This window comes from Pyxicephalus adspersus, chromosome Z, assembly GCF_032062135.1.
Source record: "Pyxicephalus adspersus chromosome Z, UCB_Pads_2.0, whole genome shotgun sequence".
In the NCBI taxonomy this organism is placed as follows: Eukaryota; Metazoa; Chordata; class Amphibia; order Anura; family Pyxicephalidae; genus Pyxicephalus; species Pyxicephalus adspersus.
The window spans coordinates 41,850,737-41,915,508 of record NC_092871.1 but is presented as its reverse complement, the minus strand read 5'-3'; the positions used below and the strand labels follow the sequence as shown (position 1 = coordinate 41,915,508).

General features: G+C 38.1%; 2 protein-coding genes and 1 long non-coding RNA gene across 10 annotated transcripts in view; 2 read left to right on the top strand and 1 right to left on the bottom strand.

Annotated features, from left to right (window-relative positions):
* The first annotated feature begins 12,985 nt into the window (after nucleotides 1-12,985).
* Nucleotides 12,986-56,116, top strand: LAMP2 (lysosomal associated membrane protein 2). Of its 3 annotated transcripts, none has more exons than XM_072429505.1 (9): nucleotides 12,986-13,140; nucleotides 34,572-34,690; nucleotides 36,730-36,934; nucleotides 38,108-38,269; nucleotides 39,472-39,677; nucleotides 40,418-40,540; nucleotides 41,167-41,221; nucleotides 44,626-44,793; nucleotides 53,404-56,116. In XM_072429505.1, the coding sequence occupies exons 1-9, from the start codon at nucleotides 13,095-13,097 to the stop codon at nucleotides 53,544-53,546; spliced, it is 1,227 nt and encodes a 408-aa protein (XP_072285606.1). In that variant the 5' UTR covers nucleotides 12,986-13,094; the 3' UTR covers nucleotides 53,547-56,116. The 3 variants fall into 3 exon arrangements, with proteins under 3 accessions (XP_072285606.1, XP_072285608.1, XP_072285607.1); XM_072429507.1 differs by lacking the exon at nucleotides 53,404-56,116 and adding an exon at nucleotides 49,807-50,964; XM_072429506.1 differs by lacking the exon at nucleotides 53,404-56,116 and adding an exon at nucleotides 46,378-48,852.
* LOC140343040 (uncharacterized) lies at nucleotides 13,147-25,744 on the top strand. Its single transcript, XR_011923232.1, has 2 exons — nucleotides 13,147-14,176; nucleotides 25,244-25,744. It is a non-coding gene; the product is annotated as an uncharacterized lncRNA (long non-coding RNA).
* A 4,833-nt stretch (nucleotides 56,117-60,949) lies between the features above and the next one.
* ATP1B4 (ATPase Na+/K+ transporting family member beta 4) overlaps nucleotides 60,950-64,772 on the bottom strand; it is a 42,342-nt gene continuing 38,519 nt past the window's right edge. For 5 of the 6 annotated variants that reach the window (XM_072429468.1, XM_072429469.1, XM_072429470.1 and 2 more), the window contains 2 exons: nucleotides 63,736-63,828; nucleotides 60,950-61,385 (listed from right to left, as the gene is read on the bottom strand). In XM_072429468.1, the coding sequence (XP_072285569.1) occupies nucleotides 61,227-61,385; nucleotides 63,736-63,828 (252 nt within the window). In that variant the 3' untranslated portion in view covers nucleotides 60,950-61,226. The remainder of the gene's footprint in view (nucleotides 61,386-63,735; nucleotides 63,829-64,772) is intronic. The other variant, XM_072429474.1, reaches the window with a different exon arrangement.

Here is a 64,772-nt window from a genome sequence, read left to right as displayed (position 1 = left end):
GCTTATTATTATGAAGGCAGGAATCCGGCTGGCAGTGAGGCGAGTGTACGCGCACACTCGAGTCCAGACCGCGGTAAACCGCGATCGCTGGCCGCGCGTACTTTCGCGCTTCCAGCGAGCGCAGATTTTATTGATGAATCAGGGGCTTTGTCCCAATACTGTGGAATAAGCCTCAGGGAAATGAAGGATCAATTATTTGTCAAATTTTGAATAAATGTATCTATTTCGACAATAGATAGATGCATTGATAAATTCCAATGGTCATTAAAAAGAACTTATTTAATTCCTGCAAGGCACAATGATTCCCACTCTCTTCAAGAAAGGCTTAGCTATGGTAACAAAATCCTTGATCTCATTGCTAAGGAAGATGGAAAAAACATCTACTTTCTTGATGAAGTAGGTTTTAACATCTCAATGGGAGCCAAAGGGGGAGGATCTCCTATTGGGCAAAGGGGCGGTGCATGGTCAATTTGTTGTGTAAGGAATAAAAATGGGACCCTCCACTTTAAGTCACAACCCCGAGCGTTTAATCAAGAAGCATTCCTCAATTTATTGATGAGGTTTTAAATGTTTTTAGTGAAAAGAGTGTTCAGCATGCCATCCTAATTATGAATATTGTCCCCTTTCAAAAAACTAGCCGGGTAAAGTGCTTGATTGAAAGTAGGGGACACCAACTCCTATTTTTACCACCATACTCTCCCATTCCTAATCCTGTTGGAAAGAAGTAGTAAGAAGAAATAGGCTAATTCATTTGCGTGCTTTATTAGAAAGCATCAATAGTGTATTTTTAACAATAAGCGAGCAGGATTGCTCATACAAAAATGTTTAGCTTTTTGCCTAAATACCTAAGAGGAGAAAACATTAATGATTAATAAATCAATCATTGCACATTTTTATTTAATGTTTCTGGAGAGAAACTTTTATGGTAAAAATATTGTTATATTTAATTTTATATTAAATGTATTAATTTATGAATAATTAGGGGGTCTAAATGTTTGTTAAGTTTGGTTGCAAAAGTGTGAAGTTTGAATGCAAAAGAATTGTTTGACAAGGGTGACATTTTTTTTGTGAAGTTTCATTGCAAAAGTGTGAAGTTTGAATGCAAAAGTGTGAAGATAAAATGGGAAACCCTGTAATATGCTAATGTATTTTTTACGTTGATTGAAGGAAGGCAACATACATGCCATTTAACCACAGAACTACTGACTAGGAAGCTGATGCTGTATTGTCCAGTTTAAACAAAAGAAAAAAAAAATGAAAAGAATAAGGTTTTATTTATTGTTTTTATCAAGTGGCTATAAAGTAGTAGCATAGCATGCATAAAAATCAGGAACAGGAACTGTACAAGTTTAAAAATTTGAACCACATTCTTTGGTAGTTTTAAAACAAAAAGAAAGCTTAACTACATGAACAAAAACAAAAAGTTTATATATTAAACTTGGAATATAGTTGTAGAGTAGAATAGCTGTTAAATGCAATCCAAAACTAACTCAATGTAGTGTTGTTCTAAGAAACAGAATTGCTTCTGCCAGATCCTCTTTCATAGAAGCTCTAAAATCTGACCTGATTATTTTTAGAGCTGAAAATAGTCTTTTAACACTGACTTGGGTGGGTGGCATTGCTGTTATGGTTCCAGCCACATAACTAATAATCTTGGGATAAACAAGGATGGCTTCTTCTACAGTCAGTTTCGATGGGTGATCATACTTTTCCACTTTACTAACTCCTGCTGGGTTCTCCTTATTTGGACATTTTCTGGTTGTTTATCTTTCACGCATATGCGACGTCGCCTTACTGTTGAAAGTTCTATTTTGTCCAAGTAGGAATCAAAGTATAATTCTTCATTTGAAGAGGATTATCGTGAGTTACCAGTGCTTATAGCTTCATCCAGTGGTGGTGTTTCAGGTAGTAATCCCTTCATGCGAACTGCTACATCATAGAGGGCCTTTTTTGCAGTATCAGTCTGGTCATTGCTCAACAAACTTCGGCTCATTGGATCAACAAAAATAGCAGCTAACAAGATTTGATTATCCTGTAAGAGATTCTCTCTTTTCTTCATTAAAAATACAATGCCATCAGCTATTAACCGTCCACTTTTGTTCAGGCAATATACCAAGCTCTTCCGTTTCAAGAAGAATTTACCAGGTGTTAAATCTTCAGATTGCAAACTCTTGGTGACAGTAAAGGGATTCGAAAGCAGATTTTCCAGTGCTTTTCCTTGTGTTCACTGGCTTTCAGTTGATAAAACATTTTTGTTCTGTCCTCACAACACTGTCCTGTGTAGTGCAGCTAGACAGGCAGCTAAACACTGTAAATAAGGCCAATAAGCGGAGAAATCTGCTTCTTGACTGAGATTCTCTGAACTTTATTGTCTTTCCTCATTTACTTTAATTTTTACGATTTCGGATCGCGAATACGAATGCGCGAGTGATCATCCGATTCTGCTTGATGAATCAGGGGCAATAACTTGCATAACTCCACCTTATGGGCTTCATCCAATTTCTCAGACCTCCTCTTGGTAATTTTTCCACTCTACTGGAAGATTCATAGGTCCTAATAATTTTGGTTACGATTGTACGATTACAACCCAAAACCATTGCTATCTGGGAGGCATCACTTCCATTCAGATAACTGTCTACCACTCATTGACCTTCTGCATTACGTAATTCTCTGGCCATAAGGGTAAGTGCAATACTAAATATAAAGCTAATAACTCTGAACATAAAAAGATGAATAATATTGTTATCTTAAAACTTAGTATAAATCCCTGAAATAAAGATATTTAATTTTAAAATGATATAAAGTAAAAAAACATAATAGTTGACAAATCAATTTATTTTAATACATTTTTAATATTGTTTCTTGAGAAAAACTGTTATGGTAAAAATATTGTGTTATATTTTATAATAAATTTATGGATTTATGAATAATTAGGGGGGCCAAATTTTTTGTGAAGTTTGGTTGAAAAAGTGTGAAGTTTGAATGCAAAATTATATTATATAAAGAAATGATAAAATGCTACATATTTTATGCCAGAACCCTAGACAGAGTTGACTGCTTTTGCAACTTTTATTGAACATTGCAATAGACCTTTTGCTGCGTTTCTTCCAGTTTCTAAGATTCCAAAAGATTGAGTATGCTCTGCTTTAGGTCATAATAATAATACATCAGAATATAGGTTTCTAGCAATTACTTATAATAGATATATATTATCTGAGTACTTATATCCAACCTTTTATCCAATCTAAATTCAAACTAGAAACCTTTAACAGATATTATCTGTTGATCAAATACTATTAAAAAACATAAATAAAATGGTGTACCAATCTATCTAAATGTACTTTGATTTTTTTTCAGGGGGGGAGGGTGCAGTTTTTTGTCATTTAAGTATTTATTTTTAGCAAAATACAGTGGTTTTGATGAAAATAAAATATTGTAACTAAAACGTTTTCTTTTTTAAATTTGATAGCTCTGGTTAGAGCCCCTTCCCCCTCCCCCAGTATGCCACTGAGCAGATTTTCATTCACTTGCTGACCTAAAAGCCAACAGGAAATAAATATTTCCTGGTGAGTGGAAGCACTTAGACAATTCTCCACTGTTTCCATTGGACGTTTTCTTTTATTTTCAGTTTCAGCAATGAAAGGAAAATGTAAGAATTCAGCAAAAAGGTCACTCCAGTGATAGATTGTGATAATAATATGACTTTTATTTGGTACCGTTTTGAATAAATTACCTGCTCAGATTTCTCAATATTGGAAATTTTAAAATAAAAAAACAATTTATGTATTTGATCAGATTTAATAACTTAATTTTTAACTGGTAATGGTCCTAAAATTATGGCATTGTGTGTACACAACTAAATACCCTAAAAGCTGTTTACTAACCATGTCTTGTAAGCTCTTCGGGGCAGGGTCCTCTCCTCCTGTATCACTGTCTGTATTAGTCTGTCATTTGCAATCCCTATTTAATGTACAGCGCTGCGCAATTGCCAATTAGAGTAGCTGCATGACGATCTTTCAATCCATCTCTTATTGCAAGTTGCAGAGTATGAACAGCACAACACATATGTTGAATAGTAGTAGCTTTAATTAAATAATTAAATAATTGCTTCTTCAATAATGTTATCAAAAATGTCACTATTCTCTTCACTTTCATTTTCTCCAATACTTGCAGAACTGTCTTCCTTTAATATCTGTCTGTCACTTTCTTCATCTACTTTATTCATTTTCTCAATTGTGCTCAACAAATTAGAAGAATTATCTGTCACATTACATAGAATCTGTTCCTTTTTAATTTCAAAATCTTCTAGAACATCCTCCACTAACTTGTGAAGATAGTCACTGGTGTGATGTGCCTGTATGTCCTTTTCTCCCAAGTGTTTCACCATTTCTCCATTTAGGCCTAAAAAGGCTGGCTGTGAAAAGAAGGATAGTGGTATACTATTTCTTTACTACCATTTCAATAATGTGTTTTTTGAATTTTTCTGGTGTCATTGTTATGGTAACTTTGTCAGATACAAAGGGCCTGATTTATCAATAAAATGCGCATACGCGCCGGTCCGCTCGAATACACCAATTAAAAAGATTAATTTTCAGCTGCGCGATTCAGGAATAGATGTTAACCTCAATTGTGAGGTGATAGCAATTGATTAGCGTACACCTGCGTCCTGTTCTGTGCGCATCTCCAGTCCATTTTACAGGTCAATTTGAATCTTTAACCACCTGGCCGTTAAACCCGACCTTGGTTCGGGGTAAAAACACTTGCAAAAAGTGTTAAACCCGAACTTTTCTCAGGTGGTTAAAAATAAATTTAAAAGCAGAGTACAATGTAATCTGCTTTTAAATGGTTTTTACAGTACAAAAACACCACACAACATGAAATAAAAATAAAAGTAAATTTTAATTTTATATTTTATTTTTAGATTACATTGTCTATTATTTCATTATTTTTTTAAATCATTATTTATAATTATGTATTATATTAAAATTTATGATTATAATATAATAAATAAATATAATTATCATAACCGAGAGTTAATCCTAAGAATTACAAGTCCACAATATAAACAAAAATTTCTATGTAAAAAAAATTAGGATCACTTTTTGCATAAAAAAACTGACAGAATTAGAACGCTAGGGGGGTTAAGCTGATTTTAATTTTATTAAAAGTACATTTTTTTTTTTTACATGATTGTGTGTTTCAAACTTTTTTTATATTCATGATATCTACTAGACCCTTTTTGGGGCATATTTCTGTAAGTTACAGGTCTACAATTTAAAAAAAAATTCATGAAAAACAGTGTACTGCTTTTGGTACAGAAATCTAGACATCAGTGTAACCAAGTAAGTAATTAATCAAGTAAGTTTGCTTTGATGTAAGTAAGTATGCATTGATGTGATTTTTTTGTAATCATCATGCTTGTTAGTTTCATCTGTTGCTGCAATGTTTTTGTGCCTGATTTGTAATGCCAGTTTCTGTAGTTTAACAATTCTTCAGCAAGGTTTTGTTATTTTTTCCACAAGTATTGAGTACAAATGTCTGCATGGTTTCCACTCCAAACTGCTACTTGACCCCCATCGTTGCCTTTGTCACATTGTCACATATTGGTATTTGAATGTATTATGTACTTACCGTATTTTCCGGTGTATAAGGCGACTGGGCGCATAAGACGACCCCCCACTCTAACCAATCATTTGGGGGTCGTGTTATATGCCCAGTATTGTACTGTTCCTTCTGCCTGTCAGATATCACTATTGTGTGAGAACTGAGAGGCAGAAAGAACTGTACACTACTAGTTCTTAGTAATGAATGGGCACGTTCCTTTAATGAATGGGCGTGTTCCAGTGAAGAGCCAATCCAGGCTCTCCACTGGAGAGCCAATCCAGGCTCACGTCCTGCTTTTCAGCTTACACGAGTCCTGCTGTGAAGCAATGCGAGCCTGCCCAGGAGGACTCGTGTAAGCTGAAAAGCAGGAAGACAGAAGGAGGCACAGGAGGACTCGCAGGGACGCCAGACCAGAGAGGGGACTCGCGAGGACACCGGGCGCTGCAGGTAAGTACTGGTACCCGGCGTACAAGACGACCCCTGACTTTGTCATAGATTTTTCGGGGTTAAAAAGTCATCTTGTACGCCGGAAAATACGGTAGTTCTTTTCTGAATAAATTGTCATGGTTTTAATTTCCTTGTTTTTTTTTAAATAGTCTGACATTTGCACTCCGCACAACTCCTCTGTTCATTTGTAGTTGTGTTATCGGTTTGTTGTCATTGTGCTGTGCTGCCTGATCTTAGCACTATTGTATACAGGAACACTTCCACTTGCTGTCCAAACAGGTTAGCTATCCAGCTGAGTTGCATATTCTAACACACCTGATGGTGATGGAAGGAGGTCCAGGTTGCCAAGCACAACATCAAAGCACATTGATTGCCTAGCTCACAAGCAGGGTCAGGCACTCTTAGAAATGAACAGATGTTGTGTTGTTGCTTAACTTAATGCTGATAAATACTGGAGTGGATGCATTATTTAGGTGTTTACACAAAACAAATAGTACTAGTTTATCAAACTTCCAGGGCCAAATCCTGTTTGTGCCAAACATTTTCTTGCTTTTCCATCCCGTCAGGATGTTTCTGCAGGTTTGAATGGCATTTTAGACCTTTGCTCACTATATATATATTTATATATATATATATATATATATATATATATACATTGACTTACCTCAACTTGGTAGTGGAAGCACATAAATGTGGATTACTTCTTTTAACCAGAAGCAATATCCTCTATGAATGATGCTTGTGGCCAAGCCCATGACATCAGAAATCATAGGAAGAAATGAGCAATCTTTTCAATGTGAAGCAATATAGTCCAAAAAGCCCTCTTTGCCTATTTTTTCCTATACTTTCTCTTTTCTATGTATTTGTACACACATCTAAATGCATACATACATGTTTGGCTTTATGTGCACTCATGTCTATACATACATGCATGAGTGCATATGAAGCAAAACAAGCAATATACACAAAATACAAACTTACCTGAATGAGGACTGTGCAAAAGTGGTGCATTTATCAACTGATAAAACACAGTTCAGGCGCACATAGCGGGTCCGCCTTGGCGCACAACTATGAGCTACACGCTCCTGAAGTTTGGCGCACAACTATGCGCATCAAACAACTGAGTTTTAATAAGACAATTGTGCTGTTTTTAGCCTTACAAATAATTCAGAGAAAGGAACAGCTTAAAAACAATCACAATTGTCTTTTTAAACTGTATGTCCTGGGAGATTGGAAAGCAGATCACAAAACAATAATCCCCCCCCCCAAAAAAAAACAAACAACAACATTTTACAAACAACTTTATTCAAAAGAAACATTTGAGGTCACATTTAAATATAAAAAAAATTAAAAAAAAAAAAACACCTAATTTACATGACAAAAAAATTAAAAAGAACAAACAAATCACATGTAAACCCACACTTCCATATAAAGCCAAAATCGTTCAAGTATTTAGGCAGGAAAACCATTTCAAAGTGGTAATGAATTTTGTAATCAAACAATATGGCCACAAACACAATAACATAGCATTAACATTTACTTCAAAGTTGCAAAATGGACATTGAAACATTCAAAGTTTCAAAAACAAAACCAGCTATTGAGCTAAAGGGTAAGCAAAGTATCAAATTCAGCATAATAGATTAATTAAGATAACACACAAACCAACAGCCCCTCCAAAAAAAAGAACACGACAAAGAGAAAAGCAAGTTAGACGTCACCTTTATATATATATATATATATATATATATATGCTCACATTTAAGCGCAAAGGTGAAAAAATTCACTTGCAATTAGCACTTGCGTCTGTCAAAATTGGCTGTTTTTTTTTTTTTTGCAGTTGGACATTTTCATTAAATAAACAAAATAAAAATGAGGAGGATTTAATGTTAAAGTATTTTCTTTATGTATATATAAATATTTTTTTTTATTTAATTTTGTAATTTTAATAACTATAGTAATTACAAATGCATAAATATATATATATATATATATATACACATACATAATTATTGAAGTATATAATTATATATGTATGTATGTATGTGTGTATATATTATATATATATATATATATATATATATATGCTATATACCCACTGAAACTGCTATATTTTGCATCACACTGGTTTTCACCATCATCTTCAAGAATACATTGGCACACGTAATGTTTCCCATCACTTATAAGGTAAAGTGCTCATAAACAGCAGACTTTATCGTGTTTGTTGACAGACTTTTTGCCATTGTAAATGGGGTGCCGCATTCACTAAAATATAAATATAAAATATGTTATACTAAATAGCATATTCTTTGATTTAAATACAAACATACACATAGTCCTGAACTATTGAAAACATACATACAACCCGGCACTATACACACAAATAAGCTATAGCCCTGCACTTAACTTAGACATAATTTGTCCTATACAGAAAACATGCACAAACATTTATACTATACACAAAACACAGACCCCTACATTTTATTAGGAAACGTACACACAATATGCACTATACACACACATTCATACATTCCTTCACCATACACACAAACATTCACATAGCCCTGCAGTTTTATCCAGAAACATGCACACAGCCTTCCATCATAGTACACACAAGCAGCCATGCAGTTTTAAAATAAACATGAACACTTACAGTTGAATCCAAAAAGCTGTTCCTCCAAATACTTCTGAGCTCTTTTAGCAGACAGAGGAAGTTGAGCAAATGCTGCTGCCTTTATCTTTGTTTGCTGATCTTCTGCTGAAGACAGGGCAGTGGGAGGCCCGGGGAACACCTAACTAACTTCCTAGTATTACGTGGTGTGCAAAATGAGTTAAAGTTCAGCCCTGGATGGGAGCATATATGGAGAGTGTAGACAGGACACCTGAACACACATCTGGCCCATAGCACTCACCTATATCTATATCATTACACTTGTTTACACTGAAATTACCTTGTTAAAGGGGCAGGCTGATTCACCAAGCAAAATCGGAAGCTCATTCGCGCATTTGTATTTGCGATCCAAAATCGGAGGCCTTTGATCAATTTATCAACCAAATCCGAGGCGCTGGCGCACGGAAGTCATCAACTAAAGCGATCTCTCCGATAGATATGCACATCCCCTGCAGTTTTACACTGGCAAGCTTGCATTAAACTCACTGTTCCCCTAAAAATGCATTATTTCTAATGGCACACATATTACACTTAGCCCTAAAAAAAAATGTTTGTGCAGTTCAAATGTTTAAAACATCTATATGAGCTAAGAAATAAGCATATTTTAAAATGACCTATTTCTTTCCTGTTAGGCAAGAGTTAACTAAGTTCAACTTCTCTACATAGGCGCCTGTCTAAACACTTACAATGCATGATTGGAGGAGCCGCCTGGCGGTAAATATTGCGACTTTCCGCAGGCTAAACCTTGGCTTTGCAATCAGACTAGATTTACATATATGTACATACAAATATACTCCCAGGACATACAGTCTAAAAAGTCAATTGTGATTGTTTTTAAGCTGTTCCTTTCTCTGAATTATTTGTAAGGCTAAAAACAGCACAATTGTCTTGTTAAAACTCAGTTGTTTGATGTGCATAGTTGTGCGCCAAACTTCAGGAGTATGTAGTGCATAGTTGTGCGCCAAGGCGGACATGTTATGTGTGCGTGAACTGTGTTTTATCATTTGAAAACTGTGCCGTACTTTTGCACAGTCCTCATTCAGGTAAGTTTTTATTTTTTTTGTGTATATTGCTTGTTTTGCTTCATGTGCACTCATGTATGTATAGACATGAGTGCACATAAAGCAAAAAAAAGCAAAAAATGTATGTATGCATTTAGATGTGTGTACATATACATAGAAAAGAGTAATTTAGGAAGAAATAGTCAAAGAGGGCTTTTTGGACCATATTGCTTCAAATGGAAAAGATTGCCTATTTGTTCCTATGATTTCTGATGATATGGGTTTGGCTACAAGCAACATTCATGGAGGATATTGCTTTTGTTTAGGAGGAATCCACCTTTATGTGCTTCCACTACCCAGCTGAGGTGAAGTCAATATATATATAGTGGGCCAAGATCTAAAATGACATTCAAACCTGCAGAAACATGCTGAAGGGATGGAAAAGTAAAAAAATATTTGGCACAAAGTGGGTGCAAATGTCAGACTATTAAAATAAAAAGAAAAAAAAAATCATGACAATTTATTTAGAAAAGGACTATGTAGATAATACATTCAAATACCAATATGTGACAAAGGCAACGAGGGGGGTCAAGTAGCCCTTTGAAGTGGAAACCATGCAGACATTTGTACTCAATACTTGTGGAAAAAATGACAAAACATTGCTGAAGAATTGCTAAACTACAGAAACTGGCATTACAAACCAGGCACAAAAACATTGCAGCAACAGATAAAACTAACAAGCATGAGGATTACAAAAAATCCCATCAATGCATAACATCCAAGCAAACTTACTTTTAATTTATAACTTCTGGGTGTATAAAATAACAAAGACAAAAAAAGGGAGGTCAGCTGTTAAAGAGGAACTATACTCAAAAATAAAACAAAGACACACTTACCTTCAATCCTGCAGGGCAGTCCGATCACTCCAGGGGTGTCCGGCATCGGGTCCCGTGTCGTTTTGGCATCTGTCACTTCTCTTCTGGGTTCTTCATCCTACATCACCCGACCCAGGCGTGAGATCAGGTAAAAAAGGATGAAAAAAAAATTGATGAACTCACTGCGCATGCGTGAGATCAGCAAATTTTTCACTTTGAGCAAAAAGGCTCCTTCTGCATATGCCAGAGATGCTGGGGCATGTGCAGAAGGAGCACCCAAGAGCCTCCTGGGATGCCTGACATAGCTATCCCGGGAGGCTTTGCGCTCCCATTCATCCTCAACCGCTTAGGCGGCCGAAAACTAGGGGCAGTGCTGCACCCTTTTATGTAAAGTGAAAATTCTGCGTTTAGGTACACTTAAAGATCATCCACTTGCTGATGTGAAAAGTGTACATGAAAGGTAATCCTCTGCACACCACAGGTAATGTCACCGACAATATCATTATAGATCCTAAACATTTCAGTCCAAAAAATCAAATGAACAAAGCTATCAAATGTATTAATGTGCAGTGTGAGCTGATTTTTTGAAGGGGAAAAATCAAATTGCATTTACAACAGCAAAAATATAAAAAAAAGGTTAAATGTCCACGTTAAGCAAATTTAAAAATCTTTGACATTCTACCTAGTTTTTAAACTTTAATTTAAAATAAAAAATAGAACTTCTCACTCTACAGTACAGGTCCCTTTTTCATGAGTGTGAAGATCTTAGATTAGAGACTTTCTGTAGGTCCCATTCCTTTCCATGCTGAACAAAGTCTATTGTAGGTTATGCTGCATGTTAGTGTAAGTGTAAGTTTTTCATTTTTACTGTTTAATGCTTTTACTCTTCCATAATAGTCAATATGAATGTTTGTAGCCACACAGTACAGTGTATATATATATATATATATATATATATATATATATATATATATATATATCAAACCCCTCTTTACATTACCCTTAATACACACCATCACCTTCTTTTGGGTGCCCACAGGAAGAAGACTAAGGAAATGGGGTTTTCGGCAACCGACAGTGAAATGTGTAAAATTTGCATAGCTTTGGATGACTGCAGAATGAGAACGTGCCAACCTACTAGTTGTATAAAGGTAACTTTTCTACTCTTATTAGGCTCAGTTCACAAAGCTTTAACATGAAAATGATTATTTTTTTATTCCTATTATTTTCCAACATAATTTGCAATTATGGAATTGCATAGGGAATTTTTAAAAAGAAATCTACACCATGAAGATAAAAAGCAGAGTTTAGGGGTAGGAACCATGTGATCATGGATATGTGGTAAATATTAGGTAAAGGCCTAAAAATTAATAAGCAACCATTGTGCACAGATTGCAACATTTTAATGTTTTATATTTTTTTTTTAGGGAGCAGACAACTATCCTAACTGCATGTTTTTGGGATTTAGGAGGAAATCAAACCTGGGACATGCAAAGGCAAGGGAGCCAAACCTGTTAAGTTGTAAAGTATTTTGACTAGTTGGTTATTGCTGTTCATGATCTTACACTGCCTTGTGGGAATCCTTCAGGTCCATGTAATTCAATAGCAGTAATTGATTCCCACTAGGGAATGTCTGAGGGAACATCATATTCACTGTTTTATAAATAGAGCCCTTAGTGTCTCCAGAAATTATGACATAAATCTAAAATTTATGGAAATCCGGAATATCCAAAAAAAAAAAAAAAAAATTCCAGCATTGCAAAAGTCAAAATCTTTTGTTTGGTAATGAGTACAGAAGTACTGCTTGTGCCCCCCCTGAAGGGTACCCTGCTTGTCCCAACTAAGAGGACATTTGTCTAACATTGAAGAGATTTCCTCTCACTTCCTGTAGAGTTTAGAGAACAAAATCTTAAAAGGAATTCTCCATATTAAAACACAAACGACAAAAACAAAAATCGTAAGCAGTTTTACCTCTTCCTAAAGCTTAAAAACAAGTTTATGCTTTAAATATATTTTAGGGTTATACTTCTCATCCATGAAAAAAGCTAAGGTAAATCTTGGCACTAGTTCAGGTAGTTTTCTATTGTGTAACACCATGAGATGCACTGCCACCCCGCTCATCACAAGCACATTTGACTCAGCATTTACGGTTAAAGAAGCATTTCTTGTTTGACATACACCTCGCGCAGTCACCCAGAATAGATTATTCTAAACATTTATGAAATCGTATATGAAAAGATACGCAAATTTTAGAGCTTTACTTTTTTTGCATGAAACGTTTAATTCAGTGTACGAGTATGTATTAAGAAAATCAAAGTGCACAAGTTACAATATGGTTTTCTTCCTCCCGCTCCGTGTAAAGTAATATGAACCAAGAGATCGTCAGAAGAAGGCGATGCTAGAGCGGTGGGCGAGGCCGGGAGCTGTCATGTGACGGAGTGTGTTGCAGCAATCAGGCAGTACACGAGCTGTTCGGGTGTGTGGTGGTCTGGGGAGACCATGGAGCGCTGCCTGTGCTATGTGACGCTGTGTTTGCTGGGCCTCGGTAAGTGGGGGAGGTCGGTGTAGGCCAGGGAGAGGACACAGACAAGGCTCGGGCCCACCTACTGACGCGGCTTTATTCCTCTAGGTCGCAGTTGTCATTCAGCTGAGAAGTCAGAGCTGACAGGTAGAGGGACGCTGTGCCAGTAGTAATCTGACCCTGAGGAGGGTAAAACATAACAGAAGGTCCTATTTATTAATAAAACAATAGGCAGCCTTTCTGTTGTCCCTGAGCCGCTCTGATCAAGTCACAGGGTCACGTGACGTGACTTGGGTACCGTAATTAAAAGCCCCTTGCACTAAAAGTGCACGCATGGGATATTTATTTCTATTATTCTATTCCAGTGTTTGTGTTGTAAAGTAAATCTGTAGGAAAATTATGTATTTATGGTAAGAGTAGGAAGAGTTAGAAACCCAGCTGGGTTTTAATGTTGACAAGGGTGCTGGATCTTTTAATTATTTTGTTGGCAGAGCTCATACATGGCGCTCATACATGCCCAATAAAATGATTGTTGCATGTTATTTGTGCAAGTACTTGTAAAAGCTGCACACAAACACACTGCGATTGTAAGATGTAAATTAACACTGCGCACAATGGTAAAAGAATACTATACCCAAAACTATATGTCTTATAGACCCATATTTACCTGTAAGGCTGTGTCCAGATTGACAGTGAGGTTACACTGTGGTTTCAGTGAACCTGTGCCAGCCCAAAAACAATGAATTGTTCATTAGTGCTCAATGACATCAAATCTGCAGATGCTGACCCAAGCTATGGTGTGCCACTTCTTCCTGCCACAGGTCTTAGCGTGCTAAAAGTGGTTGGGTGGCTGTAAGGCCACAGTGATTTCTCTGCATTATATTCCAAAACTTGAAGATTGAATTTGAATGGGAAGTAAACTCAAACCTCACCCAAAACAATAAAAAAATACACATCTTTAATCCCGCAGAGCAGTCGAACGGTCTGGAGGTTTCTTCCATCGGGTCCCGCGTCATGCAGACGCAGAAGGAGCACCCAAGAGCCTCCTAGGATACGTGATGTAGGTATCCCTGGAGGCTTTGCGCTCCCATTTATTCTCAATCCGCTAGGCGATTAAGAATTGTGGGGTGGTATTTTTAAGCAGTGAGATGATTAAATTGTAAATTTTCAGCCAGGATAAAGCAGAGTAGTGGTAAGGATTACTGTTAGGCTCTTCCAGGTTAGTTCTTTTCTCAAGTACAGACTAGGCATGCAAGGACAAAATCAGATTTTATGACCTCATTAATTATATATCCATTCTTTTGTATATTAAAACATCTCCTGCACTTTTTGGGGTTCAGTGGGTCCCCCTTCATCAGGGCTTGGTACTGTTGAACTTTAATTCAACATCCTTTGTTTGAGGGCTGTTATTATTAGTCATAATATTACACAGTACTTGTATAGCTTCATCATATTACACAGCGCTGTACAAAGTCCATTATCATGTCACTGGCTGTCCCAAAAAGGGGCTTACAATCTAGTGTCCCTACCATAGTCATATGTCTTTAACCTCCCTTGTGGTCTGAATAATAAGTAATTTTAAATGTAAAAGGGGTACATTTGAAAATACCTATTTTAAATTTCCTGTCTGGTCCTGCCCCCCAGCCACAAGCTGGCACAGCCTAACCGGCATCTGCGTCCCCTGGCCTTGTGTCGCCATTGTTCATACATTCATACACGTGGGGATCACGTAAGACTTAAAAATTCCCTTGCAATTCCACGAGTGTGGCTCCGGGTTTCTGCTTTTGATACTGTAACCCCAAACCAAACTCGGGAATACCACCAGGGAGGTTAACACAGTCTAAGGTCAAATTTTTTTTTTTTGGGGGGGGGGGGGGGGGTAACCAAGTAACCTAATTGCAACTGCTGCAAAGGCCAGAATGCTAACCTCTGAGCAACTGTGCTGCCCTGTTAGGGGTAATTAGTACAGTCACTCTACTTATAGTTTTGGAGACCTTGAATTGTAATAGAAATAAATCCCATGTTATCAGTCCAGTACATGCTTCTTTCTACAGTACCAGGCCCTGATATTTGGGGACCTTTTGGTGCTTTGTTCTTTGCACAGCCAAGGTTCAATTGTGTTTCAGCTGAGCAGATTCACCCTCAATTGTCATGATAATTGACACTGAGGCAGAAAGTGCCAAAAGTATGAATTGGTTTGTGAACAAAAATTTAGGGACATTGGTTCTGGTAAAGGCTGTGTAAGGCAAGGCAGCGATTTCTTCCCAATTCTTGTCTCTGTGAGGTAAAGAGATATCTGCCCAATAATGAAGCTGAAATGGGTTTTAGTCACCCCAACTCAAAGACCTAGAAAAATTCTGTTGATTTAATGTAAATACTATAAGAATATATAATGCATATAGGAAACATTTACATGATGCAATTTCTATGTGAAAGAAGTGTGAACACACCAACCTTTACAGTACCTTCCTGGCCTTTTGCTGCTTGCACGTTTGGTGTGTGAAATACTTCCTCCCCTTGTGTTTTCTCCCACTGGCTCAATACAGAATGTCAAAAAGAACCACTTTGTGTGGTGGGGAAAAGAGATCTTGGATTCATCCGATGGGTAGCAACATTGAAAGTTTTATATATATATATATATATATATATATATATATATATGTGTGTGTGTGTATTACATACTTGTAGCAGGTGTGCTTTCCTTTACTCTTTACTGACACTATAAATACTTTGAGTATGGTAATTGGTTAAAATCTTTGAATAGCTTTGGAACTTTGACCCTTATTATCAGTAGTGTTTTGCAGCCCTAAAAGATTATCAGTCAGGTGTTTGTTGTTGGAATGTATGATATGCTTAAGCTGTGTACACAGGTGCATTAATTGTCGTTGGAAAGGATCTTTCACGATCCTTTCCAATGAGTGCACAATGCATGAACGAGTGCTGAACATACCCGCTGTGCCCTCTTCCCATCACTTCCATTATGATCGTTCGACGTCCATCATCTGTGGATCTTCCAGGACGGTCATTCGGACGATGGATGACGAGCACTGTACACATGCAAGATTCTCGTCCGATATCGTCCCTGAGCCGATTATCGTACAGGAACCATTGCATGAGTAAACCTAAGCTATAGGCTAGGTACACACGTGCAATAATTGTTGTTAGGAAACAAACGAATAATGACAGATCAACAATTGTTAACGATTATTTTGAACGATTGTATAGTGCAGGATTCTGTACATGCTGTAACGATACGATCAAATATAATCCACCAATAATGTACACACTCTAGATTGTTTGAACGATGCAGGAAGCGATGTGTACTGGAGAAAGTGTATCACAGAACCATCCACAATCACTACATGACTGTACACACAATAGAAAGGCCTGGCCTGTCATTGTGCACTATCTTTGTTAACTATTATCGAATGGTGGATCAATGACAATTATTGCACATGTGTACATGTCCTCAAAGTTTATTATTACATTTATTTTTTTAAATGTATTTAATTTATTATTTTGACATGATTTTGTTTCAAATTTTATTATACTCTTGTTATTATACTGAAAAATAATTTTTCATGAACCCAGGAGGTTAATGACTTAACTAGAAATATCCCCTTAGTTGTTTCTAATTTAGGTTCCAATTGTCTGGTGGTTAGGTTATATTGCAGCTCAGAACTGTTGCTAAGTATTCAGATAACTAGCCAACTGAAAAGTTTGACTAAACTGTGAAATATATCCCTCCAGTCTGACTTTTCAGCAGGTTGGCAAGAGCATTTGGATCAGCTACAGTTCAGGTTCAGTTAGGATGAGAGTACAAATAGACCAGGGGCAGTGTCTGGCCCTTTTGACACATAGTAGAGAATGTACCACAAAGCTAACCTATTCCAACACAAGCTGCGTTTCATTGGCACATTGTTGACTAATACCCATACAGAGGATGCCTTACCTGGTTCCAACAGCGTCCTCCAGCGATGCCCGGCATCTGCGTCCCCGGAATGTGAACAAGGGGATGCAGATGCCGGCCAGACAGGACTGTGCGGCTGGGATGCGGGACCAGGTGGGAAATTTAAAATAAGTATTTTTAAATGTATTGTTTGACATTTAAAAATACATATTATTCAGACTGCCAGGGAGGTTCATAGTGAAGACTCTGTAAAAGAAAATTGTGGTTTTTAATTTTTTTTTTTTTTTGAGAGAGATACCGCTCCAAAAGTATGTACACAAGCAGGCATACTTGTAATTCTCCTTTACGTTATTGTCCAACAAAGTGTTAAGTTAAAAGAAATCACAGCAAATATTTCCTTTTATGTTGGTGGAGAGTAGTCCCTCCTTACATTTATAGTCAATTAGTACTCTCTGGAATAGTCTTCCTTGTCCTATTCGGCTTGCTCCTACTTGCTCCTCATTTAAAAGAGCACGCAATACCCATTTTTTTTTTTTAAAACTTGCCTACCCGTCTTTTTCTGTCTTTTGAAACTGTCAGTACTTCCCACCACTACATATTCTCCCCTTCTATTGTGTGTTACTTCCCCTACCTCCTAGATTGTAATTGGAAAGGGAATAAGCAAGGGCCAATATCGGACGAGAATCTGGCTTGTTTACGGCGCTCGTCGTCCATCGTCCGAATGACCGTCCTGGCGGATCTACGAACGATGGACAACAAACGATCCTAATGGGCAGGAGGGGGGAGTACACACAGCAGGGTGCCACTCCGGTGTTCTCCCCCTCTCCATAGAGAAGAACAGTGCTGTATGTACAGAACTCGTCCATGCATCGCGCAGTCCTTAGTTGTTGGAAAGGATTGTGAAAGATCCTTTCCAACGACAATTATTGCACGTGTGTATGTAGCTTAAGATTCTTGGACAATCCAAGCTTCAAAGACAATGGATCGTGATAGAATTGTGAGCATCTGAATGCGGAAAAATACTGCAGCATGCAAAGATTTTGTGAGGGTTGTAGATAACTAAGACTAAGTGGGCTGTGTACATGACACACGTGCCATGGTCTTTGTACTAGCAAAATATGCTATAGTTTGTTCACAGCGGTCTTCTCACAGAATGTTGGCAACCCACACAAAATGTGTGTATGTCCCTATATGGGATGATGGTATTTTCCTAGGTGAAAAATAGCTTTTAACTATTGTAATGAATGGAAAACCCACCTGCAAGGATAGTTTTGTCCTTTCCCTGGGTTTCAGCTTTACCAAAGTTTACCAAAAGTTCTGTAAAAGTTTGCTGTATATTCTGCTCTTTTGAAACTTGAAGTCCATATGAACCCGGTGGGGGTGGGGGATGCTTTCGGGTGAGTGCCTTAGCTGTGCAGTCTGGCAATTTCTTGATGAAATTGGCATTTTCAGCTTTTGTCATGGCAAGGTTTCACATTTGTGCTTTGTAACACGGTTATAGCGGGTTCTGTAGTAGGATTGGAAGCCATGACATTGAGCTCCTGGGCTTAGTGCCTGAGCTCTTCACAAACTGCATGTAGACACTGGAATAGGGACATGTTTATTGTTCCAATAACCCCTGGGCCTGTGTTATACTAAGGTAGCGCTATGATTATACTTGTACCGTATTTTGCGCCGTATAGGATGCTCCGGAATAAAAGACGCATCCAATTTTAAAGGAGGAAAATCTAGAAAAAAACACTCTGTGTCATTCAAATTCCCCTTCTGATCACTCTGTGCTTTTTTTCCACTGTACGGCAGTTAGGACAGGGAACAGCAGGGGGCGCTGTGCCGGCTTCTTTCACTGCAGCCAGGAGAAGACACGATGCTGCCAGAGAGGAGAGGAGACACAAGCTGCATGCAGCCAGCGAGGAGAAGAGACACACGTAGGATCGGGTGAGTATATTATTTTAATTATTTTATAACACATTTGTCGTATAGGACGCACCAGCTTTTCTCCCCCAGTTTTGGGGAAGAAAAAGTGCGTCTTATACTGAAAAAGATACGGTAAATCCTCTCTCTGCATGCACTTTTTATGTACTTTTTCAAGTTTTTTTTTTTTTTTTTGTCGTGGCTGCATTAGTTTTGTTTTATGCAAGTATCTTAAGTTAGTGGAATTTTATGTTGTTGGGGTGTATATGTGTTGGGCAGCATTGGTCATAATGTGGAAGTTTGTAATTTATCCTCCAGTGATGAGGTGTGTGCTCCCACCACCACTCCATTCATTCACTCATTAGGCAGCTGTTGATATCTCCTGGTACTTTATCTTCAGCATCTTGTCCTTGGCTTTTATCTAGTATACTGTAGGGAAATAGTTGTCATCTGCACAGACTTCTCAGTTTTTTGGCTTTGTAAATTTCTTAATGGCTTATCACGCTGACACATAAGTCTTTACTTTATTGTCTTTGGTTGCAAAATGCACATAATCTTGTTATCTGCTTTACATTATTTGTGTTCCACTTCTGCTTCTGTCAGTTTTCTGAGAAATTGTTTATCTTGTACAAACCTTTATTGTATGTTAAACCTACCTGTGACATATTTATATGATATAGATGTGAAACATAATCTGTTGTGAAAGTAGCTTTGTTTATAGGCCTTATAAATGTGAAAGCATGTACCCAACTGCGGAATACACAATATAAACTGTGGTGAATATGAAACAACAATACTGTTGAGTGATGAGGAAGAGCTGCCAGTGCAAGGTTCATTTCCCAAACCTTGCAGAGGTTTTCCTGCTGTTCTGTGTTTTTACACCAGATGTACCTATTTGGAAATAATGCTGACAGTGCTTTTTTTTTTTTTATTATTAGATGTTTTCTAAGCCGCTGACCCCCTCCTTTCCCAGCATTTTTCACATTTAGTACAGTGATTACAAGTGAAGGTTACAATTTGACTCAACTGTAGAAAACAAAACATTTTCAATTCAATAATAAATGACAACTCATGATCTGAATTTACTTATTTAGATCATGGAGTAACCACAGTGAAGCATGTATATGCAATATACCAAACATATATTCACTACAATAAACTTAACTATTTTAAAATTCTGATCATGAGTTTGCCTACATTTTGAGGGGCCTCCGGCTACAGAAATCATTGTTTGATGCCAGCCCAGAACCTTAAGGAGTGTTCATAAATCTTTCCACACACCTGTGTCATTGTTAATGTATTGGTATTGCTTATTAGCAGCCTCATGGAGTGCTGAAATGGGTAAAACTAACCTGCATAAATATAGGGTGACGGCTGCATTGTACAAGCCTGTCAGATTCTTTATTTTGATTGTGTTGTAAAAAAAAATTAGCATTATTAATTTAATAAATAATTTTGTATTTTAATTATGCTGTATTTTATATATAATATATAATCTATTTAATATGTGTTCATTGCTGTGTTTTTCTCTTTAAAAATACTTTAGTACAGAGCAATACCCAATGGATTTGCCAGTGAGCTTCTAACTTTTTGAAATGGGCTGACAAGCAGATGTCTTGTTGGACTACAGAACACGTCCTTGTTATGTTATGGAGTAGGGTGTAGTTTGTTAGTGCTATTGACTGCAAAGGGATTTCAGTGCATCAGAGAGGTGTAAGGAGCTTACTGGATTTCTAGCAAAATCATAATGTGTATTTGCTATTAAATATGGCAAATTCATTTTATTATGTTTAGTCATTTCCATTTAACCAAAGATCTATTGGGGCTAGCCTAATGATTTAGTCACCTTTCAAGCATTTTTTGCTGCTTTGTCCTGTGGGGATATGTGCATACTGAAATGTTAAATTAAATTGTGTTGTTTCCCTTAAAATGCAGGCTGACTCTTGCACAGTCAGTGGTGACATGCATACACTACCGCTTTTTTTGGCTGACTTATTGCTGGTTCTCTTTTCTAATTATCCAGAATATTGCAAAGTAACTAGTGAAATGTTTCTGTGAAGGTACAGTTAAGCTAGGTACACACTTCCAATAATTATCGTTAGAAAATGAATGATTATGACTGATCAAGGATTATGCACGATTATACTAGAACAATCATATTGTGCACAATTCTGTACATGCTGTAGTGATACGATCGTTGAAATATAATCCACCAGTAGTGTACACACGCTAGATACAATCATTTGAACGATGCAGGGAGTGACATGTAAAGTAGAAAGTATTGCCGAAATATGCACGATTACTGAACGACTGTACACAAGATAAATAGTGAACGATCATCGAACAATCAGATCCGCCACACCCGTCGTTCTTTTCCAACGACAATCCTCGTTAGTTGGCGTCGTTGGTCACTTTTATTTTGAACAATTTTTTGCCAGTTGGTCGTTCTTTTCCAACAATAATTATTTGACGTGTGTACGCAGCTTTATACATAGGCTGGGAACTGGGGAGAAGTTTGTCACTTTTATAATACTCACATGGAGCACTTTTATTATGTTCAGATGTAGACTCTTAGCTGGTTATGTTGAGCTACTTCTGCACTAGTTTTTTTTGCCGATGGTCAGAATAAAAATACAAAGTTTGGTAGTCTCTGGCTTAATTTTCTCTGCTTTTCTGACTTTGGCTGATGATTAATCTGTCTCTGGATTTATTAATAAACGTGTCCTCAGCCTTGCTCATATGTCTGGCCGTACCCTAAGGTTTTTTTTTTTTTTTTTTTAGTTATTATACGCACGCGATGATAAAATGTTTATTCTTGGCCTAAAGTGTACATAAAATCCTCAACTATTTACTGTAAGCAGAGAACCTCTATAATAAAAAGGTGGCAGTTGCTAAGCCCATATCCTCAGGAAAAAATGACATGGACAGGAAGTCCAGTAAAAGTTTTTATAGCTACGTACACACTTCCAATTATTATCGTATATTATCGATATTGTACACACGATAGATGCGATCGTTTGAACGATACAGGAAGTGACGTGCACCACAGGAAGTGAGCGAACGTTCGTTCACCGCGCATGCTCAGACCATGGACGATCAATGAACGACCGTACACACGATAGATGGTCAACGATCGTCGTCGTCCAATCCGATCCGCCGGTCCGGTCGTTCATTTCCAACGACTATCCTCGTTCGTTGGCGTCGTTGGTTACTTTTTTTATGAACGATTTTTGCCCAATCGATCGTTCGTCGTTCGTTCGTCGTTCGTTTCCAACGATAAAAATTGGAAGTGTGTACGCAGCTTATGTGGCACTTATATCCCAAAACCTAGAGCTGGCAGAAAGAAAATAAACCATCTAATGGTTGCTTTTTATGCACAACTGACTTCCAACATTTGACTAATGTTCCCTTCCCTGCTTAGTTCTTTACCCGATGAACTTAACAATTAGTTTTCTATTTTCATGATATACCTTATTTTAGACCTTGGGAAGTCATCACTCTCTGTACTTTGTGCATTGCAGAAAGGTTATGGGTGGGTGGTGGGAGGGGAAAGCAGAGTGGTGTAAATGGCATTCTTTAAAAAAAAAATTACCAAACCTTGCCTTAGTTTTTTTTTCTCAAGAGCCCTCATCCATGATGCAAGCATAGTCTTCTTAGAAGGAGTTCTACAAATAATAAATGTTTCAAATGTGTGGATGCCGATCTGAAAGATTACACAGGCTGCCCTAGGCAACATCCACATGTGATGCTGAGCCTAAATGAATGAAAAGGTGAAAATCTATCAAATAATATGGGTAAGGTTGGTAAGGAAAGCCTACATGATTGTTGAAGGGCAGCTATTAATGCATGCTGTGAAACACTGTGTGCTGTGAAATTAGAGCCACACATCAAATTACAACAGAGGAACCTGTACAACTGTGCAAGACAGAAGGTTTTTAGTTTGAGTAGTGGGGAAATGTAAAAACCTACAGTCAGATTTTTTTTTATTCTTTTTCCTGGCTGGGGGGACTGACATTTTTGTCCTAATGAGAAACCAGATAAGATCTCATAACTTGTGCACAGTCAAACAAACTTGATAGAAGCTGTTTTGCCTAATATATTGAGGATGACTTTTAAAGCTTTGTGATCACAAAGCGAGGGGAAACTTCTGTAATGGAGATGTAGACACCTGAAAGGTAATAACTCTCATCTGGAACTTGTGGGGAGAGACTAGCCCTGTTTTATCATCCCTTATGCTAATGTTTTGGCGTTTACCTTCACATTATAGTGCCATGAGGTCTGCATATAATAATCATTAAGGGTTCCTTTGTGGTATAAAAAAAATTGAGGCTTCTTTTGCTAGGTCTTGCAGAACAAATCTGTATATTATATATTTATATTATACAGTGTTCTCCCCAGCAATTTTTTTCAGCCGGGTGGTAGGAAGCTGTAGCCCAGTGGTAAAAAAGGGTGTGTGGCAAAATACGGCACATTTAGTGCTCCCAGTTGTTTATGCCATGGGTATCCAGTAACCTCTTATTGTTTCAGTGTTCTACCTTCTCTCAATTATTTGTTAGAACTTTGTAATGCCTGCCCCGTTAGTATATCCAATTTTTCTGGTCAATGTATTTTGCCACAACTGTCCTATGCCGTGTATTGTGACCCAATTTACTAGTGTTCTTAGTTTTAAGAGTGTATTCCTTTGTAGTAGTGTAATAGTATAATGAATGTGGTGTAACAAGTTAGGCTTAGCTCATATTAGCAGCAAAAAACATTTACCCCTTCTGAGTGATTTCTGGCAACTGCTAGACACCTAGGATTGGTAACAGGCGGTAAGTACTGGGCTTTTTCAGAGCTAGAAGTTTAAGCAGCTGTGGTTCCTGGCATGAGGAATGGACAAATGTAACCTTACTGCCGGTGTGAATTCAGCCTAACTTCACTTAAAGTGAACTTTTGTGAAAACATTTTTATCACGTTTAACACATTTATCCGCAGTCTGTAATGTCATCGGCAGCGCAGTGTGATAGCAATGTGAGTGTAAAAGCTGCTTGTCATATTCTGCAGCCTAACAACTCGCTGTGTTCAAACCTTCATAACTCCTAAACTATTGGTTGTATTAATTTTTAAGGTACACGTGGAGGCATAGGAAACTGAAACTGTAGGTGGAAGTGGGGGACACTTGTGGATAAACCTTTCTAAAATGTAATTACTATGGCACTATGAGAACATAAATCTCTACCTAGCAAAATTTACAACTTTTAAAAAAAACTGTCATTTAAAAGGGCACTTCCTTGTTACACACGACTGTAACCTTCCTGTACCTCAACCTCAATAAAATTTAGTGGGCAGAGTTCATTTTCTAATGATGCCATAGTGATGAAGTTTTAGGGAATGTTAGTTGATGTTCCCCACTTGTACCTATATTTTTGGTTTCTTACACCTCCCCATTCCCCAATTGAAGTTCAGAATGTTAGATTAGTGGACAGGGATGTGTAACAGGGCAGGGAAGCCCATTGTAATGGCGGAGTGATTTATGTTCTAATGATGCTGTAGTAATGAGATTGTAAGGGGAGAATGTGCCCGCCACTTGCACCTATATTTTCAGTTTTGTACCCCCACCCTCAGAGAAACTGGTGTACAAAGAAGAGAAGCAGACCGTAGTACCATAGGTATAGATTTGTGACAGGTAGGTATATATTTAGGGGCCCCAATGCTCCTTGCTATGTTAGTGGCTCCGGGGTCCCCAATTTGCACTTTCAATTTAGGACTCCTAGTTGCACTTTCCTCTGAAACAGCAACCCCAAAGTTCAATTTTCATAACGTTTTACATTTGTGACCCCCATATCTTGAAATTCTTTAAAGCTGGGGGGCTGAAATTGTAACACCTAGTATCTATGAGGGTCCCCTGTACACCCTGAAAATTACAGGTCATACAGCTTAGGAGATACGGAGGTTTGTACACACAGAGCTGTGAGGATGCACAATTCACACGCAGAGCTAGAGGTGGATACATTTCACAGGCAGAGCTTGTGCTATGAGATGGGGGCGGGGCTGCCTGTGTCTCCTTTACATTAAGGCTGAACTGTGTGCTCACCTCTCATCTGCAGCAATCCTCTGAACGGATGACACAGAGCAGCCTCACTGAGATCTGTGCATCGGAGGATGAGAGCTGCCGAGAGCTGGGCGGGGTATTCAAAGCAGCCGGGCGGAGCAACCGGCTAAAAACCTTTTGGGGAGAACTATGATATATATATATATATTTATATTTGTTTTATTAAGAATAAGTTGTATTTTTTTGACTGTCATTGATTATTTCTGTTTGTACAGGAAACAGCAAGTTGCCGGTTAATGCTGTAAAGCCCTGGATCCCACTACATGGTTTTCTGCTCCTTTATTATTTTCTGGATGTCCTTGGTCCGTGTTAATGCTTGCTTTATAATGTCAGACTAAAAGTCAAGGTTGATAACAGGCCATCCATTAAGCAGGGGTTGCTGTAGATCAGTTTTCATTGTAACAAGCTATAAGGTAACCCAATGCTGTTTCCAAGACGAAGATGGACACTGATCGCAAGATCTGCACAGTAGGACACGTATCTGTAGCTTTTGTTATTAAAAGACATATTTACTATGAATGACAACCTTTAATAAAAGGAAAAACCCTAATGGCTTTTACAATAGTGTATGGTAAGCTAAAATATAATGCTGCACCTACTTTGATAGACATGTTAAGAAACCGCTTGCTTAAAAAGCTAAAGAAATGCACAATGTATGGAGTTACTTCAGAGGAAGTATTGCAAACTTCCTAGAAATCGTGCATTCAACACCTTAACAGTATATTACTTAAAATCTTTGCCAGAGAAGTGTGGGGTGTAAATTTCTCTCAAGTTTGTGATGTTATGATCACTTTGACATATACAGACAAATCATGGCTTTATGCAGACAAAGTCCAAAGGACAGCATGTTGGCATGGTAATATTGGACTAAGGAATATTGTTGCTTTATTACAGTTTTAGTACAATTCTGTTGAATGTCCACTGCTGGTTCATACCATAAAAGAGACTTTAGGGTTGTTGGATTATTTAAAGAAGCTCAGCACCTTCCATAATCTGAGCAGACTGCACTACATCTTTATGTATTGAGGTTAATGAGTTGTATATGCCTGTTTCTGGTCCTTGGAGTAGCATAAAATGATTTCAAGCTAGACAATTGTTGCTGGCAAATCCAGACTTCAGAGAGTTCAGTTGTACACAATGTATATTGGCATCCTAAACGCAATGGCATCCTAAACATTGTCTAGTAGGAACTCTCTGTTGATCGAAGATATAAACACATGCTTTCTCCCACCAATATTGCTTCTATTTCTTCCTATTCACTGAAATTAAAATATCACTAAAGTTTGTGCATTCACCATATTTACGTGCACGCCCAGCTAAAATGTTTTTTTTTTTTTTTTTCTAATAATACATATCTTCAAGCTTGTGGCTTGATGGCCAACCGCATAAAAATACAAACATTGTAACCAACCCGTTGTGCTGTATCAGTAGCAGGAACCATGATATCTTAAGGTTTTCAAAAACATTTTTATAAGAAAATAAAAATAAAAGAACAAACAAAGTAACTAATTAAAAAACAAGGAGTTAAGAATAAAAAAAAGAAAGAGAAAGAGAAAACGGGAAGAAGGAAGGGGGGGGGAAGAGAAGATGGGGGGGAAGTTAAAGTAGGCATTGACCAGCTATAGAATCAATCACATCTCTGAAACAGTGGCAGAATGCAATTAGGCATCCATCCCAGAATACTCGGGTATCTATGGGGGTGGTCGTAACAAACGGCAATATTCCTCAGTAGTGATAAAGTGGATCCAGTGGTACCAAGTCTGTGCAAATGTTTCCGCTTTCTTAGCATCAGTAGATATCATATCCTCCATGTGATTCATATCAGCAACCCTTTGCAACCAATGTAATACCATCGGAGGGGCAGTATTCTTCCATAAGGCTGGGATACAGGCCTTAGCTGCATTGAGAAGGTGTCTCAGGAGAGAGTTACTATAGCACCTGGGAGACATGTCCAAAACATGAAGAAGTGCCAGGGCCGGATTGCCCCTTATATCCAGTTCTGTAAGCTTTAAGATATTAGCTACGCAACTCCAATATAATTGCAATTTTGAGCATTCCCAGAAAACATGCAGTAGCGTACCCTGTGTGTCGCCACATCTCCAGCAGGTGCTATCTGACCCCGAGAAAATCTTAGCAAGCTTCTCCGGTGTCCTGTACCAGCGAGTGGCCAACTTGTAGTTGGTTTCCTGATATTTGTTGCAAATGGACGCCTTATAACAGAAATGAAGTAACGTATCTCTCTGGGTTTCAGTAAAACAAGTGTCCAAATCAGCTTCCCATTGGGATATAAATAAAGGGAGTTCTGGCGTATATACAGATAACAGGGTTTGATAGGCATGGGAAAGTGTGCCCCTGTACAGGTTGACCAGTTGCGCACAATTCCTCTAGAGGAAGAAGCGATCGGGCTATTGTATTGGGCTGTGGCAAGGATCTCAGAACATAAAGGAGTTGTATGTGGCGCCAGGGCAACAAGGAAGGGGGATCCCTTTCTGTTTGTAGGGTCGGAATATGGTGCCATTCTCCATTGTGCATGAAATGGGATATTCTATACATGCCCATGGCACGCCATTGACGAATAGCACGCCACAGACTGGCCTGGGGGGAATCCAGGATCGCCTAGAACGGGAGACATTGGAGACGGATATATGGTTACGTTTTGAGAGGAGAAGTACTTAGTGACCACTTTCAAGGTCTTGCCAATCAATGGATGGGTGTACATTGCCATCCTGGCCGCCGGTGTCGACCAGGCCAATGCGGCAATGGGGGCAGTAGAGCATGCATCCTCCAACCCAACCCACAGTTTGGAGCGGCTATTAGTGCACCAATCCAGCAGCCTAGACAAGTGCACTGCCTGATGGTATAAAACTGGGTCAGGGAATGCCATTCCTCCGTTGGATTTGGAGAGTCTCAGTAATGTCATTCTAAGCCTGGGCGCCCCATTAGGCCAGATAAATTTTACGAATTCCGAACGGAATTTTCGAAGAATAAAAAGTGGGATGTGTATTGGGAGTGCTTGCAGCATATTCAACAGTCTAGGCATAACATTCATTTTAAGCACATTGCACCTCCCAAACCATGTAAATGCCATCTGTCTCCATCTCTGTAGATCACTTCAGATTTTATTCATTTGAGGGAGATCTACAATTCGCTTTAGATTAGCAGGAATCTGTGTGCCCAGGTAAGAGATAGTGTTACTTTCTGGGAAGAGTAACACTCAGTGCCTCCGACTTTTGCAGGTTTATTTTGTAATTAGAGAGCGAGGCATATCTGCCTAGCTCTCGCATAAGAACCGACAAAGTAGTTACCGGTGTTGCAACATAAAATAAAAGGTCATCCGCATAAGCAGCTACCTTATGTTCAGTGTGGCCAATCTGGACTCCCCTGATATCTCCATTGGCACGAATTATTCGTAGGAGGGGCTCCAGGGTCAACACAAACAGCAAGGGAGATAATGGGCATCCTTGTCTCGTCGCATTGGTATTACAAAAGGACTGGGAGAGTTCACCATTAATCTGTACTCTGGCGCTGGGGGAGGAATACAACGTTTCTATCCAGCACAGAATACGAGGGGGAAGACCCAAATGTGTCAATGTGGAGAGCAGAAACGTCCAGTCCACCCGATCAAATGCCTTCTCAGCATCAATGGAGAGGAGCATTAGAGGGGTGTTGTGAGTATGTGCATAGTTAATAATTTTCAGGGTACGGATCGTGTTGTCCCTGGCTTCCCTCATCGGGAGAAAACCGCTTTGGTCAGGATGGACAATATCAGTCAGTATTGGAGTCAGCCTATGCGCTAACATGCTGGCAGAAAGTTTCAAATCACATTTAAGCAACAACATTGGTCTATAATTGGAGCATAGGAGAGGGTCCTTGTCTGGTTTGAGTATCACTGATATGTGGGCCGCTAATGTGTCAGGAGGAAGAGTGTGACCATCAGTGAGCGCATTCAGCGCTAAAACTAAATGCGGGCCTAGTACTGGGAAGAATTTCTTATAGTAGGTTAATGTCAGACCATCTGGGCCGGGAGCTTTACCTGATGCGGCTTGGCGAATTGCCGCTTGTAGCTCAAGCAGTGTTATCGGTTTATCTAATATCTCTATATTGTCTGAGGACAATGTCGGTAAGTCGGAGGCACTGAGATATTCCTGTATTGCGATCTGGCGATCGGGAGATGACCTACCACTAGAGTCTCCCCGTTAATTATACAGTAGACTGTAATAGTCATGGCAGGTGTTAGCAATGTCAGGGGTGGCGTGTGCCAGGGTGCCCAAAGAGGTTTTGATTTTAGGGATATACATGGCCGCCTTCTTAGACCTAAGCGCCCTAGCCAATACCCTACCAGTGGTTGGCATGTTCATAGAAGTACCATTTGCAACGGGTAAGTTGTGTTTTAGCCTTTTTTTCTGTACAGGGAGTAAATTTGTGTACGAGTGGCGAGTAGTTGGGATTCCAGGTCCAATGTTGGAAGCCTTTTGTGCAACATTTCTAAATGATGCAACTCCTGTAACAGCGTATCAAGCCTTTGTTTGGTTAGTCTTTTGAGTCTACAGCTCTGTTGTATGAACAGACCTCTAATGTAACATTTATGAGCTTCCCATACATAAAGTGGATTGTCTGTAGATCCTGCATTGTTGGCAAAGAAGGAGGAAAGTTCTTCCTCAATCTTTGCGGTCAGTTTGAGCTGTGCCTCATTTAGCCTCCAAACACTGGGTTTACATTTATATATCCTCTCAGAGATCTCTATCATAATGGGGGCGTGGTCAGAGAAAGTTATGGAACCAATACTTGAGTCGCTAACCTGTGAAATGGCATCATGGGATATCAGAAAATAATCAAGTCTGGAGTAAGTATTATGGACCGTGGAGTAGAACGTATAATCCCTGTCTCCGGGGTGTTGAATACGCCAGATATCTATCAATTGATTGTCATGTAGCAGTGCTTTCAGACATTTATGATGAGAGTAAGGCAGGTGGGAACGGCCCTTGGATATGTCCAAGGACGGGTCTAAAGGTAAATTAAAATCACCTCCTATAATGATGGTACCTTGAGCCACCTCAGATACCGGTAAGAGGGTCAGAATATATTCAAGGCCAGTCAACTGGCCGGTATTAGGTAGGTATATGTTTACAAATGTAAATAGTTGCTTCTCTATCATACCCTGGACTATGAGGAAACGACCGTCTGGATCCACTTTACACAAAGAGGGGGGCCAGGGAAGAGATCCATCTATTAAAATGCTAACTCTCCTAGATTTAGAATCGGGTGAAGTGCTGTGATAACTGTATTTGGCTTGTTTGTTACGCAGCACTGGGATTTTGTCATGGCGGAAGTGTGTCTCTTGCAGAAAGACAATATGGCTTTTGCATTTTCGGAGTGTATTGAATAGGACTGAACGTTTTGAGGGAGAGTTTAATCCCTTAACATTCAGAGATGTGAGTGTGATAGTTATAATTCCTGTGGTCTAACGGTCTTCCTTCTCAGGGTGCGCTGAGGAGTGGGAGAGCGCCGTCTGCGTCGGGCGGAGGTAGATGATCTCGATCTCAAGTAGATACTTGGGAGTATCTCTAAGACTTCCAGCCAATTAGGAACATCAATGGGATCTGCGCCCAAGAAGGTAAACAGGGCCGGTAGCTGAGATGGATTGTGCAATGTAAACACAGAGTTGGGTTTGGTCACTATGATATGTAGTGGATGTCCCCATCTATATCGGGCACCGTGTGTGGTAATGTAATACAAAAGTGGCTTCAGTATATGTCTCATCTGTATCGTGCGAGGGGATAGATCCGGTTATATCTGAATACTTGCACCATCAAAATCAATCAGCCCTTTCTGCCATGCTTTCTGAACGATCTGCTCTTTAACTTTGTAAAAGTTAGAGATAGAACATCTCTGGGGCAGTCAGGTACTCCATCTCTCCTCACACCAACCCTATGAACTCTATCCTATGCGCTCTGACGGGGGTCGGTCTAAAAGGGTGTTAAAAATGGCCATCACAGTGTGTTCCAGGTCAGGCCCAGCTGTTGCTTCCGGGAGTCCCCTTTATTGTAAATTGTTGCGTCGGCCCCTGTTTTCTTGATCGTCCAAACTGGGAGCCAATTTAGAAAGCACATCAAGTCTGGAGTAAGTAATATGGACCGTGGAGTAGAACGTATAATCCCTGTCTCCGGGGTGTTGAATACGCCAAGTTAGAAAGCACAGACTTCATGTGCAGTTGGGCATGTTCAAGCGTGTCTAATCTAAGGAATCTAATCGAAGTTTGGGAGGAGGACTCCAGGGAAGTAACCTTAATATCAACTGCTTGCACTTTCTGATATATCTGTTCAATCTCTGCATGAACAGGGTGCTCTCTGCATGAACAGGGTGCTCTATGCGATGAGCCCAGGATTCTAGCTCTGTTTTAGTGGGTATGAATTTCAGGAGGTCTTGTAATTTTCTGGGCAGCTGCTGAGGAGAAGACACTGTGTCTGAGAACTCAGCTTGGGAATCAGATGACAGACAGGAGTATGTAGGAGACAGAACAGCAGGGATCCCAGCTGGGGGGAAAGTCCCCTCTTCACTCACCCCATCAGCAGACTCCAGGTGGTCAGCTTCACTTGCAGATGCAGGGGCCATCTTGGGAGCACTTCCTCCTGCTGAAGCTGCCAGTCTGAAGGGAAATCTTTGTGTAAGTTGTCCCGTTTAGGGGTTTTCCCTGCTTCTTTATTTTTCCTCTGCTTAGACATCACTGAGTGGGGTGGAAACAAGCTGTGTGATCTGAAGTATTAGCTGTTAAAGCCACGGTGGACACAGAGCTCCAGGAAAGTGCCTGCTCACAGTGCCATTGCCAAGCCACGCAAACTAAAATGAATGATTTGAATGATATTTGATTGAATGGGAAGTATTTGGCTCCATCAGCTTTGACATTGTCTGCCTTAGGGACATTTTCTGTTCTGTTTCCCAATACTGTATAGAACAGCAAAGGATGTGGGAAAGAAGACAGAACCAGGAAGCAGTCAGTAGTCCTATCTGGGTCCAACCTGTGTTTTGGGGAACCTGAATGTTCCACAGTAGAGCATGTCTTGTGTAGAGGCTTTTAGTAGAAGTAGTTTCAAGAGGTTTGGGTTACATTTTTTCTAGGGACCAAAAGTTGATTTTAGGAGGAGAATTCCTATGTTATTTTGAAGTCTATGCTAATTGAAAAAGTTTTTTTTTTTCTATGCATTGTAAGCTGCATGTACAGAGGTAAAAGAGGTAGCATGTTCAATGGTAACATAAAACTCATCCTCCCTTATTTGACAGCTCCCTCCAAAGCCCCAGTTTTGATACAATATAGGAAATGACTGGTTTTACAGTAACATATAGAGACAGTTCTCTTTATAGGCTCATATGAGGTATTTATTGGTCTCAGTGTGATGTGAAGATATGTCACATATAGCAACTTGTAACTCTTACATTGGACCTATATCTCCTCCAAAATCTTAGATTACCATGTCTCCATGTGAACTATATTTGAAGCTGAACTAGGATTCCTGTACAAAGCAATCTTAATCTGCCTAAAATTTACAAAAAAAATGATCTTTGCAAAAACCTTCTCTAGCAGTCATTGCAGTTAGGATTTTTTATGGTTAGTTTGGCTGGAAAATTGTTTAATTGATTTAATTGTTTAATTGTTAAATTAATTGCCATGGAAAAGATGATTGTAGTTCACATTGAAAAACTTTGTTGCAGTAGCAAGGCATAATCTGAACCACCAGTTTAAAGCAGGTCACTCCTGTGTTGCTCTTATCGTGTTGACGTGGTTGAATCCTAGTTCTGCTTTTATCTTTCAAAGCAATGCTCTGTTGTATAAAGAATTATATGAGACAAAACTGAATCGCATACCCTGGTCACTTAATACAATACAATACACTTGATTTTTACTTGATATATACCTGCATATCCCACAGTTATGTATCACTTGTGCCACCCATATATGCAATTTGTGGCATTGATGGAGGCATAGGTTTATTGATAATTGTATTAAAAAGTTATCCTATACCTTGCAGTGTTCTGTAGTTTGTTCTTCTACTAGAGATAATTAAGGACCAGATCACAAAATAAGGCTTTTGTTACTTTCTGTCTATGGTCCAAAGGTTCTCCTTGTGCTTGGCTCTGTTAAAAAGTGACTGATCTCTGTACTTCATGTGGTGAAACATAACGTATTGTGTTTTAACCATGTCCTGCAAAATAGTATTTAAAGAAAGTGAGTGTGTGGAAAACAAAAGGGAAATGGCCCAGCAGAACATCCTGCCTCATATATATTGAGGTTCTGCTCCTTTAGACATTGTACTACGGCATTGGATAAAATCAGTATTTGTAAGGACTAGGAAAATGTAAAACATGTTGGTGATCATTAAGATTGCTTTTTTTCTATTTTTGTACTTTTTTTTTTTTCACCTTGGGTTTTTCCTTTATTGGATCTGTGTCTAACGTCCTGTAGTCTCTGCTGTCTCTTTCTATCTGTAATCACTGCTGATTGATTCTCTGCCAAGGTTTCTTGGATACAGCAGTGGATAATGTGTGTGTAATGTGTGTTGAAATGGTCAATTGTAGTGTCTTGGAATTGTGTGCAACACTCTGATAACTAAGTAGCACAGCTTGGAAGGCAGAGTGTTGTCACCCTGCAACAGGTGCTTGAACTACAGCTTTAATCAGGAATAACAGGTGGTAACTTTTATAATATGTTAATGGCTGTTTACAACATTTTTATGAAATGTTTGAGCCTATTCAGAATTTTACAGGCGCAGTTGACCTTCTAACCTGCCTTTAACTTGCCTTGAGCCGGTTTTCCACCCATGTGGACTCGTAAGGGAATCCACAATTCATTTGAAGCAAACAAGCCTGTCAACTCTAAAGCCTATGGAAGGTGTTAGCGAGTGGGTTTTCATATACTTTAAAGGTGCTGCGGGGTGTTTCTTGGGCATTGGGCCTGGAATGCTTCCAAGGGTAGGGACCATAAATGGATACAAAAACCCTTTTTTCCTTCTACCAAGTGTATGTTAATCTAATCCTAACTATGTGGCCACTTAGGCTCCAAAAAGTGTGTGTGTATTTTGTTTATTTTTTTTAACTTGTTTCAAAATGATACATTTCAGGGTCACCGCCTTTTCTATTTGGGCAACTCTGCCATAAGTGCCAAATTTGTGGAAAGGAGACCACTGTGTGATGGTACAGTATTGCTGTGAAATGGCCTTGAAATTGCAGTTTGGTTTCTTCTCACTTCACATAAAGTTAGGAGACCCTTTTCATGTTTTTCACTTTGGTAAATGTTTATATAGTATGTACAAATATGTACAAACTCTGTAAGGTATGTTGGAATGCTGCTACAAGTAGGTTTTGCATAGGGTTGCTAAGCGTTTCTGTGACTCGGGTTTAGCAGGCCTGTGTACGTCTTTTCTTAGAAGTGTGCACTTTGCTCTACTGATGCAGTTATACAGTACAATCATTTTAGATATTCGTTCATCTCATGTCATAAGACTAATCTGGTGATTGTATGACACTGACAACCTGACCTTTCTTTACCAGGCCTCTTACAGACAGATGCTTTTGAAGTGGAAATAAAGGATGGATCCAAAAGGACCTGTATATACGCCAGCATGAAAATCAACTTCACAATAGAGTATGAAACCAACAGTTCCAAGTTTGTAAGTATACTTAATAAAAGCTTACTACTAGTACTTGTCCTAAAAAGACAAATTAGAGGCTCATCACAAGCATCAGATTTGCCAATTTACTATTTGAAATGTAGTACCAAATGTTTTACACATTTACTTTTATCCAAAAAACATAAAAGGGTGCTGTTTGTTCATTGTAAATGTCTCATTTTTAGTTGTAGGTTTGCCAACTGGTGCAACACCCATGTTGCGACTCAAAACATTTGTCTGCAGCACATGTTTTGTCTGGTTTTTACCTTTTCAGGTTTAATTGTGACTTTAAAGAAATATACTTTTTTTGTGTGTGTTGTACATCCCCACTTTTGGTAAAAGGCATGTACATTGAACAAATATTTTTACTGAAAACAAGTATCTGTTAAAAAAAAAACTGATAAATCTTGTATGCTGATGAACTATTTCTTTTGGTAGCGGACACAATATTTAGGCGATTGTGTCATTAACATCACTTCTACCCTAAATAGTAAACATCAGCCTTACAATATGGGTAGCAAAAAGGCAACCTGTCATATAGATGGGGGGTCTTCATGGACTCACTATTTTTTGACTGCACAATATATGTATAGGTTTCCTAAACAATATATGTAAATACTGTATCTTGAAGAGATATTGCCTTCTCACAGCAGTCAACTTTTTGAGCCTCTAATTCAATACCAGGATGGTGCAGGAGAGTAAGATGGAAAGTACTTCAGCATTTCAAAATAGACAGGAACTGCTTTTTCCTACTTATTTTTAATGCTGTGATTTTGCACCTAACAGTCTGCAGGTGGAAGTATATTTTCATTGTGAATAATTTTAGGGTTTAAAGAGTCTTTTTTTATTATAATACAGAAAGCTTAGAAAAAACTATCTCTGTGACTTGCATAGATCTGTCCTTCATCGAGATCAATACACAAACAACATTTGTGTGTAGTCACAAGTATAAGAAGGCTTGAGAGGACTTTAGGCTAACCATGAAACTGTTTTGGAAACAACATGTAGTTCTAAAACGCACAAGAAAATTTTGGCTATAGAAATAACAAACAGTATAACCCTAAAACTGTATTTTAGAAAACTAAAATTGTATCCACTGTTGTAAGTCAAAGGACATTCAGAAATTATCCCAACATTAAAGCTCAAGTCTAATTTGCTTATTTTGCCTTCCCTGGTTCCTTTTTTTCTCTCTTTAACATGAAAATGTTAGAATTAAATTTCAAGCTTATTGTAGATCCAGAAATGTTATTACTTGTTTTCTTTGCCATGCAGGCAAATCATGGGTGGTGGTAGGGGCCTTTTGAGTTTTCAGAGGAACACAATCCTACAACCCTGCTGCAGTACTACCCTCGAGACCCAATTTACCTCGAGGACTGACTGAGAGATGGTGGACCAGGGACAGTTAGGCTGGGGTGTAAAGAGCAGGATGATGCTGAACTTCCTCCCGTCCAGGAAATGGGGTGGCCTCCCTGACTTGCTGCAACTTCTAATACATGCTATGAGACGCTCCGTAGGCTCACTCGTTTTATTGTTTATTAGCCCTAAATGTTGTCAGTTCGACTATTGGTTTGTTTTAATTGGTTTTCCTCAGGAGCCAATTTTACTTATTACCTGAGGCCATATTAACATAGTTGTGTTCAAGAAATGCACATTGGAGCTTTGTAGTGCTATTGTTTGCAACACGTAGCCATGCACTACCATATATTGCCGTGTGCCGCATTTCTAAGTTGGTGTATTGGTGCTTGCTACTGTTTTCCATTTCCTATTCTTCCCACTTCTGTCACCATTTGGTTACTTAAGGTAATTAAGTTACCCATTTTTGCAGGAGGGAAAAATATATGCTCTTGTATCTCTCCTCCCCCCACCCCTTTGGGCAGTTCTGCTTACTTCGCCTAGATTACCTAGAAAGTGACTGGAAATCTCCTAGATTGAGGGCAGAATAAAAAACATGTTGTGTCCCTTTCTTTATACATGTGTACAGCCTATTACAAGAAAAAGTATGTACTCTTTCATTCTACTATGTTGTCTTCCTCTTTCAGAGAAATGTAACTCTTGCAGCACCTGACAGTGTAACAACCGAAGGCAGTAGCTGTGGTGAGACCACTTTACTAAATGTTAGCTTTGGTAATGGGCACTTCTGGAGTCTGCTCTTCATGAAAAATAATAAAGAATACAAAGCCAGCCTCCTCAGCCTCATCTACAACACTAATGATATGGTATTGTTTCCGGATGCCAAGAATAAAGGTAAGTTATGTATAAATTGAATGTTGTGGCTGGGAGAATGAACATTCATGGTACCATATTTTCAGATACAAAAAAAGTGACATTGGCATTGTGCAAGACTTGGCACAAAAATTCAAGTATTGTTATCTCTGTTCAACTTGAGGGTTTTTTTTTTTTACAACTTAGTTAAAAGTAAAAGATTATTTTTAGGTCTGGCTCATACTTGACCTGTATGTTCCATAATCTGCAAGTATGCTGTGAAAACTTGTTGATTTATGGCAGAAGTTCACCACTCACCAACTAGTTAATTTTCACTTTACTATAACCATTTGGTTTTTAAAGTGCAACAGTACTTAAAGCAGAACTTCAGGCCACTATCTAAATTCGAATATATTAAACAGCTTTACTTACCGTATGTGAGTTCTAATTCTGTTCAGATATTCTTGTGTTTGGCATGACCATATCTGTGGCCTCCTGCTGACTTCAGTTCCTCAAAGTGGAAGTAAACCCAAAGTAAAATAAAAAAACAAACTTTTATTTAATCCCGCAGATCAATCTATCTGTCGGGAGGTTTCTTTGTTTGGGTCCCCCGTTGTCCCAGTATCCTTTGTTGAGATCGCCGGGGAATCTTCATCTTCTTTTTTTTCTTCCCACATCACCTGATTTCACACTGCACAGACGAGAGATCGGGTGATGTAGATTGGGAAAAACTTCACTGAGCATGCGTGAGATAGGCAATTTCTTTTTTTCTATTGATGAAAGGGCTTTCTCTGTGCATGCCCGAGATCAGGGCATGCGCAAAAGGAGCAGCCAAGAGCCCCCTGGGATGCATGTCTTGATGGCTGTGGTGATCAAACTTAACTGCACACTTTCAAAAAAAAAAATAAAATAATAATCGGTGTTGCACTTGAAAAAAAAAAATTCAACATTTCTCTTTATATAAAAGGGTTTTCTACCCTTTTATGTCAAGTAAAAATTCTGAGTTAGGGTACGCTTTAAACTTGAGCAGGTCATCTGTGCTTAAATGCAAATAACGATTCAGCCAATTAGAAAGCAGCAACTAAATGCATTGACAAACATCCTAGCAGTGAATGCCCTTTTGTGGTTGATTCTTAGAATTGCATGTTGTGTTCTCTTTAGTATTGTCTGCAGTACATTACTATTCATTCTTTTCTAATTTGCATTTCTTCCTAGGGCAATTTACTTCTTCCACCAACACCAGCTTCTTTGAACCAGTTCCACTGAATTCAACATATAAATGTTTTCATGATGATGCTGTGATTACGGAACATGTTGTTCAATTATATTGGAACGTGACACTACAAGCCTATGTGGAGAACTCCACATTAGGCAAAGGTGGGCCAAGATTAACAGAGATTTTTGGTATATTTAGCTGGGGATCTCCTAACTCCCCTATTGCGTTACAAGATTTGTTTTTCTATAATCACATGCTGCAGGTTTGAATGTTTGCAGGAAAGATAATACGTTGTGACAAATTCAAATCACTTTTGTATCCTTCATATTTATTTTGTTCTTACAGTGCATTATAGAAAACAAGGTTTGGGTGCAAAATGTGAATATCTTAGACACTTTTGTTAGGATATGTATTTGTATTACCTACAATGAATGATTGGTTTCTTTTTTCACACCCCCTATATTCTTCAATGTTTATAGCTGGGGATAAAATGACACTCAGACTGGGACATGGATTCCTGCTGGTTTAATCCCAGCTAGCATGTAACTGCCTTTTAGAAAAATATCAAGCATAAAAATATTTTTTTATTATGGAAGTTGAGGGAGCAGTGATAGTTTCCCAATCAGTTGTTTAGTTACACTTCAGCCACCAAAGAGACTTTCTCACTGGTGCCCTCTCCAGCAAGAGGAACACAGGACTCCCACTGGGATGTTTTTGTATAGAATAAATTTAGTCTTTTAAATAACTTTTATTACATTTTAAAAATATATGAATTTGAAGCAAAAGTCCTTCAGTGTGGTGTCTGGGTTTTTACCTTTTCAGCTAGTGATCCTGCCAGTAACATACTTTTGTCTTAAGGTGACAACACTCAATGTATTGTTGCACTAGGTTGTTTGCTTCTGTTTTGGACTGCAAACCCTCTCCCTCATCTTTGTAACATCGAGAGGGGGTTTGTAACCCACAGGTTGGAGATCAGTACATCCAGTGTTACAAATGGTGTTTCATTTTATACATACATCTCCCTTATGACACAAATAGTGGAAACCTGTAGGGGCCTGCTTACTTTTGTTTGCGTCTGCCTTCAGCATTTGCAGAAAATTGAGATCTTGCGCATCTATTCGTACCCAGCACTGAGCTCTTGGTTGGGGAGGCTGGCTATCACTATATTGAAGCTACAGTAAACTAAGTAAGTAAGTAAGGATGAGCAGTATATAGAGTAGAACCCCTTGTGGTTACAAGAGGGACTTGTGTAAAGGGTTGTACAGTTACCTGTAGATAACTTTTGTACACTGCCTACATGGCTTAGTTACTGACATGTTTCTGTAATTTGAAGTGTTGTAAATATATTGCTCTCTATTTTCAGATTTTCAGTGCAGTGCTGACATTCCTACTACACCAACTGCAAACACCACAACTTTACCAAGCACAACAGCAACTACCCCAAAACCAACGCCCAAACCTATCGACAAACCGACTGTTGGCAATTATTCTGTTTCAAATGGCACAGAGGTATGTCTGCTGGCCTCCATGGGTCTGCAGCTCAATGCCTCCATGCTTGTTGAAGGAAAGGTAAATTTTAGTTGCTTGCTTTTTTTTCATTTCTCTCTTTAATATTTTTCCCCTTTAGAGTATAGGGATTTAAGAGTTTAACCATACACAACCACAGGAACTCAAGGTTTAAGGCCTTTTGTTTTCCTCTTGCTCTGGATATTGTGGAGAAATTTAGAGGCTTGCTTGCAGGTTTTTGTGTCCGTTAGGCAGGAAAAGTCTTGTTTCACCTATTTTGCCAGAGTTAACATAAGCCACAATGTTCTATAACAAAATGTTATTACTAAATTCTTGAATAATCCTGATACGTTCATAGCTTTACTATTTAGCTTTCATTTGTGTCCCTACCGGACAGGAGACCCCTGTGGATCATTAGATAGTTATCAGTTCAACAATAATTTTCCCTTTTTATTACTAAAATGCATATTCTTAAACTATTAGTCAGGTATGAATGATTTCTTTCAGTTAGAATAGTGTTAAAGTATTATGGGTATAACCCACAGTTGTTCTTTCCTTCTGAGAAGATTATAGGCATGTGTGATTTGTGTCATGTTCATTAGAATAATGTATGTGTGTGTTTATGTGCACAACACACATAGTCTTGTAAACCAGCCCAGAAAATAGTTAAAACAAGTCTGGGATAATGGTGGCCATCCCAATCTTTGTCTGTTCAAGATTTAATCAGGCATTTACATTTGAAGAAGGCAGAGAGGAGAAATGCTTTGTACTTATATTTTTATTGATCATCTTTTTCTGTTTAGAATGTTTGGACTGTATTTAACATTAACCCCAACACCACTGCCTATTCTGGAAACTGCGGAAATGAGACTTCTCTCCTAAGATTAACGGACACCAACACAGTTGTAGAATTTTACTTTTTAATTGTAAGTAATTGAAATGTTTTGGTATGTGCTCCTCCTATTTTGTATTAAAGCAGAGACACATAGTTCACATACAACAGATTGGTGCATTTGCTAGTATACAGTTAAGCCACAGTGGCAACTTCATATATTTTAATTTTTGTTTTGTGGTCAGTGATAAAGTTTTTGTTTTACACTACCGAGACTTTAAAGTACACCTTTGTGCATAAGGGTACCTGGCCCTTTTTGTTTTACCTTCTCATGTTTCTTTTATGGAAGCTCATAAATTTTAATTTTATTTTATTTTTATTTTTTTGCTGTATAGCTGTTTGTTACTTGCAAAAATAAATAAAAAAACAAAATGTGCATTTGCCAGTATTGAGCAGACTACGGAAAATAGGTTGCATGTTATATCTTGTGTAATATGTATGCCAATGAGAGCAGAACAGTGGTTGTGATTTGGCTAGCAGGGGTGGTGGTCCGATGAGTCCTTACTTGCAGTCTCCTAATAGGGGCATGCACGGGATTGTTAACAAATTTCAGTAGTAGGACACTTTCAGAAAAACCTCTCCACTTTATTTCCAATTTAACTGAAACATTTGATTAAACGAATTAGCTCTTGATATACTGATTGTCTTTTTCCAACGTAGAAAAAAAAGAACTTCTATCTTCAAGAAGTTAATGTGACCCTAATAACTGGTTCAGGTATGGAATCTTTTTAACACCTAATTTGCTTGTTACACATGGGGTTTATTTATAAAGCAGTGAATCTGACACTCGCTAAAACATTCTCTGGTGCAGAATAAATTACTGCCATTAAAGCTCCTGGACCTGAAGATAACACACCAGGTAATGTTTTAGTAAATGTCAGTTTTATTGCTTTATAAATAGACTGGAATAGATCTAGATGGTTTTTACTCAATTGCATATCATACCTTAATTGCATATACACACATAGCTTCCTGCAACCATCGCTCAGACTTGATTTGATCAATACTTGTTTTACTTGTTGGGGTTAATGCTTATATTAACCCCCTAGCGTTCTAATTCTGCAAAAAGTGATCCTATTTTTTTTGCATGCATGCAATTTTTGTTTATATTGTGGGCCTGTAATTCACGGGTATAATAATTATATTTATTTATTATATTATAATCATAAATTATGATATAATACATAAATATAAATAATAATTTTACAAAATAATGAAATAATAGACCACAACAATGTAATTTATCAAAAAAAATATTTTAATAAAAATTTCTCACTGACATTTTCCAAACAAGGGTGCAATATTATTGAAAAATAATAATATAAATTAAATGCAGAATTTAGAAAAAAAACACACATCTCAGGTGTGGTAGATTTTGAAGCAGGGTGCTGCACAAAGCCCAACATCACAGTCAGGACATTGGAACCTAGTTTCTTCCTTCTTCTGTCATCAGTCTTTGAGCAGCAAACCACCCACATTCTTGTAGGTGCTGCCTTTTTCTGGGTTGGTGGAATGTATTCAATGAAGTGACGACCGGTCAGGCATTCTGGGTTGACAATGGTGGAAGCACGACGTCCAGGTCTATTCACAGCCACTGATGGTGTTGGTGGTTCTTGACTATGGATTTGGAAACTTGCAAAATGAAGTCTGAATGATTCACAGGCCTCTGACTATTTTTTTTGTACAGAATGTAGGCATTCCATAGGCACTGCTCAACTAGATGCCTGAAAATCTTTTTGTAGTACTTCTTTGCTGTTTCCTCATCGCTGGGTAGAATGTCATGACTTGGTCAGCTCTGTCGACACCTCCCATGGAGTTGTAGTCAATCACCACCTGTGGCTTCATCACTTCTTTCCCACGTTTTGTGTGTACCAGAACGGTGGAGGCATCATGGACAGTACTCATCAGGCACACATCTTTCTTGTCAAGCCATCTCAGGGTCATCATCTTGCCTTTCTGGCAGGCAACAATTTCTCCTGTCTTCAGCTTCCCTTTTGCAAACAGTGATGGCAGGTTGCGCCGGTTAGCCCTAACGGTTCCATAGGCATCTGTTCTGTGTCGCAGAAGGAACTCATAAAGGTCAGGAGAGGTGTAGAAATTGTCAGTTGTGACACAATAGCCCTGACCTAGCAATGGCTCAATGAGGGATAGCACTGAAGATGTTGCCAATCCATAATGGCTCTATCTGGGGTTGAACTGTGTCCCTTTTCCAGTGTACAGTACTGTATTCCAAATGTAGCCAGATAAGGATTCGCACAGCATATACATTTTCACACCAAATCGTGACTTCTGACGCTATGTATTGCACCCAGCTGAGCCTCCCCTTGTAAGCCATTAGACTTTCGTCAATGCTGACATTTCTTTCTGGCACATAGATTTGCTGGAAATTTTGTTGAATCATCTGAGACACTTCCCAAATTTTCTTGAGTTTTGGTGCAGGATGGGTAGTCTCATCAAATTCTTCACTGTATGCGAAGTGCAGGTACTTCATAATGAGGGAAAAGCGGTATTCTGGCATGACTGTGCTAAAGAATGGAGTGGCAATCATTTTATTCTTTGACTAGTACTACTTCTGCATGGGTTTACCCACAACTCCCTGCAGGATCACCAAGCCCAAAAACAGCCAAATGTCACCCTTGGTCACAGGTTCCCATTTTCTGCTTCTTGCAAACCTCAGGTGTGGAGCACCTTGTTGTTGTCCAGCGTACCTGCATAAAACAAAATGTATTTTAGGATATGTTCTTTTATAGTGTGAAGGTTGCAAGTAATATGTTAGCAAACACAGAGCAGCATATATGTTTGCATAAAAAAAAAAAATTAGCAAAACATGTAAAGAGTTAGCAAACACAAAGAAGCATACATGTTTGCATAAAAAAAATTTCAAAAAGTTAGCAAACACAAGAGCGGCTTACCTGTTTGTCTCTGCAACAATTTATTTTTTATAACTTCAGTCAAAACAACTTCAGGTATGCCGGGGGGGTCGTTGCATTCAGCCTCAATCTTCATCCCAGGTGCGCTGGTAAATGGAAATCTTGGGGGTGCTGCCTGGTCCGCATCAAGGTCAATGGAGTACCATGTGCGAACAGCACTGACCTCTGGTTCAGAATCGTCGCTCTGTTCACTTTCGATGTCCGATGACAAATTTCCTGGTGAATCACTATCGCTCGATTCCACAAAGGATTCCATATCACTATTGCTGCTCTGAAATTCCTCCAAAACAGCGCTTGCGCCGGCGAGATGCCTTTTGGATGCCACGTGCTCTGCAGCAATCAGTCAGGAACAATCAAGGTCAAAGACAAAGTGATGAAATGATCCATTCAGGAAGTGATTTATAAGCCATTAAAGGTCAGATCAAGGTTAGGGCTAATCGTGGGCAAAATGTAAATCAGGGCACTGGGCAATGATGCTTGGTGCACTAAAATATGTACTTGTACTTTTATTGTGTGTTTTTACTGTAAAAAAAATTTAAAAGCAGATTACATAGTAATCTGCTTTTAAATTTCCCGCTCCCAGAATCCATCACTCCACCACATCACCCGGTGTCACAGATGTCACAGATCTTGCCGGGTGATGCGATGGGGATGTCCCGCCCGGCTCACTCCACGGAAACCAAGGAAGCTGCTCGCATCACCCCTGGAATTTACTATTGGTGATCGCATCTGCAGTTAGATGTGATGCACCATGCAGAAATCCTGCATGGTGCATCGCATGTAACTGCGGATGCGAGCAGCGACGTACTCGGTAATTTGCTTTTAAATTTCCAGCCCGACCACGCTCCCGTTGGAGAGTCTGATCGCCGCTGGAGCACAGGGCTGAGGTAAGAGGGACTCCCAAAGTTACCCCGATTGTGACCCTGGGTTACCGCTTTTTGCATACCCCGAGTCACACTTGGGATTACCGCAAGGGGGGTTAACCCTCTGGTTAGAGTGGTGTGTTAGAGAGCCAGACTGCTTCTGTATTCTAGGGTTTTTTTTTTTTCTCCGGGTCAACTAGTTTTCCATTTTATATCATGTAGCATTCTTGCTTTTCACTTCTGATTTCCTGTTATTTTACTGTATACCTGTACAGCATTAAATAAATACATGTGTGTTCAGTGTTAAATTTTTTTTTGCTTTTCAGGCGTTTTTTATAAAACAAATGTTAATTTGAGTTTATGGGAAGCATCTTTGGGCAACTCTTACTTGTGCCGTAAGGAGCAGCTCATCTCTGTCTCAGACGACCTTTACATGAATACATTTGATGTGAGAGTCCAACCTTTCAGTGTACATAATTCAACATATGCCACAGGTAAGAAGTAGTACATACTGTGTGTTTATGATCCGAGACTGGTAATACCAAGCAGTGTTATTGACTTTGTTTATACAGAACCAGTGAGGTTCTCCCCAATGTTTGTACTTTGTAATCCCCTTCAACCTTTTCCTTGGTTCTGGTGAAAAGTTTACCACTGGGACCGGATTAAATGGGACATTTCCAAAGCAAATATAGAAGACAATAAAACGGGTTCTATTAACTTCCCACTCCTGTCTCCTGTCAAACGTAAACCAAATTTTTGTCTTTAGCTTTACTTCGCAAAGTTCTGTTATATCTTTTAGACAACTCATGCTCTCTTAATGGTACACATTATTGATCCTCTTATCAGTCTGTAAGGGTGGCATTTTAGCCACCTCTGTAAGAGAAGGGGGAAATTCTTTTTACAGACCACTAATGTATAGGAGATTTCACACTATCCCCCATTAAATTCATTTTAGCAGGGATTAGCTGAGAGTTGAGAAGTTGGTGAACTCCGAACCTTTTTTCCCATAATATTATCCTACCTGCCTTTTGTCCCAAAGCAATGTGTGAAGAGGGTGGTATTTCCTGTTTTGCAGTGCAACAATGCTGGAAGCAACCTTTTTGTATGATATGCTCATACCATTTTTTTTTTAGAGAGATCTGTACATTTGGTAAATATAGCATCTTGATTTTGCCGCATTCTGTGACAGAAGCTTAATTTAGCTGTTTGTGCAGCACAGTAGTATTATCATGGTTGTAGCCCAGTCCAGCATGCTCAGTCTCCCTGAAATGAGGAAATAAAACAAAATAACCCTTTTTATGCTCTCGTTTTGCTGGAAGCAGCAGTGGTGTGGCACATCTATAGAAATAGAGGGGAAATATTGGGTTTCTGCTTTAAGAATTCCTCTGGGATTAACAAATTGAGAAAGGCAGGTCTAGAGTTGATGAAAGAGCGAAGGTATGTTTTTATACTTGCAAAGTAGTTAGGAATATTTGTGTGTATATATGTTACAGTGAGGGTGTGTGGCTCCTGTGTTATTTGGCAGACCTTTCACATTTTACTGAATGTGTTGGTAGAACAGCAATTTATATTTGTGGTAGACTATTTTGGGTTTGTAGCTTGCAAATAATGTTCCCCAATTTTCTCTCCTAATCTCATCTGCTGGTAGACTTTGTGTAAAATGACATCCAGTGTAGTGTGAATGACAGACACATTTTAGTGTAAATGGAATACAGTGTATCGGTCCCTTACCCTTCATAAAGCATGCTAGCATGCAAAGCGTGCCTGTTGGGGAATCTAGGAAAACATTTATTAGGAGGACCTAAAGACACTCACTTAAACAAAAGTGCTTGAACATACCTGCAGCTGTACTCATTGTCTGTTACTGCCAGTTGTTGGCGTTTCTGAATGGGCAAAGCTCCAACACTACTCAAAAACTTGCCTGCTTTTTTTTTTTTTTTTTTTTGTTACCTTAACTTTCAACTAAAATACACTACTTTTTGTGATTTGTCATAATGCATTTTAGGCTTTGCTTGCATTAAGTTTCACACTTTTCCTTTTTTGTTTTCACCCATTGTAATTTTTTTTTTCATCTACAGCTTCTGAATGTCACATCGATGATGACGCCATTTTAATTCCAATCATAGTTGGCGCTGCACTTTCAGGCTTAATTATCATTATTGTGATTGCTTACCTAATTGGCAGAAGAAAAACCTATGTTGGATATCAGACACTTTAATTGTCCCTTCCTCAAGCCTGATTAGCATTTTTTTTTTTCTTTTGAAGTAGATGCAAATTCTGAATTATCTACAAACATGCATCTTCCTCTCTAATTTACCCTGGCCATTCTGGACCCCTTTTGTAGATCCTCTACTAGTATGGACCTGCAAGTCTCGCCATGCTCTGGTCCTTGTAAATGTGACTCTGCTTTGTTTTCCTGAACAGCTGAAGAGCACATACTCAATATTTAATAACGAATGCTGCTAAATTGCAAAGAGAAGGGATTGTTTTTAGTCTATATAGTCAAAACAGTGTTGTTCAGTCTTGCATCTACTTCACCATCATTCCACATGTTGAGACACGTACAAAAAGAAAATCTGCATCCTCTGCTTCATTTAATGGGCACTAAAACTGCTCATGTCCTTGTAAATATGGCTGCCTTAGAGGCAGAAAAACCTGTCTGTGGGCAAGATTCTGCTTGCCCACAGACAGTGTTATACCCTGCTCAACTGGGCCTTGTTCTCAGAATATTTTTTTCTTTTTTATGTATGATTGCACAATGTAATGTTTACTGGAGAGAAGTTCCTTACTAAGAAATGAATGCTTGATATTCCTATGCCAGGAGTATACTGAAGTAAGAAGTGCATACTGTGCATTTTAAAGAAAGTGTAAAGTGGACAATTTTGAGAAGCTCTCCTAACTTGACAAACAGCAGATCCGGTGAGGTCTTCGCAACTGCAGTTGATTGTCAAATTTATGGTCTGTGTGCCTGGAGAGCCTCCTCATCAGATTTCTTCGACAACCTCTGTACTATGAGAAAAAACCTATTGATTAGATGTGATCTAGTATTGTAGGAAGCTAGGCTGCTCTTAAATAGCTTTGGTTTCACAATGTCCCTAAATCAAATTGCACCATAGTGCATAAAGGCTGGGCCCATTGTTCTGCTTGCTTTTGCCTACTGTTAACAGATTTAAATCTTCCTCCTTTAGTGTTATTACTGTAAGATTGTACCTTTTCTTTATTTCAGGGAATGTTTTATGTTCAAGGTAATATAACACGATTCACATTAATATATTTATGGTTCAAAGCCTAATAGTGTGCAGTAATCTTTGGCAACCAACCATATTTGTGTCACCACATGACATTTGGATTGGCTGCTAATGTTAACAGTGCATTGTTTTGTGGTAAAGAAGCCTCTTCACCTGTTGTGCACAATAATGTTTCAGTATTATTCCATATTTCTTGGCAAAGTAAAATAGATTTTGTTTTTTTTTTGTTTGTTTTTTTTTTTTGTCCCCCCCCCCTAAACCAAATTTGATGTGGAGAAGGAAGAAAGGGTAGAAACCTTGAATGATGCCACACTTTAGGAGATTTTATTAGTATACTATACACATTATGAAAAACATTTAAGATATCTTTTATTTGCCTTAATCCTAAACTTACTAAAGATTCTTTATATTAGGAGCGCATAAACTTTTTTAAAAAAGCCAGATGGCAATGACAAAGCTGTTAACTTCTCTTGCGATCAGTTAAGTTGTCTGACCTGTTTCCATAGTATAGTTTACAAGTTTCATCCCTGTCACATCTTTCTTGCAACTAGTTATTTGGTCAAAAAGAAGCTATTAAATCAGGGGAGAGTTCACTAAATGACTGGGCTTGCAGAGACCACTTATCAGAAAGGCAGAGAAACGTACACAACTGAAAACATGGCGTTTGTATTCCCATTATAAAATACACTGTTACATCCTACAATTACTGTTACCTGGCTTCAGACCTATGTATGGGTCTTAAGGGATAGGTGTTCCGTTTTATACAACAAAAGTGGTAAAAACCACTTGTAGAAGGAAAAAAGCTGTGTATGCCCTCATGCTAAAAGGAAAATGCCACACTCGTGGTTCTTGGCTATTCCTTCCTTTCCACTCCTCTCTACTTTTGGTATCCTTTTTATTTCTGTACTGACAAGCAAGTAAGTGCTATTGAGGGACAACCAGTTCTGATGTCTTACCACCCCTACCCCTTTCATTTTTATGGAGCTCTCAGGCTTCTGGCATACCAGGTAATTGACATTTTTCTTGAGACCTTTTTTTGTTTTTCTATGAATTTGCAATGATCCTTTTTCCTTTTATTGTATTTTTCATTTGGAGTATTTTGGCAATATTTAAATTCTTGAAATCACTTCTCAAAATAAAACTAAAGCACTTGATATCTGTGTTTTGCAATTGTATTGGACATCTGCAATTATTTTCCTCCTATCTTTTGGTATCTACCTACCTTTTTTGTATGTCTGTTTTTGGTCTGATTTAACGTAATTAAAATGATTCAATGCTAACAAAATAAAATTGAGTGGAAAAGCTTGTCATTGTTGTTTTCTATAATATTGCCCTAAACAATTTCTTCCACTTTATCTACATTTTACTTTGTGAATACTTTATAATCAAGTAATTTACCTAAATTCTCCCTGAACTGCTGCAGCATTACTTTGTCAGTGATAAAAAATAATCTGAATTAAAGTTTTAAAAAAGTTAATAAGGTTATAATACTGATTGGTGCTTTGTTATATTTCTGAAGACATACTGGTACACATTTTTGTCTCCAGTACTAACAGGATTTGGATCACCAACAAGAACTTAGTTTTTTTGTTGTAACCTTTTAAAAAACAAATTAAAGTCTCAAATAATACAAAAAAATGCCATAAAGCTAAGCACATTTAATAGACATGTCATGGGGATGAACACCCCATCAAAGTCCAGGTATAAATAAAGGCTTCCCCATTCCACTGGGGCCAATTTATTCCGTACAAAGACTTGAGGCAAGATTTGAACTACCAGTCTGGAAACCACTTGAAACCACTTGATTGCTCGCTTCATTATTAAAATTGCAGCCCAGTATTGGTTGCATAGAAACCCATCATATCCTGACTTCTACTACAGTTGCTGGGACAGAATGAACTTGCACACGTGTAATAACCTGTAATTGACGTCTTCTTGTCCCAGCCAATCAAGCTGGCAAAACCAAAGAGGTGAGTTTTTAACAGGAATTAGTTCTGATTAAAGATAGCAACATAGCTGAATAAAGATAACAACATAGCTAGCCCTCAGCCATTGTCTTCTTTTTGGGAAAGAGGAGTTGGACCCACCTATAGGTGCTCATGCTTACAAAATTTTTTTCATGTTTTTAACATTATTTGAATACTTTTAAAGTTGAATATTTTTTTATTTTGTTACAATTTTTTTCATTCCTTTTGGCTTTTTGCTATTTTACTTTGCATTTGCTTTTTTGTTTTTTTTTTTTTTTTGTTCCCTATGTAGCTGAAGACTGCTTTGCAGATCAGAACTACACTGTACCGATTGTCGTGGGAGCTGCATTGGGAGGCCTTGTAATCCTAGTGGTGGTGGCTTATTTCATTGGTCGTAGGAATTGCCGCTCAGCTGGATATGAACATTTTTAAAGATTTTAGAATGGATGAGAACTAAAAGTATTTTTCAAACTATTCAGATTAAGCAAAGCTGCCTACTGTACAGATTGATATGGCATTGAGTAGTATAAAAACAACTGACCAGTAAAAAATCAATCATTATTATTTTAATGTTCAAAACATTTTTAATGAAATGTATTTTTACGGTTTTCAATATAAATCTTTTTAAACTTGCATTACAGTATTAGCCTATGTACTTGTTTTTTATGTGCTTAACCCAGTGTATCAATAGTGCCTTACCTTTTATGTTTGTTTAACTTTTAAATAACCTTCCCTGAATATTTTTTACAAATTGCTGCCACATTGCAATTGTGAAGTTTTGTAGGTTGTAGCATATTTACATTTAGTGATTTTTGCACAATGTTAAACAAGGTTGTAATTTTATAAATGCACGGCAACCAATCATTTTAGAATGCTATATTGTATGTTCTGGTAGCCATACATAGGGCTATCTCTTTTCAATTTGAGAATTTTTTTGCACTTGATTGGAGAAAGATTAGTGAGTTTGGGGCTTTGCTAGGTGGAAATAAAGAATGGCACTGCCTGGAAGTTCTTGGTTCTTAGTAGTTAAATTTTCTAGGTTTCGTGAAAAAAAAAACTTTTTTTATTCCTGTGTTTAAAATGTAGACATTTTATTGGAGTAAGGAACTTGCTGACCTTAAGAGACTAAAGCTGAATTATAGGCAAATCTCAAAGGCACTATACTAAAAACAACCTTTGCAAAGTGCAAACTGATAGATGGAGAAGCAGTGCTAGAGTCCAATTAGTTCATTGCACATGCTAGTAGGAGAAGAAAGCAGAGTAACAGAAAGATTATGTAGTAGATTCTTAGCAATTTTAGAGAAACAAATCTGGTTCCCTTACCCAGAAAGATTATGTAGTAGATTCTTAGCAATTGTAGAGAAACAAATCTGGTTCCCCTACCCAGGCTATTCTGTGTGATGAAACTCAGAACTGGGCAGTCAAAAATAAAAATCCTTTTGCATTTAAAGCTCCTGTATTTGTAATTTACCTGTGTATTTAAATTTTTATTTTAAAGTGATCCACTTACATTTTAGAGATTCTCAGTTTTCTTTCTTCGTTTTTTTGCTTGTGGCATACTATGATTTGGGCATTTAACTTTACTATAGTAAATTTATATTTGGAGTACATCTAATGTTTATGACCTAATTAGCTTCAACCATACTGTCCCATTTTCACCAATTTGCAGGAAAAGGCATTTAACTGTTGTATAAAACTTCACTCTGCTCTTAGGAAATTCCCTACATGAAGCCATAACTTATATCAGACTTGAAATAGCTGTCTGAGGGCACTGGACACCACATAAAGTACCTTCCAAAACCTCCAATAAAAAGGAAAAATAGAGAAAGCTTGGGGTTTTGTAGGCAAGATTAAGATTGTATTGAGCATCAGGCAAATCATACAATCAATCATCAGTGCAATTCACATTTTTACGCATTTAGACATTTACGCGTTTAGAAACCCCATTGAATTTGTCATGGGGATGATACCTCTCAACTATACAAAAATATGGGCTTAGTGTGAATATATAGCAGAAAAACCGCCTCAATACCGATGCGTTTTGCTGACAGGCTTCATCAGACGATGTGCTGAGAGCATAACCTAACATAATATTTTTGGGATTGGCAATATTACCCTCCATATAGAAGGAGGGGTACTCCTTTTACCCCTTTCAAAACCTCTATTAATATTTCTTTAATTAAAGTTAACTTCAATTTTTTTTCCCTGGTAATTTTAAATTTTTCCATTTAAGAGCTTCTAATAAAGTCACATATGTGTCACAGAAGTCTAGAATTTATGGGTTCATGGATTTTATAGTGGTCTTGGGACAATTCGGTATACCTTCCAACAATCTACGAGAATCAGAGAATAGCAACTTCTAAATTAGGTACAAAGATTTGTGACTAGTTTCCTTTAAATCGGCAAGACTTGTATGTCTGAGGGTGCAAAATGTATAGTTTGGGAATAAGGTCTTATTTAGTAAATTTTGTATTTTAAAAACTCCACTGATAAAATAATTAAAACATATAACTGGAAAAAAAAAGACATCCCATGTGGACTGATGAGCCAAAGTGTTTAGATGAAGCAGGTCAGCTTTCAATAATTGTATGAAATTGCATCTGCTTACAGAAGACGTCTAGAATTTTCTTCTAAGGCAAGTGGAATTTTGCCCTGATGGAGAGATCAGTCATTGTGCTTGTTCCAGGACCTTTAAAAACAGCTGAGTTAAAAACAGCTGTTAAATACCCATGTCAAGTGCCCATCCTCAAATTAGTGCAACCACTCTACTGCACAGTGCTTTAGACATTTAATTCTACAAATAGGTCTGTGTTTAGATTTAAATCACATATTTTTTACATTTTATCTACTAAAAGTACACTAGTGATATGTAGGTATAGTACAGGGTAACTATATTATTAAGTATAAAACGGGGAGAGGTACAAGCCCATTAACTTCCTCCCACCTGTTTTCAATTGACATTGCTATACTAAAAACTAGCCATTGAATTTAAAGAATGGATGGATGTGCATGCATGATGTGAACATACATTTTCTCCTGTGCAAGTTTCTTCACTTAACAGGAGCAAACCATTTGCATAGGTGTTCCTTTTAAAGATAAGGTAGGTAGCCATTCCTGGGAAAGGGGAAAAAAACTAGCATTCAGCAAGGATTCCTAGCAAATGTCTCTACCAAAGAAGTCACACACCTAAAACAAGTCTGCATATAGTAAATTCTAAACTCCCGTTTTGCATGGTTTAGCATTGAAACAACCTTATCTGTTTTACTATGTATCGGCATGGTAGATAAGCGACTGGCAGGACCAGCCACCTGCTAACCGTTTTTTTTAACAAGCTCAGGTTCCTCTTTCAGTACATGGTGTACTGATACATTTTGCAGTCCATCTGTGAATATTTGAAGCTTGTTTTGGATGTGCAGCAGGCAGTGTCATTTTAGTATTTTGTACAAGTAGCATGCACTGAACACTGGTACTAGTTTAGAGACACCCCGGTCTTTTACATTTTACATATGTTTAGTCTGGTTGATACAATTAGACAATACAAAACTTTTCTTAAATGCTAGAGGACTTCTGTCAAATACTCTACAGCACTCTTTTACACTATACCTAAAATAGTAGGGGTGGCTACTTGTCTTTTAGAGGCAATGTGTAATGTTTTTTATATTATGGTTGTTTTCATAGACAGTGCTTGTTACCACTAAGACCTACTCTACAAATCTTTACAATTAAATAAAACAAAAAATATAGCATGCAGGGTAAATATCACATAAAAATGTCTTTGAGATGAATGGTGCAATGATAACTTAAAATGTATTCACTGTGCTTTCCCCTCTAGCACTGATTTTAATGTATAAATCCCAGCTCTTACTCTGTACTTCTTTTTTCCCAACAGCTGAAGAATGCTTTGCTGACTCTGATTTGAGCTTTCTCATTCCTATTGTGGTTGGGGCTGTACTTGTCTTTCTCATAATCCTGGTCTTTATCTCCTACCTTATTGGAAGAAGAAAAAGCCGTACAGGCTATCAGTCTGTTTAATCAAAGCTCTTTCCTGTTTCCATTCTGTACCTTTAACTAAAAAATTTATTATTGTACATTGCTAATTTCTTTATGCATAGTGAAATATACAGTTGTTTAACTCCCTGCATTAGTCATTTGGACTTTGGTAAAGGTTTACATAATGATGGTAAGTCATTGGAGCATCTTTCCTATTACCAGTAAAAAGTAAACATTATTCTTGTACGAGATAAAGGATCCATCTTGTTCCATGAGCCATTTTAGGAAATATTTACAAAACGAATGCATAGAATGACATTTAGCACAAATAATTATTCATAGAATAATGCAATTATTTATTATACATGTCACAGAACTTGGAGACACTACCACCAAAAAAGGAAAGACTACATCATTTCAAACTTTGTAACATTATTTGTTTTGCTATTTTATGGCAAAACTCTGACCTGTATATATTATTTATACCAACGTAGTATATAAAATTTACGTAGATCTTCACATGTGATGGCCACATATGCATCTATCCAGATTTGTATTGCCTGTTCTTCTATAAATATCAGTTTTGGGCTGCTAATAAAGCATTTCCTACAAATAAATAGGGACAACTGATGCACTACAGCAATGTCTGAATTAAACACGATCTACCTACCCAGAAGGCTATGTTCTCTTTTACTAAAATTTACGTGTAAATCAAGGCATTGATAAAGTAGGAGAGCAAGAGTTTGTGGCAGTGATCACTTGCGATGTTACATGTTCACTGCTAATCTTTCTCTTTGCATCTCCTAAAAGATAAAAACTGATGCAGGATATAATGCAGCCTGTAAGATGCTCGTGAAGACGTGTGCAGATGTGTGATTAGTCATACTCTGGTCATCTTTATATTAATCATATGTCCATAGCCATGTGAAGAGGTAAAATTCTAGTGCAGGGTGAAAAGGGAGATTACTGTTTACTTTTACAATTATTATTACAAAATGACAGTATTATCTCTTTAGGCTTACAGTTGACATCATAATGTGTGGAGATAAGCAATTCCAAAAATACCTAACGGCATGTTACCAAGTTCACATACTATAGCTATACCCTAACTATCCGCTGCTTTGTGATTTACAGTGGTCATAAAAGTTGTTAGTATTAGACTAACCTATTTAAGTGCGGTTTACCACAATTATCCACCCCCTAAAAAAGTACAGGCTCCCAGGTACTTTATTTTGATGTATCAATTCTCATTCTCATCCATACATAAATAGCACACATTTAACCTAAAGCTGAACTCCAGCCAAGAATAATGAACATTAATCTATGTATTAAATTATAAATCTGTTTCCAGTAGGATGACCAGAATTTGTGTTGAGTTTGCTGTGACCAAGTTTTCTGGACACTACTGGGCGGTGCTGTTAGCATGCCAGAGACCTGTTTGACATCAGAAGCTCCTATTTCAGACTTCACCATGCTGTACACACACAGCCAGAATAGTTGTAGATCTTGTAACTTTAGAGGAAAGGTACTTTTATATATTTTTTGTATATTTTTTATACATAGGCTGCAAGGACAAGTAACATATCAGTGAAAGTTGTAGTAAATATGCTATTTTCATATATAATTAGCATTAGCAGCTGAATCTGTCTTGAGTCTCCTTTACGGAAAATCTTAAGTGTGGCTCGGGGTGAATTACCCATATCAAAAGTGGTAACCCTTGAGCCACACTGGGTGGAATTGCCAGGGAGTTTAAAAAGCTTACCTGGTAAATGGTGCCTGTGGCGTCCTCCAGTGATGCCCAGCATCATCTTCCCCTGGCGATGCCAGCCAGGCAGCTGTGTAACCAGGCGATGCCCATCCGGCATATGTGTCTCCAGCGTGTGAACATTGTGGACACCAGGCCAGGGGAAGCAAGTATTTTTAAATGTATCGCTTTTATATTTAAAAAAAAATACTTTTCACACTGCCAGGGAGGTTCATAACTTGCAGTGTAGCAGTCCAACTTGGAAAGAGAGGGTCAGCGCTATGAGCTATTAAGGGTCCTGTTGGTTTTGCATGGTAGTCAATACTTACAAAGGGTAGAGCATAGAGATAAAGTCATTCATTAGCGCTTCTGATCCTTCTCTGTCCAGTCTACAGAGCAGGCTGTGCTGTCTGGGTGACAAAACAGGCTAAACAGAATTGCATTGCATTGAACAGGTAAAACAATTTATGATTTCCATGTATTTTACTTGTGTTTGTAGCTGCTTGCCTGGAGTTCTACTTTAGGTCCCTTACTGCTGTTGCCACTAAACAGTCTTAGCAAAAAACAATCTTCTATAATACACTCTGACAAAAGCAACATAAAGTGAGTTCTATAACCTGTGATGTTCTTAAAACATCTTAAGTACTTTTGAGCACAAAGCCATTGTTTTTATACAATAAAAGATTAGTACTAAAATCTTCTGGTCAATGTACCAAAATACATAACAGGCTTGCTTGATGTTACAAACTTCACACTTGGCAAGGAATCCAGAACATCAGATAGATGTGAATGTCTTTCTGAAAAAGGCTGTAAATACTATTGTCAATTTTTAAGATCTGTAGAGTGTGTGCAGAAAGAGAAAATATAACTGATTCCACAGATCAATGGTATAACACCTCAGGACGCACAGCAGTGCAAATATTGCATCTAGCTTCCTGGCTAGTGTCATGTGCACTAATATTTCCCCAGTATGGAGTTAGGTCTTACCATTGCGTTTTAAGAATGTTCATTGCAGCAATGGGCAAAGACTGAAGATCTTTACATGTAACCGCAAACAGGGTTGTGCCATTCACCAGAAAAAGTACATATCACCCCAGGTTTGAGGGATTTTAAGTGCTATATCTGCCACTTCACAAGTGAGGAATATTTGGCAGCATTCTGGGCTGGTGAGGGAACAGCTATAGGTAGGTGGTAATAAAAATCCTGTCCCTTAAGATTTCACATATGACGTAGCCCTCCATTTCATGCCATGGTACAAAGTAACATTTTTTGTAACATTCTGTGATTAGGATAATTTACTGTTCATTTGTATTGCAAGAAAACAAAAACTGTCAGACCCCCCCCCCCCCCCCCCCCCCACACACTTTCCTTCTGCCCTTTGGTTTACTTTGTCTGTTTGTATACTCATTTGAGATCAGTTTGTTTAAAAGCTATATATATCTTAATTATACATCTTCCCTTGATAAACAGTTATCCAATGCCACATCCCTAATTAGAACTATACAATGGAAAGAAAACCTTAGGACTTTATAGGCATTTTTACTAACAATATACTCACATACAGTGAGGGAAAGAAGTATTTGATCTCCTGCTGATTTTGTACGTTTGCTCTCTGACAAAAAAATGACCAGTCTATAATTGTAATTGTAGGTTCATTGTAGATGTGAGAGACAGAATAACAACAAAAAAATCCTCAAAAACCCAGTGCTCAAAAGTCAGAACTTGATGTGCATTGTAATGAGTGAAATAAGTATTTTATCCCCTATCAACCAGTCTGAACACTGACTAGGTCACTCCAGGACCTTCATGTGCTTCCTCTTGAGCCACTCCTTTGTTGCCTTGGCCCTGTGTTTTGGGTCATTGTCATGCTGGAATATCAATCCACGACCCATTTTCAATGGTCATTTCTCTGTCAGAGGTCAAAATCAGCAGGGGATCAAATACTTCTTTCCCTCACTGTACACTTTAACATTATTAAAAACATAAGAGACAGTTTATTTGTGTTTAATAATCATTTTAAAACAATTATGAAATCACATTACATAGCTATGTGATGTGTAGTCTCATACATTAGTGTGAGTATATTGTTAGTAGTAATGCCTATAAAGTCAAAAGGTTTGCATTCCATTTTGTATATATGTATGTATATATATATTTAAAACCAATTACATTTATAATAATGTAATAAATGTAATAATGTAATAAATGTACCTTAACTCAGAAACACATAAAGCCAACTTCACATATACCTCTTTAAACTGTTTTCAGAACATAATAACTATTCTTGTTAAAAGCCTTTTTGACAGTTTTGCTGACACAAGACATCAGAGAGTCACAGTAAGGTTATGCAAACATTTGTGTCTAAGAGGTGCTTAGAGAATAAAAAGGAACCCTTTAGTCCAGGTTCATGAGCTGTGTAGGAAATGTCATATTTGGAAATTCCAGAAAACAAGTTGACAACTCCATGAAACCATGAAACAGAGAACACATTCTGCAGCTCTTTCCTGTAGAACACAGCAGACTTTGAGATGAGTGGTACCACAGGATAGATTTCACATGTAAGAAAAACATAGTGAAGTGACCCTCCTTTACTGTGTAATCTGGGGGTCTACACATGGATAAACTGCATTTCCCTTGCAGTTGCAGTCAGTTAATTGGAAGTTCTGTAGGACAGGGTACTTGAATCCCAGAAGTGGCTTCACACTATTAGAAATTCTTTTGGGCTTTGTCAGCTCTAAATCAAGCCTACATTATCTATTTAAAAACATGATAATGATAAAACCTTCTCTATAACCTGCCATTTACAACTCTTCAAAATCTTGTTCGGAAATATTTCTTGATAAGCTGGGGAAGGGGGGTCGTTTGCCCCAGAATGCATGCAGACACAATGTTTCAAAATGTATAAGAAGTGGTTTCACACTATTAGAAATTCTTTTGACCTTTGTCAGCTCTCAATCAAGCCTACATTATCTATTTAAAAACATGATAATGATAAAACCTTCTCTATAACCTGTCATATACAACTCTTCAAAATCTTGTTTGGAAATATTTCTTGATAAGCTGGGGAAGGGGGTTCGTTTGCACCAGAATGCATGCAGACACAATGTTTCAAAATGTATAATTTTAATGTAGAGCTTTTACAATGTTTTTTGTCATAAAATTGTCATTAAATGTCACAAAGTCATTAACGTGGCATATTTTTAGTTGACCACCTAATGTGTTACCTGCAATCTATGGTTTCCTTTTTAATTTATTATTTAGCTCTATTGATATGGACAAGTTCCTATGTTTTGCCTATAGTTTTCACTAACAATACTCTTTTATTTTATGACTCAAAGAAAAATTGCTTGTACATCAGGGTGTAAAGTATGGAATGGTATATACAGTGCTAGTAAGGTGAACGGTTTGAAGCTGTGAGTCCAAGAGTGCCTTTTTAAATGAAGAAACATTGTCAGTCTTATGATCATTTACTTTTTTAACATTGTATTTGGCAATGGAAATTGCATTTGGATTTGCAAGAAATAAAACATTTATGTAAATCTGAAATGTTAGTGCAACAATAAATAAATACTTGGAAAAAAGCTTTTGTTTGGTGCTTTTGATCCTGCTTTTTATAATATAAAAAATATACCATTTACAAATATTCCTGCAACATGGCTACATGTATTATAGAGACCAAATATATTTAAGATAATAATAAGGACACACAAGCAAAGGATTTACCTGGTAGTAGTCACTTTCAACTGAACTTGTTCTTTATTCTAGTGATATTTGTGCTACTAAGTACTACTAGGTATACCATGACTTTCATAAAGGAGAACCTTTGTGGATTTGAGAGTTCGATGGTCAACACAAGTGATGATTTTACCCTTTACACCAGGTGGTGGTGGTGGTGGTGCTGGGGGGGGGGGGGGGGGGGGCGAGGGGGGGGGGTTGGCACTCTCTTAGATGAGGGTTGATTGGAAACATAAAGAAGTGATGCAGAGTGCCAATTATTTTCATATTCAGTCAGTTGTAAAAGTCATGGACCAGTAACAACCAGCATCACACAGAATACAGGCTAGGTTTGATGCAAACCTTAGTAATTCCCCATTGTTCTCTGCTGGTCAATCATACATATTGCACAGTACTTCTGTAATTTTGAGGAGGGTGCCACTTAAGCACAAAAAATTAATGTAAACCTTGGCTGTTATGAGGGTCTGTTTATTAGATGTAAATGCAGACAAGATCTTCTGTCATGAAAGACAAAAAGCAAATGCATTCATGATTACTGGAAATTCAGCTTTATTTGTTTTTTTTCATTGGTTGAGATGATGTCTTTACTAATGTGTATTTTTATCAACATGTTTATCACAATGCCCCTGATTCATCAAGCAAAATAGGATTATCGCTCGCGCATTCGTATTAGCGATCCGGAATCGTGCGCGATCGCGCTATTCAACAACTGAAAAAGATCGCGCACGGAGCCGCGCTTATCCGACAGCTTTTTACTGGCGATCTTGCATTGAAAGTCACTGTTCCCGCAGATTCGCGCTCCCTATTGTGAAGGCTGGAATCCGGCTGGTAGTGAGGCGGGTGTACGCGCATACTCGAGTCCGGACCGCGGTAATCCGCGATCGCTGGCCGCGCTTCCATACTCGTGCTTCCAGCGAGCGCGGATTTCATTGATGAATCAGGGGCAATGTGTCTTTATTATTTTCTGAAGAGTGTCACCAAGATGGAGTAAAAAACACAGCCGTGGACAAATTTGTTGGTGACCTTACAGCTCATTGAAAAAATGCTTTTGACCTCCTGAAAAATGATTACATGAAAAGCAATTTTCCCATAGTATACCTGCCTGCCATATGTGATCAAGTAAAGGAAAGCAAGTGTAAACATAAATAAAGTATGGCTTATGTTACACAGATATCCAACAATGGCCTGGACACATTTGTTGGTACACCTAAATAGATCATAGATAACTGGATTAAAATGATTTTAAACTAGCTGTTTTCTTTCATTTGTATCATACGTTTCCAGTTGCGACATTAGTCATTCGGCCTATTTTCCTATTTTTATGAAGAAAAGTAACCACACTTCACTTAGGTATCATTTTGTGCCCCATATTTAGGTTGGGGCACAAAATAGAAGATCAGAAAGAAAATCATGGACAAACTTGGTGAAGCAAAGGCTAGAGGGATATAAAGAATGCCAGACAAAAGCGCCAAGAAAACTTCCAAAGAGACAAGCTGAACTCCTAGGCCATTGTTCATCAGGGTCTGATTGCTCCATTTGTTGTTTTTTGAGAATGGAATCAATGGAGGAAAACCTGTGCAAGGAATGAACTCTCAAGATGATCAAGACATTCTGGAGCAAAACATACTGTCCAGTATAAAAAGGCTATGTCTCTGTTACAGGTTGCAGATCTTCCAACAGAATGAGAACCCATGACCCTAAACACACGTAAACAACGATCGTGACAATTTGGTTCTTGTCAAGGGTTTTCAGAGAGAATTGTGGGTTTTTCTTTTAATATTGGCGGAGGGGGGGACCAACAAGTTTGTCCATGTCTATTACTCCAACAGGTACACAGGTAACAAGACAGTATTAAAACCAAATGCTTCTACTATTGTTCTGTATAATCTCTGTTAACTTTTAGTAATATTTATAAACTTTGAAACATTCAGCCTGTCAAAACCCATTTAAGTCAAACAATTACAGGCAGTTTTTTGTGAGAATTTATTGTATGTTGCATGTGCTTATGACATAATTATGGGCCAGTACTCATATAAGACAAACATGTTTACAACCAGGATTGTGGCCCCTGCACCACCACAAGGCTGCTAATACACAACCTGTGAATCTAGGGGTTTGGCATGCAGGTTTATTGTCCATGTTTACTTTAGCATCAGTGCTCCCATCTGACAAACAAGGTGGGTGAAGAGACTGATTATTTATTATTGTTGAAGTGGCTGGAAAGAGATACAGTTGGAGAAATCTCATCTGATATTCATTGTGAAGACTATCCTACCCAGAAAACGGTCAGTCTTATGATCATTAATAATGTCTTGTCCATTTATTTTGCATTGTATGGTGATGTCAGTATTCCTTGTTACCTCTGTGAAATGTATGGCAACTAGAGGTGATGTATAATTGACCTGCAGAAAGAAAATGAAAATTAATACACCATGTTGGAAAACATTAAAACATAACATAAATCGATTCCAGAGATGTAATACTGTGCCAAAAGCTGCCAGATAGCTTTCCAGCACTCTTACTAAAAAGGAAACCCTGCGTAATATGTTGGCAATATATACTGTTTATTATTAATATTATTTTTATTTATAAAAATAATAATAACCCTTAACTCTTTATTTTGTACAAAAAAATGCTAAGATTTTAAGATTTCTTTTTCAAAGTCCACATGAATCCTACATTTGAATGCATGACAAGAAATAATGGCCAATCTAACAGGATTCCAGGCTTTAATGAAAAATTAATTTGTATGTGTTATAACCATAGAAGAACCAGTCAACTGCCCAGAGCATGTTTAAGCCAAACACAATAGTATAGATATTGGGTCATGTAATTTTAGTTTTCATTGGTGGTAGTTTTTAATGTTTTCAGCCTGCTAAAATGGACTATAAGCTACTGCCAGTATCTCAAACCAATAGCACAGGTCAACATTTTCATCAGGTATTTTTTGATGCCGATTTCAAATCTGGGTTCAGTTTTTCTCTAGCATGTATAGTTTTTGTGATGCAGCTAAATATATATTGTGTGAAATTCGTTATAAATAGCCTTAACATATTACAACATTTAACAACAGTTTTCTTTTTTTAAGGTTAGAGACCGCACTAACTGCAATTAATTTTATTTGTCATCATGCCTAGAAATTGCCATAATGATCCAGATGTGTGTGGTTCATTCACGACGAAAGCACAACGTCGCCAAATTACCATAGAACTTAAAAAGATATACATATTATATTTCGGCTGTCCACTTAGTGACCAGGATAAGTCTTGGGCTCCACATGTCATCTGTACCAGTTGTTCCAATAGACTGTGTGACTGGCTAAATCGGCATAAACCAGCAATGCCATTTGCAATCCCGATGGTGTGGAGAGAACAGCGAGACCATCTAATCGACTGCTATTTTTGGCACGTCAACAAAAGTGGATTTTTTATTGCCAGTTCCGGTACCGCTACATGATGGACTTGCTTACGTAGAAGGTGATGAGGAATGCGCTAGAGTTGCAGCCAGTTACAACCCCGAACCATCTGATCCTGACTACTTGGCCGATGAAGATTTAGATTTAGAAGGCTTAAACAGAAGAACTTCCTTGCAAAGGGTGTAACTGTAACTAACTACAGAAAACAAAATCATAACTTGCCAACGTTCTTCACTAGTGATGGCTCACAGTGCTGCTGTCATGATATAGATGCACTCTTTAACAGTTTGTCACAAGAGGATGTTCCATTTGAATGGCGTATCTTCATTGATTCCTCTAAAAGAAGCTTGAAAGCAGTCTTACTGCATAATGGTAATTCCAAACCAAGTTTACCGATTGCCCATTCTGTTAACCTAAAGGAGTCCTATGACAACATGACAACCAGTATAAAACACACCAGTGAAACATCTGTGAGGATCTAAAGGTTATTTGTTGAGAGGTTTCCAAGCATAAGCACTGCAAAAATGAAGGAATGGATTTTTAGAGGGCCACAGACCAAGCCTGTTTTGCAGGATGATGTTTTCAAATAATCTCTCTCAGCAGCTGAGCTAGAAGCTTGGGATGCATTCAAGTGGCTGTGTGAAAATTTCCTGGGCAACCATAAGTCTTCTGCATACAAGGAAGGAGTTCAGAATTTGCATGATTCATACCAAAAACTGAGTTGTCGCATGTAAAAAAAAAAATACATTTCTTGCACTCACATCTAGAATTCTTCCCGAAAAATCTTGGTAAGGTAAGTGACGAACAAGTAGAAGGTTTTCACCAGGACATTCAGGTAATGGAGCACCGCTACCAAGGTTTCTGGAATGAAAGTATGATGGCTGACTACTGCTGGATGCTGTACCGCGACAATCCAGACAAAGAGTACACAAGAAAATTATACTCTAAGCATTTTTGAAGAAACAATGGCACCTGACTGACACTGTTCTATAACACAATGTGCCTTATTTATTTATTAACATTCACTTCAATAGTGCTTACATTTTAGTACAAAATACATGCATGTACAACTATATTAGTACTCATAACTCAAAACTGAACACAGATCTAAAAATCTGCTCTAAAAGCTGATTTAGAAAAGATTGCTGTGGTTTCTGATGATTATCTAAACTTATTTTTGTTATCCTGTGTAATTATTCAAACTGTACTCTGACACTGCTTTGTCAAAATGAATCCAGAGGAATGGCAAAGTGGGTTCTAGGAGGCTGTGCAAACATTAGGCCTTAGGCAAAGCAAAGAAAGATTACATGCAAAATTTAAAATTTAAATAAACTTACATGGGTAAGCTTGCCATAGAATGGAAAATACATAAGATCAAAGTAATGTACTGGATAGAAATGAACGTCTCCTATTAGAGTGTGATTGGCTTTCTAAAATAAGAAATATAGATTATTAAAATGCAAAATCCATACCAAGTTTAAACTTTTTAAAGGAAAGCAATACAATGATCCCTTAGACTGATGATGACTATTATGGGTGTCATGCTTAGGGAGGCAGTGCCACTAGGGGGCGCTATGGCTTGCACAGGAGTGGTGTGAGCCCTGAGAAGGGCCAAGGTGCAGAATCTAAGCTGTAACTAGGTCTTCTCCAGAGCCTCTATTGGTGAGGATGTTGCACTGCTGGTTACTGCCAGTTTCTTGGGCACAGGGTGGCCAGGATGATACATTGTACAAAATTACTAGGCAGAAGAATTGTTAACGAAGGCCAGGGTTGAGGCAGGCAGCAAGCAAGAGAGGTCAGGTCACAAGCCTGGGGTCAAGTACCAGGGTTTCAGGAAATAGACATCGGTGACACAGGGGCCACCGCAGACACAGGGAACACAGGGATAACCACAGACGGAGAGGAACACTCGAAAAGCACAAGGGAACTTGCTGAGGAAACCACAGATTGAGCAATAGGGGGTTAACTCCTGGGGGTTAACAGGAGCTGGACAGGGAAGGCACTGATATAACCAACAGGTGTACAGGAAATGCTCAGCAGAGCTAGGGGGCTCAGCACTAGGGGAGACACATTCCATGAACGCTGTATCAGAGCTAGCTAAATAGCCAGGAATGATTAAGAGGCCAGTTCCTGATTGGCTGGCAGAATGGGTGAAACTTGATAAAACTTGGAAGAGCAGGCATGCCCAGGTTCAGAATTGCAAGAGAGGCACCTGCATTTTAGAAGAAAGAGGTAAGTGTGATAATGGGTGATCCAGCAAACCTGAAATAATCTGGTCCAGGACCAAAAACATTTGCCAACTGATACCGAATGATATCGATTTTAATAAACTTTATGAAATTTATTCCAGGTTTGCTGGTTCACACAGATATTT

Bases quoted from the DNA above. Each gene is read 5' to 3' on its own strand.
- LAMP2 (XM_072429505.1), top strand. From the start codon at position 13,095: ATGGAGCGCTGCCTGTGCTATGTGACGCTGTGTTTGCTGGGCCTCG. The intron at 36,935-38,107 runs GTAAGTTATGTA...ATTTCTTCCTAG, and splicing joins TCCGGATGCCAAGAATAAAG to GGCAATTTACTTCTTCCACC. The intron at 41,222-44,625 runs GTATGGAATCTT...TTTGCTTTTCAG, and splicing joins GACCCTAATAACTGGTTCAG to GCGTTTTTTATAAAACAAAT.